Source organism: Vigna radiata, unplaced genomic scaffold (genome assembly GCF_000741045.1).
Source record: "Vigna radiata var. radiata cultivar VC1973A unplaced genomic scaffold, Vradiata_ver6 scaffold_198, whole genome shotgun sequence".
Taxonomy (NCBI): Eukaryota; Viridiplantae; Streptophyta; class Magnoliopsida; order Fabales; family Fabaceae; genus Vigna; species Vigna radiata.
The window spans coordinates 153,642-225,730 of NW_014542192.1; the positions used below are offsets into that span (position 1 = coordinate 153,642).

The following is a 72,089-nucleotide window of genomic DNA, read 5'->3' on the forward strand; positions in this document are numbered from 1 at the left end:
AAGGTTAACCTAAAACGATAAAAGGTCACTCATGCGCCTCCTTTAGTCTGCCTTTCCTCCTTTCTTCTCTTCTTTCTTTCATATTCTTCTTATTTTGTTGTAGAAAGATGCTTTCTAAAGCTGTAAGTTTTCACCCAATATATGTTTTCATATTTCAGGATAAAGATTTTTTTTTCTAATATTATCAATTTGTTTCAATTTTAATTCTTTTTTTTCTTAATAACTAATTGTTTTTGTTCATTTCAAGATAAGTAAAAAGAATGGTATAGTATATATAAACTCATTAAACCTTATTCTGTATTTGTTTGAAAAATCTAGTTAATGGTTCATGGACTTGTATATTCTGAATATATATTTAGATATTACAGTCACTTAAGACTTTCTTTTTTTATATATTTAGCAGTCAGCATTATGTTTATTTTTTTAATACTTAAACTATTAGATTTTATACAACAAGAGAACAGAGATAACTTAATTCACAGATAATATTTTCTATTTTTCCATCTTTTAAATCATGTCTTTTTTTGTTTTTCAATTAGGAAAGAAGAGATCATAGCAATATATGCAAGGATGTTATCTCAATGCCAAAAAAATCAAGGGATGCTGATGCTAATCAAATTAACGATTTCATCTTTCACAGCAAAAACATTACAATGTCATCAGGTTAGTATGTAGAAACTATTCTATGTGTTGAAAATTTTGATGTGAAAGATGACGTTGATTTTAAGAAAATCAACAATTTATTTTTTTATATAACTTAAATTGTTTTTTACGATGTTTTCTGTAAAACAGCACTCTGGAGGAGTTATATAACGTACAAACGTTGAAAATATGTAAATACATCACCTTGACATCAAGTGAATAATAGTTTATTCATTGTTGTGATTATCTATATTTATTTTTGTTTCTTATGTTAATGTTAATTAATTTTCTTTTCAGAAAATATGTTCAGGTTGCTCCTTCCTCAATTGGTCGGATGTCTATGACTTTTATGTATTGTTTTAGTAAAATTTTTCATGTACTTTCGTTTCATTTAATATGTTCAGAAAGAACAGATGATATTATTTGAGATTACATGGTAACTAAATCATGTTAAATGTATTCTGATTTTAAGGCTTTTAATATGAAGATATATTTTTATCACGTTTCATGTTAATGATATTTCTTTTTCATACTCTCTATTTTTATTTTCCTTGGCACAGAAATGTTAAACATTTCTTTTACCATTATTATAATATATTCATTATCATTTAAAAACATGGGTAATAAAAGAACATAATTTGATTATATATATTAATAATTAATTATTATGAAAGTTTCTTTGAGTCATAAAGGTAATGCATGGTTGGAAAAAGAAAAGGAAAACTTTCTTTGACTCATAAAAGTTGATGTATCATTGTATTAAGTAAAGATAAAAAAAAAGATAGAAATAATAACAGTGTCTCACCAGCTCAGATTTCAACTTGTTTTCTTTACAAAGAATACCCTAACACATCACCTTTCTATTATAAAAAGTGATTAGTTATTCTTATTATAAAGTATTCCTTTTACTAATAAGCTGACAAACACCAAGGTTATTACTTTTCTTTCAAAACATTTTCTTTAACAATCTCAATTTAATTTAATGTAGCATTGGTTTTACTAATGCTACATTAATTCTTCAATGTTAAATTATATAAAAATAAATTATTAATTAATGTATCAGATTATTTATTGTTTGCATTGATAATTTAAGTAATTCAAAAGATTCGTGTGGAATAATCACGTAAGAAACACGTCAGTCCCTACAAAATATTGAATTTTATGAAAGGTTTTTTTTAATATTTTTTAAGATTTTAACACCTGAAAAATATAATTTTTATGGTTACAAAAACTATTGGGAAAAACAGTATCGTTATTGGCTGTTTTCCCCTAACTGCAGCAATTTTCGAGAATTTTGGTAAAATTAACGAGGTTTTAATAAAACCGCCCTGGAAAAACTACTGGAATTAACAGTGGTTTTGAAAAAATCGTCGCAACCTACCGGAGTTTATGAAACCACCAAAAATACTTCAACATATAAAGCACATAATTAAATAATTTGAAACTAAAATTAAATATTATAAAATAAACAATAAATATGTTTTGATACAATTGTTTAACATAAAATAATAATATTATTCAATGGTAAACATTAAAGAAAAAACAAACATAATTATACATTGGTTTTCATGTTTAAGCTATTCTCAGTTATCATTTTTTTTATCTATCACTTTATGGTTCTTGAAAACAGTGAACTTATTTTTAAATAAGTTTTCATTTATGCAGCTGCACACCAAATTGATTTAGAAAAACATCAACCAAAAAAATATTTTGGACTAGCTTCCAACAACATTTTTAGTGAACCAAACACACCAGAATTCATGTTCTTGCACCACACTTCATTGTCCAGCATTCAATGAACCTTGCACCAACTTAGACAATGCCTAATCCAACCAATAATGTCCATTCATACCATTCATGAATCAAGCATCATAAACAGATTTAAAACACACATATGAACAACCAAAAGGTCCCAAAATACATCATGCAATTAACTTTCAAATTACCCCTCTTGTTTAGCATTTGGACATTACATGCAGAGACAAAAATGAGCATAGAAATAACATAGAAAGATGATAATTAGCTACATAGTTAAGACATATAGAAAGGTATTATTATAAAATTAGTATCTTTGTACTTGCAACAAAATTAACTGGACGGCAAAACAAAATAGTGACAACAAAAGAGCTTAAAGAAAAAAAAAAAGAAAAAGATCCAATTAATATGAGATTTAAGAACAACAAGGTGCATTTATAATGTCATGGAATCTCTTGTCATGGTAATTATCTTTGTGAAGATTAAAAGACTTCTGTCACGAAATAGCTATTTTATTTTTGTTAACAAAATTAGTAAGAAGGAATAACCTAAAGATTCAACAAGGCAAAGGTTCAACCTAAAAACGTTACTAGACAAATTCGAAACACTTGTGCTTAAACTGAGTTGTCTTTAGCGCCTTCTTTCTTTTTCTTTTTCTTATTTGTCTATATAAGTTTGTAACACAATCATATCTATGTTACAAACAAAATGGTATATATGTTACAAACAAAAGGCATGCATGCAACCAATAAACAGATATATAATCTGTTATCCATTGACAATGAATGAGTTCAAGATTTCTTACCGTTCCATTACAATTGAAGATGACTATGATGTGCCAATTGTCATTGGCTATGAAAAAAAACACGAAATGTGCAGTTGAAATCATGGCGTTTATTCGATAATATAACTACACACCGACCAATATTATTCACAGATAATATTTTCTATTATTATATGTAATTTTGCAACCAAGGTAAAAGGGATAAAAAAATGTATCAAAGTATGTTATCTCAATGCATCAAAAATCAAGGAATGACGCTGTTAATCAAATCAACAATTTCTTTATTTACAGTAAAGACATTACAAATATGGCAAAGGTAAGAAATTTTATCATTTTACACAAAAATGCCAAATCACATATTCACCCGTGCATGGAAAGGTGATGCTCCTCTTAGACTTCTGCACAATGGCAGAACTCATGTATGGAAACAGCAAATTTGCCCTCATACTGTGTGAGATTAAAGACATGCATTGGTTTCCTTTTAACGAAATAAAACTTTAATGGATAGGATTCTATATATTTCTAATAGTAACAATAAGAATTCTACATATTTTGTCTTGATCAAATGTTTGCAATACTACTTAGTGTTGCTATCTTCCATAACCATATAATCCATTATTAGAAATGTGTAGGATTATTTGTAGAAGTTGTTCATAATAAATAGTTTTATTAGGTCAATGTGTATGAATTATTTAAAAATTTCAAAGGTTAGTTGAATATATATATAATAATGTTATTAGTTTATCTTTTCAGTGAATCTTGTTTTCTTTGAAAACCATATTCTTTTGCCTCTTTTATGAGCCAATGAGATGAACGGGGACCATATAGAATATGAAACAAAATACAGCTATATTTGTATTTCTGCAGAATGACTATTGGCAACGCAGCAGATTTAGCTTTTCAATAAATATTGATTTCTTTGAAAACCGTTTTTCTTTGCCTTTTGTCTGAACCAATGAGCTGAACTGGTACCATAGATAAATATAAAAGAAGCAAAAGAAGAGAGGTAGCAGACGGAACCTCTCTGCAATTTCTAGATTTTAAAAAGTAAAAAGCCACTTTTTAATGAAAAATGACAAACAATGGTATAGATTTTAATATAATTTCCTTTAAATTTAAGTTATTTACAGCTGTTGTATCTCAGAAGATTGTAATGTACAGTAATGAATTTGAATGTGAACATTGCATGGCTGCCATTTGTATCCAAAAACCATGAATCAGTTTCTGTCCAAACAGTCCCTAACATAATAATAACATTTTTTGTGTCTGCATGTATCAGCTCTGCAGACCTTAAAAAAAGTGTCATATTTGCTTGGGCTGTTGAATCTAACCATGAATTTGGCATTTATTGATAAAATGATAATGAATCTGTTCTACCAATCAAACTCACTGTAATTAAAACAGCTTTAATCTTTTGAATTGTCACAGTCTTAGACTAATAACCCAGTTGAGCATCTCAATGCTACATTAATGATTTATGTTAATTTGTTTCAGAATAAATTATTAATTAATGTATCAGATCATTGTTTACATTTAATAATTGAAAATATGCGTGTGTAAAGACAAGCAAGGTTACATTTCAGTATTTCTTCAAAGTGTTGAATTTATAGATTTTTTTTTTTCACTTACGTAACATATATATTTTAATATCTCTTTTCAACAATATATTGTGTCAATTATTTTCATTAGACAAGTATGAGACATTGTACGTCTAAGTATTAGTTTCAACAATATACATGCTTCCATTTGTATCCAAGCATCATGAATCATATGCTGGAACACTCCTTCTCTCCTAGCTACAACATAAGATTAGTTAGTTAATGACCTATGGATGAAGAACACCAGATCATATGCTAGAACTTCTTATTACTTCTCACCACATAGTCATCTTCTCTATCTGGGATGAAGTGATTTTTTGAGCGTCAGGATAACTTCTAATGTTGAGTCCCTAATCAATACATTACTCTATTTGAAACAACCATCAAGAATTTCACCATATAAACTTCTTTCAAACCATATTTCAATACATATATAACCTCATACATAAACCATCGTAATATTCAATATATATTACCAAACTATCATAAAAGTATTAAAACTTTTATCATTCATAAATAGTAGAAGAGAAGAATACAAAAGAAACCAAACTTGCATAGAGGGTGCCCACACAATTTCTTTTTAAAGATAATCAATTATCACACTTGATAATCATTTATTTCAAAGAAAATTCATGTAAAGATAAACTTCTGACTGAAATAATTCCATTATTCTAGAAAACTTTGAAGAAATGATGAAATTTTCACTGAAATAATTAATTATCAAATGAAATAATCAATTATAGGCTTTTTGACAACAACTTTATTTTTCTGATTTATGATTTATAAGACTCATCCAAATAATCCAAATGGAATCTTAAACACTAAAATTGATTTAATAACAAGTTGTATCTTAAATTGGATAGAAATTTAGTTATTTGACCAAGAAATAAGATTCAACAAATCAATATATAACTAAAAAAAAAAACTTAATCTTGAATTCCTTCCTATGAAAAAATACAAAAGTATTATTAATAGCGAATCTTTTGTTTATATAAAAAAGTACACCCAATGTTAAAACAAAGATTGTTTACTGTAGAAGTCATACATTTATTAATTAATATTTTCAGTTTGAATTATTATAAATTAGTTATTAATTTTAGAAACAAAAAATATTTGGTTATCATTAATTTAGATATTAATTTATAAACTATTAGATAATAATCTTTAAAATAGTTAATATTATAAATAAAAAATATAATTAATGAAAAATTTAGATACTAATTCTTTTATACTCAAAACCTTAATAATTAATGGAGTGATATTAATTATAATTTTTTTATTGTACAGACAAATTATTTATAATTTATAAATTAATATTTATATCAATTTATATGGTGATTAAATATTTTTTATTTCTAAAAGTGATTTTTATTTAAATTATTTTATAGTGTTTTACAAACATCAAACTTATTTTTATAAAAATTTAGATAACTAATTTATTATTAATAATAAATATATTATGATGCAAGATTATGATTTTATATCTATTTTCATTTTTTTAAGTAATTAACTTATTAATTTTATTTAACAAAAATTAATTAAATAAATTAAATAAATAATAAAACTTTTTACAACTACACACACATAGTGGGTCTCGTTTTCGGCTATATAAAGGTTCACGCCTCATTACTTCCGCTTCCCTTTCTCTTTCTTTTTCTCTTATATTTTGGTTGAAAGCTTAAAAATGAAAGCTCCTATGTCAGATGGTAAGTTCTCATAAAATACCAGCATCTTCTTATTTTCTTTTAAAGATATTTAAAAATAATGTTAATATATTATGTCATACATGTTACTGGTATCTGTTTGAAAAACATGGATCTAGTTTATGTTCTTGTATATTCTGAATATATTTTTACGTATGTTTTTATTTTTTGTTTTTTTAAGATAATTAAAAAATAATGTTAAATTATATGAAACCTGATTTTATATTAATATATTATGTCATAGAAGGTTACTGGTATCTGTTTGAAAACATGGATATACTTTATGTACTTCTATATTATGAATATATTTTTACATACGCAGTCACTTATAAGATTGTTTTAGTAAACATTATGTTTACTTTTAACAATTTTTTTGACATATATATCGAACTACATTAACAAATCACTTCGATTATTCATCTTAGAAAAGAAATTTAGAAGTTAAAATTTTGTAGACATTATGTTAGTTTATACAATGAGTTGTAGCAGAAAGATTTTATTCACAAATTATATTTCCTATTATTTAATCTTCTGTTATTTTGCTATCAGGTATGAAGAGATCCAACAAATGCATGCCGTTTTATCTTTCACAACAAAAACATTACAGGTTAGCGTATAAAAACATTACAGGTTAGCATCAAATTTCATTATGTGTATTCAAAAGTTTGATATGAAAAAGATAAATACTGTTATACCTAAATTATAGGTAAACTATAGTAAAGAACAATTTGAACAGACATATTTTCAATCATATCAATGATTTAAATTTAAAGAAATTTTGAGTATATATTTTTTACTTTTGTAATCATATCATAAAATTTTGACATTTCGAGGATATTTTATTTTTATTTTTACTGTTAGCAGATAACTTGTAATAATATTTCAGCTTTAAATAATTTCATAGAAAATTATTTTTAATTCAAAATTGTGAACTGAATAAATTGTTTTGGGTAATTAGTATATTAAGTTGCAAGGATTAGTTGATTGATTTGACAGTTTACTTTATTTTCATTTTTCCACATACAAAATTTTATTACTTAGATGAAACTAAATCATATCCATAAGAAATAATATTTCCTATATTTGATGTGATTTTACAAACAGGTAAGAAGAGTCCCCAAGAAGTGTATGGATGTATGTTATCTCAATGCATCAAAATCAACCATCCCATCTTTCACAGCAAAAAAACATTACAACTTTATTCAGCAGCTCGAATTGAAATAACTTTGTAGCACTTTTTTTAAGGTGTGATGCCACTTTTAACCTTCTGCATAATTCGCATGGAGACAGCAAAAACATGCATTGGTACAACTTTAATCGAAGCATCAGAATTTGGCCATCTGACAGATGCTTTCTTTGTTGGCTTTCTTAATAAACTTGTTGCCAAATTCAGCATCTCAATGCTACGTTAATGTGTTCATATTAGCTTTTTAACATATCTTGAAATGGAACTTTGGTGAGAAAAGTAAATGCATGTTTGGATATTCATATGCTACACATTTTAATTTGATAAAATAAATTATGGATGAATTTTGAATGCATTCAATTAAGATACACGAATCTATGGTTGAATCTCTGACAATGCAATTTGGCCTCTATACATAAAATCTTAAATCTAATTTTACTATGATCTATTTAACTAAGTATACACCTAATTATAAAAGAGATTAGTGGATAACATATTTTCCTTAACCTCATACTATTCTACATATTTTCAAAAATAAAAATAAAAATTGAGGAACCATTCAAGTAAAAGAAACCAGTGATTTAAGTATAATATATACATTTGTCGTATTAATATTATTAAATTAATAATATTATTTGTTATATATATTCCCAAGAAACATTATTAATAAATTCTATTATTTTCTTAGCTATATTTCTATTATTGTTAAAAAATTATAAGTATTTTGTAATACAAAACAACAAACACCTTATTAAGATGAATACATGATAAACTATTTTTTTAATCAGAGTAAAATGAGATTTTGATAAGAGTAAACATTCACTTTCTTTGACTCGTAAAAGTTACTAAATCCATGCTTTGTGAATGCACGCGTTGAATAGATGATATTTAAGCTTTGGGAACATTGGGAACATCTAAGGTTTTATGCATAAATCAGAAATTGCATATTGTAAGATTCAAGCATCTTAGTTGAATGCATCTAAAATTGACCCATAATCTCTCTTATCAGAATACATTGAATTATATGCCATATGGATACCAAATGAATTTACCTATACAACCTTTTCAAACCTTTCCAAGGAACAAATCATCTGCTAACAACCTCTTCTTAAACCCTCCGAAATTCAACAATCACAGGAACACCGCTGATTTTTCCAACTTACAGAACCTCTAAATGGATCACGAAAATCGACCGTCGCCGCTAAATCTGCCGGCAATTTCTCCAGCAGTCGCCGCTAAATCCTGTAAAATAATAAAACTTCTCGCCTCTCATGTTTGATCTATTGTAATGTTTTTGCTGTGAAAGATATAAGATGGTTGACTTGATTAGCAGCGTCATCCCTTGTTGATGATGTTACCGTTATGGATGAAAAACTCATTGTCTGGAAATGAAACTCGTCAAGTAAATGATTCAATTTACAATACAACCCAAAAACAAAGGAAGGTTTTTTGGAAGAAAAAAGGAGAAAGATGTGACCAAAATCATTCAGTTTATGTATATTGCAGTTGATAACAGATTTTCTAAGTCGAATAACAACTAGTGTTTTTGAAAATGAAGGAAAGAAACATTCACAAAAGGGAAAGAAGCATAAACTAAAGGCATAAAAAATAAACTAAGAGCAAACCTCTCGGATTCAACTTCAACATAATGTTTATCTGTAAGATATGCTTTGTTGAAAGAACATATGAATAAGGATGAAAATTCTATGTGTATTTATAGGCACTAAGTAACCACATAACACTTTTCAAAACCACAGAGAAATAATTGCATTAAACAAAGAAATAACAGTCGTATAGATTTTAAACAGGATTTCCTTCAAATTAAAGTACTGAATTTGAATCTCAACATTGCATGGCTGCCATTTGTATTCGCTCACTATAGAAAAGGACAATATTTTTTAATTATTTCCAGAAGACAGTGTCTGATGAGATAGCAATGCATTGATGCTTTTGTTGCATCCCAATTTTCACAATAAAACATAAAACGTTGCAAACAAATAATAAATCACATATCTATAATATTGTCATTATTAATTTAATCAAATATAAACTATTACACGTCATGTTGCCAACAAATAAGAACCGGATACATTGAAATTGTAAGATACATATAAATACATTGTAGCCATATATTGAGTTCTTTGAATGAACATATAAACGACATAATTGTTGTTGAAGCTGAAGGCAGCATGTTGCATCAGATTTCAATGGAATCTTGAAGGAGAGTGTGGTCTTAGATGATGTTTCAATCAAATTGCTGTCAGAATAATTTACATTCTAACTCACCTTCTTAATTGCATTCTAATATTAGTGTTCATTAAAGGACATTCATACATTTAATCCATTTCAGAGTGTAATATATCATTATTTCAACTTTTGTTATTCTGGAAACCTATTCTATTCATGCCTACCATCTATTATGTTTATTGATCTACTATGTTATGTTCTTTACAATAATTTTAATCCAAACATTTGACTAATGGGTTTTGCTTCTAACTTTGTAAAAGAATGAACTTTTAAGCATTACATTTATAATAGATTTTCATCCTTTCATATAGGATTTTCAAAATTACAAATCCAATTCATTAGTCAAATAAATGGATCCAATTAATTATTAATTAAATTCTTAATAGAACTTCTTTCTAACCAATATATTTAATAATTCATGTAACTACGAATAATAATATATCTAACAAAATCCATAATCTAATATGAAAAAGTATTAAATTGATTATCAAATTTCATTTTCATTAATACTAGTAACCGTAAAGAATAGGTTGCAAGAACAACAAAACATAAAATAAGAATAAATTACGTTCTCAAATTAATTAACACATGCATGTAACTTAATGTACTAACTACACAGAAAAACTTAATCAATTCACAATATTAAACAAAGTGAACTTGTCATGTCTACTAAGCAAGTTTAAAACATAACTTTAGCTAATCATATGATAATAATGCAACTAAGATGCTATCTCCTCTACAATATTGCATCTCTTCTTATCTATTTGCACATGTACTATTTATAAGTACATGAAATTAGCTATTTTATTTTCTTATCAATAAATAAGATAATGCCAAATTTGATATACATCAAATACATTTGGAATCTTCTTATATGATATTATGCTGCTAATAAAATATACATTTGATCTTTCGCAGCAAAAACAATACATATTATACAAAATCTCATTACCTTATTATATTAGCATCCAAGTCACTGCAACAGATAATCAAATGTTTATTTTATAACGGTTACGGTTTAATTCATTGAATAATTTATTAATATTATTATAATAAATACACTTTTATTTTTTAAGTGATATTTGTTTAATGACATTGTTTAATATTTCTTATAGAAGGAATGCTTTTATATATTTTCTTACTTAGAGTATTGTGTTGCATTAAACTTGGATGTTAACATGATGAGTTTTTCTACATTATGTATTGTTTTTACTGTGAAAAATCGAATATGCACTTGATTAGCAGCATAGTTCTTTAATTTTAGATATAATATAAATTTTTATATATAATACTGAAGATTGATAATGTTCTTAATTATTTTAATACTTTTTCTTCATATTTCATTTATTTACCGTATCAATTGAAATATTTTAATTTATAAAATATCATGTATTAATCAATCAGATATATTAAAAATTAATTATATAAAACATAGTGAATAGTGAATAGTACCTAATTTAAGCATCTCCTTTCCTCCACAATGGTGTTCCTAGCTATCTGCAAAATAGCATGGTTAATGGGATGGTATAACAGTAAATAAATATGATTTGTAAATAAATATCATATAATTTAAAGTGAGTTCAAAATGATACCGATAAGTTAATGACAGTAAATAAATATGATTTGTAAATAATATACTTTATACATTTGTTGTTGGATCTCTTTACCCCTTTGCAAAATCACATGGTTTAGAAGATCCAATAATAAGAAATATAATTTGTGAATAAGATCTTTCAACCACAGTTTTCTGGTTGTAGAAACTAACATAATAGTATAAAAAAATTTAAGCATTAAATTTCTGAGATAGATAGACTATTCTTCTTTCTTTTATAAGATGAATAAATGAAAAATATAGAAACATGTTTTTCAAAGAAGTAACCTATTATTATGAATAAATAAAAATAAACATAATGAAAAATAAAAAAATCTTTAGTGGTTGTATATGTAAAAATCTGTACAAAATATAGAAACATGTTTTTCAAAGAAGTAACCTATTATTATGACATAATATGTTAATATAAAGTAAGGTTTCAGAATTTAAAAATATGAAGATCTACTCTGTAGAAAACTTACTGTATCAGAAGCAGAAAACAAGAATATGGATAGGTAGAAAGGAAAATAAAGGAAAGAAAAAAAAGAAGAATATGGGAAAAAAAATTTGAAAAGAAAGCGGCAAGAAAGAAAGGAAAGATGAGAGGAAACCGTGAGAGTCGGGTGGAGTTTTAGGGTTTTAGGTGGAGTTTATATAGAGGAATAAGAGGCCCACTGTCTATTTAATTATATGTCTATTTAATTATACGTGTGGTTGTAAAAACTCTCATTATTTAATTAATTTTATTAAATAAAATCAATAATTTAATTTCTTAAAACATGAAAATAGACATAATATCATAGAATATGCAGCATAATATATGAACTTGATAAATTTGGTATAAATTGAATCAAATTTTATTTGATGAAAAAATTATCAATTAGTCAAATAAATGTTTCATACTAAGTTATATATTAATAAGATATGTAAATTGATGGAGACAAGTATAATCAGCTTAATAAGTAAAGCTAAATTTATATGGTTGGAGATTTATATGGTTGGAGACAATTTGAAATATTTTAGTTTAAATACAATTAAAAATCAAATTGATAATTAATTTTCAAGGACTTATTATCATTTTAATTATTTTGTTCAATTTTGTTCATATCGATAATATATATTTATTTGTATTAAATGAGCCTGTTTAATAATAAATCAAAATAAAAATATTAATTAATAAAAGTATGTCTTTTACAAAAAAAAAAAATCTTTTATAGCTATTAATGATATTTTTGTTTTTTTTATATGAAGTCATTTGAGATTTTTTATTTTTTTAATTTAAGAGAAGTTAGTAATAATGTATAAGTGTAAATTTTGAACAAGATATTAAAAATCAAACATCTTAACAAAATTAATAAAGAAATCACACGCTTTGTTATCAATATACTATTCTATTTGTTAATTGATCATTGGGTTTATATATTGAGTATAAAATTGCATCGCAAAAATACATTTTGTTATATTGATCAACGGCTTGATGTATTGAGTATATAATTGCATCGTGAAAATGCATTTTGAGTATTTATTAGACGGTAGTTAATTAGGACGTCCAAAATATCTAATGATGTATGGCGTTGGTTATACATGATGTCTAAGGGCTAATAATGTTATATCACTTAAAAAATTATTATGTGAGAATTTATATTTCGCCTATTCTTTTTATGCGTTCACTGTTATAAGGTTCTTGTCGATGACAACTTCAGTTACCACTAAATATAATTTCTAACTCAATTAACACAAATGTTTGTTGATTGGAGGTTTTGAATATGATTTTTTTTCTTCATTTGATCAATTACTTGTTTTTGCATGGACACTTTTTAGCCTACTGTTTCTACACCGTTCACTATAACACCCTTAACGAATATAAAAATTTTTTCTAAAACATTCATTTCACATAATCAAACTTTATTTAATTATAATGCTGAAGCAAAATAATATTTATAGACATAGTCTATTCAAAACGAAAATCTCCAAATATCACTTTTATATAAAACACCAAATCTAAAAACTTTTTAAATAATAAAAAAAATAATCAACCCCGAAATAAAACGTCTCAACTCTCGTAAGTTACTTCGATTCGGTTTTATCTACAACATTATCTATTTCTGTACAAATATGATAATCATAGGTAGAAACCACAACCACAACATGCAAGGGTGAACAACCAGAAATATCATAACACACAATATACAATAAGCATTTTAAACACTTAATAATATAATCATATTTCATCACAACATTAACATCACAACCAAATCATTCATAAACTAATGTTGTTTTCTTGTATTGTGTCGTCATAACCTGTTCTCACTAACATGACTATTTGAGTCATCTTTCATCACAACTTCAAACTTATCTCCCCGGCTTTTCAAGGACTAACGAGTAAAAACACTGACACTACGCGCACCGGTGTACTATAGTAAGCACGACCATAAGCCATTGAGAGAGACGTCTAACCCTATCGAGTCCTCGCCACGAGAAAGGGTGACACTCGAACCTCTATCTATACAAGAGACTTCAACATCCTTAACGTAGGGTAGTATGAAAAGCTAACACAATCGTCCACATTGCAAGGAAATAACATCATTCATGTTCACATTACAAATTCTATATACATTCTCAATAATATGCATTTATCCACCAATCACAAGGTTTATAACACAATTTTTATTACACTTCATATTCAAAACCTCCAAGATATAAATTAATTTATCAAACACAAAGTTACACTACACCATGATAATCTTTTAATTAAAGTACTCAAAATACCAAGATGGCAAGAACTCATGTGGGACCATGTAGCTCATTGTTACTCAAAAAGCATACATCCACAACATTGTTCAACCACCTTAAATATAACATCTAGTGAAAAGAAAACATGACCTGATGACCATGACTCACATTACGCAAGTCCAAAATCAAAACTCTTTTCTTCTTTTTTTTCTTATAACAACAAGATTTTCTTTTCTCACTCGACTTTTCTCTCTCTTCAAATGACTCTAATGTGCTATAGTAATCTGACTCATCTCTACTAAAACAAAGTGATACATATTTGTCCACATTATTTGGCCTATTCTCCACATAGGAAGGGAGCCCTACACATATTTGCATGGAAACTCTCAAGCATCATAACTTTGTTATTCCTTGACATCAAACTCTTTGTTGGGATAACCCAACAAAACATACATACTACCTTCATAGGCAAAACTCATCACAAATATTACATAAACCCTATGTCCACTCATACGTAAACTCTTACATAACAATAGCCACAGATAATCATAATCATATACACATGTATAAATTCAAGGATTATCAATCAAGATAGTTAAGAATACATATAACATATAACCATAAACAAACAAAAGTAAATTTCCTCATACATTAGTCAATCCTAAAGCTTTATCTATACTTCCAAATCACCACCAATATTCCTTTGCACTAAGGGTTTTCTTTTGTTTTCTCTCTTCTTCACCCAAAATGTCAATCTCCTCTCTTTCTCTTTTTTCTCTCCTTGATTTAGAGAGGATTTCTAAACATCAAATCACCCCTTTCTCTATACCTTATTATTTATAAATCAATCCAACTCTACCTCTAATATTTTCTTACTTATAATAATACATTTTATTCTTATTTATTATAATTAATCTATCAATAATACATATTATTATTATCTAGACATAATATTTAATTATATATAATAATATCTAAATATATCATTTAAAATATCTACAATATCTAATAATAATAATATCTCTTTTACTTATACATTTACTTATACAAGGTGTATTGGAACATACAGAGTAATTATTCAAACATACATTTACTTTTCTTATCAAAGCTTCATTTCAACATACATGTGGTTTAAAATGTTAAATCGATTAACATGAACACATTAATGTAGTATTGAGAGATGCTGAATAGATAACTAAACACAAGACTTCTGCAAAACAGTATAAGGAATCCACCGATAATGCTGTTCTGACGTAGTATAATGATTCCCAATTAACATTTTTGCTGCCACCAACCATGGCATGCATGAAGGCTAAGAGGAGGACCACCTTAAAAAATGTCTCACTATGAATTCTGCTTTATTTTTTTCTTTTCATATAATTTAATTCAATGAAACTAGAGAAAGAGAAAAAGTATGAATCTCTAACTTTTTAAGATTACTGGCTTAACGAATTACTACTACTGGACAAGTTTTTCGTTTAAAGTTACTAAGTTGTCTTCTTCAGCAAAAGATAATTTCATATATCCTTCTGTGCAATGGTAGAACACATGTATGGAAACAGCAAAATTATTAAAACAGCAGCATCTGTGCATTCTTCATACTCTGTCAGATGAACGACATGCATTGGTTTTCCATTTAACGAGGTAAAACTTCAATGAAAGCATCTGAGGAAGATACAGGATTACAAGGCAGGACGCATTATTGGAAAAACAAACTTGACCCAATTTTCCTTCCTTTTTATTTTCACCAATTTTCTCTGCTTTCTAAAGAAACTTAGTTGAGCCAACGTCTGTTTTGAGGAGACTGTCAGAAAGTTGTAATGCACAGTGGTGAATTTGAATGTGAACATTGCATGGCTGCCATTTGTATCCAAAAACCATGAATCAGTTTCTGTCTAACATAACATATCAGTCTTGGACTAATAACCTAGTTGAGCATCTCAATGCTACATTAATGATTTATGTTAATTTTTTTCAAAATAAATTATTAATTTATTGCTTGCATTTAATAATTTAAAATATGCGTCTAAAGACAACAAAAGGTTACACTTTAGTATTTCTTTAAAGTGTTTGGATTTATAGATTTTTTTTTTCCAGTAACATATATATTTTAATATTTCTTTTCAACAATATATTGTGTCCATTATTTTCGTTAGACAAGATATGGCACATTGTATACGTCTAAGTATTAGTTTCAACAATATACATGTCTGTCATTTGTATCCAAACACCATGAATCACTTTGTCATTATCAGTCTTCAAATCCCAATTAAGTGGTTTAACTCTATTAACACATTTAATCAATTAAAAAAGTTAATTAAAAATATATATATATATATAAAAGAATTTTTATAATTATCCAAACATAAGTCAAATTTTATATATATAATCCTAAACAAAAACTATATACTTATTTATCACAGCCTTCTTACATTACAACCATAAAAAAAAATAATTAAATTATAATACAATATACATCTCCACATTTACTGTCTAAAGCTTGTTCTAATAAATTCATCACCCTTTGTTTACACCCATCAAATAATTATTTCAAATCATACAATAAACACAAACAACAATGCAAAAGGGTAATATAATATTATAAAAGAACCTACTCAGCAATTATAAAACATCAATATAATTCATTTTCAAACCAAATCAAACTTAACCATACATATGAATTCTAGACTTAATTAATCCAGATATATAGATGTCAGATTATGTCAAGTAGTATACTTATAATAGTGGAACAACTATCCCTTCCTCCCAAGTTATCACACAAAATTAGTCCTTTAGAATCTATGAACAAAGAACATCATATCATAGATTAAGATCTCATACTACTTCTCACCACATACCCCTTCTCTGTCTAAGATGAAGTGATTATTGGAGCGTCAAAATAACTTTCAATATTGAATCCCTACATCAATATATTATTCTACTTGAAACAACCATAAGAATTTACCTTAGAAACTATTTTCAAACTATACTTCAATACATATATAACCTCATGCATAAACCATCATAATATTCAATATATATTACCAAACCATCATTAAAGTATTAAAACATTTCCATTCATAAATAGCAGAAGAGAATAAAATAAAAGAAACCAAACCTCCATACAGGTGCCCAACAACTTTTTTTTAGAGATAATCAATTATCACACCTGAAAATCGATTATTCTAGAGAAAATTCATGCAAATATGATCTTCTGATCGAAATAATCAATTATCAAGTAAGATAATCAATTATAACTATGAAGAAAGGATAAAATTCTGAGTGAAATAATCAATTATCAAATAAGATAATCGATTATTCTTGTCAGGTTTTGACAACAATATGATTTTTCTGATTTGATTGCATCTAAGAATCATCCAAATGATCCAAACAGCGTCTTAAACACTAGAATTGATTTAAAAACAAGTTGTAACTTAAATTGGGTGTCAATTTGGTTATTTGACTAGGAAACAAGATTCAACTAATTAACCTATGACTCAAAACACTCGAATTTTGGGTTTTTTTTTTTTTTAATTTTGTTTTGTTTTAGTTAATCTACTCTTGATTAAATGATAAATGATATAATTATGTTTTATTAGGTTTAATTTTGTTGTTATTTTTATTATTTTTTCAGGGTTAAAGATGCTTTTATTCTAGTTCCTCAACTATCAAGTGCTTTTAGATTTAGTCACCCTTCCAAACTTTGTTACACTTTGATCCTTGTTCTTGAAAAAATTATAAATTTTTGTCCTCCAAAACCAACGCCATTAAAATTAGGCTGAGTTGTTAATAGTGTGTCACACTGTAAACTTTAGAAACTCTCTCTCTCCACAATCACCCCATCTTTGACTCTTTTTATTCCCGCATGACGCCAAGAAGATCAGTACGCCAGCATCTGTTAGTGTTCTTGATTTTGTCTCCAAATATGTTAAATTTTAAAATACTCAATATTAAGATTTTTTTTCTCTCTTCAAAAGAATTTAGATATTATTTTCATCTAATTTTAAAATAAACTAAAAAAATTAAAAAGAAAAAATCAAATTTTTCCCAACTAATTTATTGGATTGAAGCTTTCTAAAGTGTATGTAAATTTAACTTAGATTTCTAATCTTCAGCGCCTCCTTATGTCTTTTTTCTTTAAAAGCTTTTGCTGCTTTTTTATACTGTAATTGCAAATTTGTCTGAATAAGTAAAGTTTTTTCACATTCTTATATAACATTCTATACAAGTATCTATATGAAAAACTTAGATTTAAATATATTGATGGTTTACATACATTCTAAATTTATTTTATATATTTTTTTCATTTAACAGTAAGCATTTTTTGTTTATTTTTAATAACTTTTTTTTTTCTGAATATAAATGCTGATGAGGTCTATCTGTGTTTTAGAGCATGCAACATTGTGCATTCATAAAAATAATTAATTAAATTAGTTAAAAGAAATTGCAAAAAAAAAAAATTGTAATAAATTCATTTATTACATAACTTTTAAAGCCAATTATTTATTTTTTAAAAAAATTATTATAAAGACTAAAAAAATATTTTTATAAAAGTTTAGATATTTAGTTAATTTATGAACATTTAATAAATAAGCTCTTCAAGTTATCATATTATTTTAATTTAGTTAATGGTATTTTTTTCTATCATCATTATAATGAATATTCAATTCTGTATGAAACATTTATTTGATTAAATTGACAATTCTTTTATTTTATTTATTTATACTAATTTTATAAATTTGTTTACATTTATGCCTATTTGAAAAAAAACTATCAATTTATATGTATTTTGAAATTTCAAGAAATTGAATTAATGGTATTATATAATAAAAGTAATTAAATAATGACAGAATTTTTAAAACCACACCGTGATTCTCCTATATATGAGGTTAACCTAAACCGATTAATGGTAACTCATGCGCTTCCTTTAGTCTGTCTTTCCTCCTTTCGTTTCTTCTTTCTTTCATATTCTCATTATTTTGTTGTTGTCGGAAGATGCTTTCTGAAATAGTAAGTTTTCACTTTTCATATTTCTAATATTATCAATTTGTTTCAATTTTAATGTTATTGTTTTCTTAATAATTAATTGTTCTTGTTCATTTCAAGATAAGTAAAAGAATGGTATAGTATCTAAACTCATTAAACCTTAATCTGTATTTGTTTGAAAAAAATCTAGTTAATGGTTCATGAACTTGTATATTCTGAATATAATTTTACATATTAAGACTTTTTTATTTTATTTTCATTTAACAGACAGCACTATGCTTATTTTTGACAACTTCTTTCAGGGTATATATCTAACTACATTAACAAAACACTTTATCTATTCATCTCATAAAAGTAAAATAGCTGATTATCTGAGAAATTTAATACTTAATTTATTAGATTTTATACAACAAGAGAACTGCGTCAGAGATATCTTATTCACAGATAATATTTTCTATTATTCCATCTTTTAAATCATGTATTTTTTGCAATTAGGAAAGAATAAGAGATCATATAAATGTATGTAAGGATGTTATCTCAATGCCAAAAAAATCAAGGGATGCTTATGCTAATCAAATGAACGATTTCATCTTTCACAGCAAAAACATTACAATGTCATCAGGTTAGTATGTAGAAACTACTCTATGTGTTGAAAATTTTGATCTTTCATGTGAAAGATGGCTACTGTGATATCTTATAATTGTGGGTAATGGGATGATGTTGAAAAAGATTTTATTAGTTTGAGGTTACATTTTTTATTTTAGGGTTAACAATAGGTTATAATAATATTTAACAACTGTAAATATCACGAATTCAAAGAAAATTAACTTATATTGTGATGTGATAGGTGTATTAAGAGTTGTTCCTTTGTTATTCCAATAGAGAAAATTCTTGAAAACTTAGGTTATTTTCTTGAAAAATGTGACAAAGATTTCATCATTAGGTGGATTTAATTTAAAGAAAATGATCATTTTTTTTTATTTTTTATATAATTTAAATTATTTTTTATTTTTACAAAGCAATATACTGGAAGAGTTGTGCCGCACAGAAAGGTTGGGGATATGTAGATACATCATCAAGATAAATCAGGTGAGTAATAATTTGTTTATTATTGTGATTATTTGCATTAATCTTTGTCTCTTATGCTAATGCTAATTAATTTCTATTTTCAGAATACAGACTGCTCCTTTCTTCAATTGTATTAAGTAAAGATAAAAAAGATAGAAATAATAACAGTGTCTCACCAGCTCAGATTTCAACTTGTTTTCTTTACAAAGAATACCCTAATAAGCTCACAAACACCAAAGTTATTAAATTTTTTTGGAAACCTTTTCTTTAACAATCTTAATTTAATTATTTCTTGAAGAGTACCGCATTTATTGTCTTGTTATGTGCCAGTCTCAATGCTATATTAATGCTTCAATGTTAAATTTTTTAAAAATAAATTATTAATTAATGTATAAGATCATTTATTGTTTGCATTGAAAAGTTAAGTAACTGAAAAGATTTTGTGGAATAAACACAAAAGAAACACGTCAGTTATAAAAACCTTCGAGAAAATCAATGTTGCTAACTGTTATCGGGGTTTTTCCCTGACTAGCAAATTTTGGGAGTTTTGATAAAACTACCACTATAAGATTATCAGTATTTACAATCGAATAATTTAAAACTAAAATATTATATTATTAAATAAACAATAAACATGTTTTTTTATATAAAAATTGTTTAACATAATATAATAATATTATTTATCCAAAGTTCTTTTTTTCTTTTTGTTTTACTTTTTAAGGTTGAATGCTTTTAGGTGGATATGGGAATTCGAAGTGCCAATAAAACCTAATCTGACAGCTTCGAAAATGGACTTTGAATTTTCAAACAACAAAGTCTATACAAAAGAGATTTGATATTTTCACTTTTTTTTCTTTTTTAAATATATTTATTTGATATCATTTTTATTATACAATGTGCATTTAAACTGAAAACTGAATATATTTTGTTTGAGTAAGTAAAATTCCTTATTAAATGAATTTATTGAATAATTAATTGGATTACTAATGAATTGTATTTGTAATTTTGAAAATCCTATATGAAAATCTATTATTACTAATGTAATGCTTAAAAGTTCATTCTTTTATAGTCAGAAGTTTGGATTCAAATTATTGTAAAGAACATAGTACATCAATAACATAATAGATTAATGATATGATATATTACACTCTGAAATGGATTAATGTATGAATGTCCTTTAATGAACACTAATATTAGAATGCAATTAAGAAGGTGAGTTAGAATGTCAATTTGATTGAAACATCATCAAAGACCACACTCTCCTTCGAGATTGGATCTGAAATCTGATGCAACACGCTGCCTTCAGCTTCAACAACAATTATGTCGTTTAAAAAGAAATCAGTGTATCTTACAATTTCAATGTATTCTGTTCTTATTTGTTTGCAACATGACGTGTAATAGTTTATATTTTATTAAATTAATAATAACAATATCATAGATGTGATTTATTATTTCTTTGCAACGTTTTATGTTTTATTGAGAAAATTGGGACGCAACAAAAGCATCAATGCATTGCTATCTCATCAGACACTGTGCGTTACAGTTTTCTAACGTTTAGCACTGTTATTTCTCTGTGGTTTTGAAAAGTGTTGTGTGGCTATAAATACATGGAACATTGCATTAAACCAAGAAATATATCTTACAGATAAAGATTTTGTTGAAGTTCAATGTCAGAGGTTTGCTCTTTCATCTTAGACGAGTGAATTTATTTCTGATGATGCCTTTAGTTTATGCTTCTTTTGCTTTTCTGAATGTTTCTTCCTTTCATTTTCAAAAACCCTTGTTGGGATTCCCTTCCCTTATATTCATACATTTCTATATATTCGTTATATATAGAAAATCTGTTATCAACTGCAATATACATAAACTGAATGATTTTGGTCACATCTTTCTCCTTTTTTCTTCCGAAAAAGCTTCTTTTTTTTTTTGGGTGCAGACTTCTTTGCTTTGTAAATTGAATCATTTACTTCACATGTTTCATTTTCATCCATAACGGTCACATCATCAAATATCAACAGATGTCATCCATAGACGATTTATGTGTTTTCTCTTTATTTTCTATTGTATTTTTTGTTCAGTTTCAAGAAATTAATGCAAGTATGTTATCTCAATGCATCAAAATCAAGGGACGATGCTGCTAATCAAATCAACCATATGATCTTTCACAACAAAAACATTACAATATGACAAACATGAGAGGTAAGAAGTTTTATCATTTTACACATAAATGTCAAATTAGATATTCAGAAGCTCATGCATAGAAGTAACTGTGCAGCACTTTTTTTTTTTTTAAGGTGATGCTCCTTTTAGCCTTCTACATAAAGGCATAATTCATGCATGGCGACGGCAAAAACGTTAATAGGAATTCTTCATACAGAACAGCATCTTCCTACTATGTCAGAAACTCGTGACAGAATTCCAATGCCGAGTGATTTATAACAAAGTTTGGCCAGTTAATTCCCATCATCTTGAAAAAAAAGTGTTACACAGTTATTTCCATGCACTTGCTGCTCAATATCTGATTTGGCATTTATGTATGAAGTCATAAAACTTCTTATCTCTGCAGGTTTGTCATATAGTAAGAAAGATCAAATGGTTGATTTGATTAACAGCGTCATCCCTTCATTTTGATGCATTGAGATAACATACTTGCATACATTTTTCTTGCATTTTTTTTTACCTGTTTGCAAAATCACATCGAATACAGGAAATATTATTTCTGAATAACATCTCTCTGCAACACGTGACTTCGTTTTATGTTTGTATGTGTCAATGTATTTATCAATTTTACATCCAGATATTAATCATAATGAAAATTGTATTTGTGTAACTCTATCACGATAAGCAACAAATTACTAATATTATTAACTTTGGAACATCATAAACATATATTGGAACAGAACAAAAAATACATTAGAAATTTAAAAAAAAAAAACACATGAAATTCATAGTATTACTCTATATCCAAAGAATCGTCTAGTTGGTTTTCCATGAGCCATTAGTGTAAAAAAGGTTTTTTATACACTAGTTTTTTTTTCTTTTTTTTTCTTGATTTTGGAACTATTTATAATTGATGATTCTCACTGCGTTCATAATTACATCTCTTGAATTAAGAGTAATTACTCCTGTTTTTTATGTATTATTTTGTGAATGTTATTAACTATTGTCTTATTTTGGTTGTTCTTAATCGTAATTACTTAAACTATGGTCTTAATGTCTATGGATTTGTTCCTAAATTATTATGAGTATATTTTTTCATTGGTCTAGGGAGGAATATTTCGTCGAATTTGAATGTGATTCAGTCTGAGTTCTTTAAGAATAAAACTTTCTAGATTATTATTCATATAAAACAATTCTCATCATATCCATATAATCTTTTAACCTTTATGCAATAAGACTTCCATTAAGTTGCTCTACAATTTCTCCCTCTCTCTCTTCTTAAGTAATAGTGTTTTGGTAGGAGGCTTTCAATATACTATTCCAATGAAAAATAACATGTTTCAAGATAATTATAGTTTAATTTTGAATAATGAAAAGCTCTACCTATTTGTTTCAAGGTATTTGTTTATGTATATATACCCGAAACCACCTTTTATCCCATATCATTTGCAAGGCAAAACCAGCTATCTTTATATTATTATTCTTATTACATAAAATTTATTAAATATAGAAGCAACAGCAGAGCACAGATACCAAATGGTTAAAACAACATTCTCCATCACAACCCTTATGCATCTTCACTTGTATGAATTTTATTCTTAGAATAGAAGTCCCAAAAGTGTTTGGAGAGAAAATGGTAACTAATTTATCCATGGTAAGAAAATCATGCCATTGACAATTTAGGGTTGAAAAATGTTTAGAAAGAAAAAAACTAGAGCTTTCTGTATCACTTACCAATCCTACTAAACTTGTCACCAGTTCTTGCCAAAAACATCATAAGTTTTCTGACTCTAGATATTATTAGTTGGCATTTCATAATTACATAACATTATATATTACATAATCATGACAACTCAAATTTTAATTGTTAATGTAGACCTACAAAAATATATATATATATATATATATATATATATATATATATATATATATATTTTAATACACGATTTCGGAAGAGTTTGTAACTAGGGGCTAGTGGTCATGGCAATTAAAAAAAACTTATAGATTATTATGTTGGTATTTTAATTTTTTTTATTAGTGTGAAAGTAAAAGTATAACTTAAATAAGATTAGAATTGTGAACCCTAATAATCTTATAGTGTCACTTCTTTCAATTTTAAGAATGTTTTCTATAGAGTTCTCATTTGCTGGAGAAGATATCTAAATCTTCATGTAACTCATAAGAATATAAGTTGATTAGCAACTATTCATATCTTTGCTTATAAGAAAATTTTATCATAACAGAATATGAATAGTTGATGATTGAATTTTCTTATAAGAATATTCTTTCACAAAGTCGATTAACTATTCATATTCTGTTATGATAGAATCAATGTTGTTGATTGACTTCGTGAAAGAATATTTTTATAAGAAAATTCTACCATAATAGAATATGAATAGTTGGGACTTCGTGAAAGATCCAGAATAAAGAAGCTAAATTATATTACTGATGAGTTAGATGAAGATTTAGATATTTTTCCCAACAAACATGGAACCCTAAAGAAAACATTGTCAAAATTGAAAGAAGTTATTATGTAAGATTGATTCTTTTTCTTTTTCAGTTCACAATTCTAATCTTATTTAATAATTTTTCTTGATATTTCATTCATAGTTTCGGTTGAAATATTTTGATATATAAAATATCATATATTAATCAGATATATTAAAATTTAATTATGTAAAACATGTGACTAATGGTTTGTACTCATAGTTTTATAAAATATATTATGAAATGATGAAATTACACTTTAATATTAGTTATAGTAAATTTTCATCCTTTCTCAATAGGATTTCAAATACTATAAAAAACAACCCATTAGTTACATATTTANATTCAATTAATTATCAAACCTTAAATTTGACTAATAATAAAATCTCATCAATACATGTGATAATAAATCAAAAGATATTTCTAACAAAATACCACATACATTAATATAGAAANAAACTATTACATAAATTAAAATAGTTATCAAATCTCAACCATCAATGCATGTGACCATAGGTAAGAGATTTGAATAACAAGGAAAAATGAGAATAAAGTACTGTTAAATCAATCAACTAATCCTTGCAACATAATATACTAATTAAGCAAAACAATTTATTCTGTTCACAATTTTGAATTCCAAGAAATGTTAAAATATAATTTTGATGGCTGACTTTGGATTAGAAAGCAAAACAACAACAAATAATTTTCTATGAAATTCAAATTATTTAAAGCTAAGATATTATTGCAAGTTATATGCTAACAGTAAAAAAATTATTGCAAGTTATATTTTATTGATAATTAAATATTATATAATAAATATTAATTTTTTAAAACTTTTATTTAATAAATATTATAATAGCATTTGAATTATTTATATTATTTAAAATAAATTTCAATGTTAATTAAAAAATAAATTTAAACTTTAAATAAAATTTAATTAAAAAACTAAATTTATACTATTTTAAATATGAGAGATCAAATTAATTTAAAATTAAAATAATAATAATTTCAAGTTAACAATTAAGAAACCAAAATTATATTTAACTTAATTTAATATATTATTTCTGACACTTTGCACAATATTGCATGTTCTAAAAACAGGTAGATCTAAGGAGCAATGTAGTTTTTATATGCTAACCTTTAATGTTTTTGCTGCGAAAGATAAAATCGTGGATTTGGCATTGATGTTTTTGATGCATGCAGGATCTCTTCATACCTGATAGCAAAATAACAGAAGATTAAATAATAGGAAATATAATTTGAAAATAAGATCTTTCTGCCTCATTGTATAAACTAACATAATGTCTAAAAAATCTTAACTTCTAATTTTCTGTTGGGAGATGAATAAATAAAGTGATTTGTTAATGTAGTTAGTTATATATGATAAAAGAAATTGTTAAAAATAAACATAATACTTACTACTAAATGAAATAAAAAAAAAAATCTTAAAAGTTTGTATATGTAAAAATATATTCAGAATATACAGATACCATAAAGCAGATCCATGTTTTGCAAACAAATACCAATAACATAGTATGACATAATATATTAATATAAATTAAACTTTCATATAAATTTAACTATTTTTTAATTATGTTAAAAAAAACATGATCGAGAACTTACTGTCTGATAGAGGAGCTTTCAGTTTGTAGGCTTTCAACCGAAATATGAGAGAAAAAGAAAAGACAGAGAAAAAGGAAAGAGAAAAGGAGGCGGAAGCAGAGGGACTGAGAAGTGAGCCTTTAGGTTTTAGATTATCTTTATATAGCCAAACATGAGTCCACTATCGGTTAGATTATGTGTGTAGTTGTAAAAATTCTATTATTATTTAATAATTTTTGTTAAATAAAATTAATAACTTAATTTCTTAAGAAATGAAAATATATATAAAATCATTGTCTTGTACAAAATGCATCATAATATATGAACAATCTTGTACGAACAACCTTCAAGAAATTATTTATTATTATTAATAAATTAATTACCTAAACTTTTATAAAAATAATTTTGGTATTTGTAAAACACTAAAAAAAAATTTAAATAACAATCAATTTTAGAAATAGAAAATAATTAGTCACCATATAAATTAATATAAATACTAATTTATAAATTAAAAATAACTTATCTCTACAATAAAAAATTGTAATAATAACCAATTATATTTGATTCCTATATTAGTTATCAAAGTTTTGAGAATAAAAAAGTTTTGAGTATAAAATAATTAGTATCTAAATTTTTCATTAATTATAATTTTTTATTTATAATACTGACTATTTTAAAAACTATTAATTAATAGTTTATAAATTAATATTTAAGTCAATCAATATGATAATCAATTATTTTTGTCTCTAAAATTAATAACTATTTATATGTTTTCTTATAATGAAATAAATAATAGGTTTTAAAAGAATAACTATTTAGTTTATTGTCATTCTTTATTGCTATAATATTTTTTTATGCTTATGTATCATCCATTTTTTATTGTCATTCATAAAAGTATCTATTAATAGTCCTGGGAATTAAATAAAGAATAAGAAAGAAAAGAAAAGAAGATAAGAGAGAATGAAGAAGAACAATGATGTTTTTTTTTGTTCTGTTTCACATTTTCATATTTTTAAAATTTTTAAAGGTAACAAAATGATTATTTTTCCCTTGTGGATCCAAAAGACTTTTGAGTAAGAGAAATATGATATTAGATAACTAAGTTAAAAACATAATAGTTGTAGTAAAAACTTTCTTAGTGAATATGTTGATTGTTGTCGCTGTGCAATCAACTATATAACTCACTCATCTAATAAGCTATAATCGTCTTATGTAATAACAATTATTAGATAAAATTAAGTTAAGTAAAGCTAACTTTCAACAAATCTGTCTAAAGAACTCGTCCTTAACACTTATTTAAATTTGCATAAATGGTTAGAAGCATAAAAAAAGGTATAAAAGACTTGGACAAATATACAATACCAATTACTTAAAATGATAATTATACAAATATTAATAAAAGGTAAAATATTTATCTTTTCTAAAATTATTCAATAAACTTTTAATTATTTAAAAAGTATAATAATAAAAATATCAATAAAAAACCAAATGTTTATCTTTTTAATAATTACTATAAACTTCTAATTATTTTAAAAAATAATAACAAAAAAAACATAATAAAAACATGATAATATCAATTAAAACTTAATTAAGAGTAGATTAAATAAAACAAAACAAAATTTAAAAGAATCCAAAATTATAGTGTTTTGATAGGTTGATTAGTTGAATCTTGTTTTCGGGTCAAATAATTTAATTGGTATCCAATTTAAGTTACAACTTGTTTTTAAATCAATTCTAGTATTTAAGATGTCATTTGGATCATTTGGGTGAGTCTTAGGTGCAACCAAATAAGAAAAAATATGGTTGTTGTCAAAATCTACAAGAATAATCGATTATCTCATTTGATAATAGATTATTTCAGTCAGAATTTCATCCTTTCAAAGCTCTCTAGAATAATCGATTATTTCACTCAAAAGGTTATCTTTGTATGAATTTTCTCTGGAATAATGGATTATCAGGTGCGATGATTGATTATCTCTAGAAAAAATGTTGGGTACCCTGTATGAAGATTTGGTTTCTTTTGTTTTCTTCTTTTTTGCTATTTATGGATGGAAATGTTTTAATACTGTAATGATTGTTTGGTAATATATATTGAATTATGATGTTTTATGCATGAGGTTATATATGTATTGAAGTATGGTTTTAATAGAGTTTCTAAGATGAAATTCTCGATGATTGTTTCAAGTAGAGTAATGTATTAATGTAGGGATTTAACATTGGAAGTTATCTTGATGCTCCAATAATTATTCCATCTCACGTAAAGAGGATTATGCGGTGAGAAGTAGTAGCAGGTCCTACTCTATGGTTTGGTATTCTTTGTTTATAGGTCGTTAATTGACTAATCTTATGTGGTAGTTTGGGGGAGAGGATAGTTGTTCTATCATTATAAATGTACAACTTGCCATAGTCTGACATTATATATATATAACATAATTCATTTCAAACCTAATCATACATATGAAATAAATAAATAAATATATATATATATATATATATATATATATATATATATATATATATATATATATATATATATATATATATATATATATATGATCTTTTACCATTGCATGGGTTAATTCTTTTATAATATTAGATTATCCTCCTTACATTGTATTTTGTTCTTATTATTTGATTTGAAATGATAATTTGATAAGTATTAACAAAGAGGAATAGATTTCATTATAATAGACCTTAGGTGGTGGTGGTAGATATGTATAGTTTGTTATAGTTTAATTAATATTTTTTATAGTTATAATGTAAGAAACCTGTTATATATAAGTATATAGTTTCTATTCAAAATTATATATATAAAACTTAGACTTAGAATTATGTTTTGAATAACTTTAAGGGTTAAATATGCTTTCAGTCTCTGAAGTATAAGTGAATTTTGGTTTTAGTCCCTGCATGAAACATTGATGGCATTTCATCCTTTTAGTATTAAAATATATATATTTAGTTCCTAAAAATGAACGTGTCAAATCTCACTAACAAACTTGCCACGTCTTTTGTCAGTTTTAATGTTCACTGACTGTCATGTCAAATCCTCTGTCTATCTGTTCATCTCCCATTCTTCCAGAAACGCTTCAAAGATTCTAGAAAACTCTCTCCTACAACAACAAGCTTGTTCCTGATTCCAGAAAACGCTCCAGAGATTCCATCCACGACAACATTTTCCTTTTCTGCGGGAGGAAGACGTATTCACCCTCTGCAATGCTCTCTCCTACAACAACAAGCTTGAGATTTTTCTTTCTGACATTTTGATCAATGTTGATGGAAAAGTCAGTGTGGCAAGTATCTTAGTTAGTGATTTTTCTTTTATATATTTTTTCTTAATTAACTTTTTCTAATAATTGATTAAATGTATATGATGGGGATAATTATGAAAGTGATTTACGATGTTTGAATACAAATGGAAGGCATGTATATTGTTGAAACTAATACTTAGACGTAAACAATGTCTCATATCTTGTCTAACGAAAACAATTGACACAATATATTGTTGAAAAGAGATATTAAAATATATGTTACTTAAGTGAAAAAAAAAATCTATAAATTCAACACTTTAAAGAAATACTGAAGTGTAACCTTCCTTTTTTGTCTTTACACACACATATTTTCAATTATTAAATGTAAACAATGATCTGATACATTAATTAATAATTTATTTTTAAATAAATTAACACAAAGTATTAATGTAGCATTGAGATGCTGAATTGGGTTATTAGTCCAAGACTGTAAAATACAAAAGATTAAAGCTGTTTTAATTACAGTGAGTTTGGTTGGTAGAACAGATTCATTGTCATTTTATCAGTAAATGCCAAATTGATGGTCTGCAGAATTCATACATGCAGACACAAAAAATGTTATTATTACATTAGGGACTGTTAGGACAGAAACTGATTCATGGTGTTTGGATACAAATGGCAACCATGCAATGTTCACATTCAAATTCATTACTGTGCATTACAATCTTCTGAGATACAACAGCTGTAAATAACTTAAATTTAAAGGAAATTATATTAAAATCTATACCACTGTTTGTCATTTTTCATTAAAAAGTGGCTTTTTACTTTTTAAAATCTAGAAATTGCAGAGAGGTTCCGTCTGCTACCTCTCTTCTTTTGCTTCTTTTATATTTATCTATGGTACCAGTTCAGCTCATTGGTTCAGACAAAAGGCAAAGAAAAACGATTTTCAAAGAAATCAATATTTATTGAAAAGCTAAATCTGCTGCGTTGCCAATAGTCATTCTGCCGAAATACAGATATAGCTGTATTTTGTTTCATAGTCTATGGTCGTCGTTCATCTCATTGGCTCATAAAAGAGGCAAAAGAAAATGGTTTTCAAAGAAAACAAGATTCACTGAAAAGATAAACTAATAACATTATTATAGATATTCAACTAACCTTTGAAATTTTTAAATAATTCATACACATTGACCTAATAAAACTATTTATTATGAACAACTTCAACAAATAATCCTACACATTTCTAATAATGGATTATATGGTTATGGAAGATAGTAACACTAAGTAGTATTGCTAACATTTGATCAAGACAAAATATGTAGAATTCTTATTGTTACTATTAAAAATATATAGAATCCTATCCATTAAAGTTTTATTTCGTTAAAAGGAAACCAATGCATGTCTTTAATCTCACACAGTATGAGGGCAAATTTGCTGTTTCCATACATGAGTTCTGCCATTGTGCAGAAGTCTAAGAGGAGCATCACCTTTCCATGCACGGGTGAATATGTGATTTGGCATTTTTGTGTAAAATGATAAAATTTCTTACCTTTGCCATATTTGTAATGTCTTTACTGTAAAAAAAGAAATTGTTGATTTGATTAACAGCGTCATTCCTTGATTTTTGATGCATTGAGATAACATACTTTGATACATATTTGATTATAATAATACCTTTCTATATGTCTTAACTATGTAGCTAATTATCATCTTTCTATGTTATTTCTATGCTCATTTTTGTCTCTGCATGTCCATGCTGTAAATGTCGAAATGCTAAACAAGAGGGGTAATTTGAAAGTTAATTGCATGATGTATTTTGGGACCTTTTGGTCGTTCATATGTGTATTTTAAATCTGTTTATGATGCTTGATTCATGAATGGTATGAATGGACATTTTTGGTTGGATTAGGCATTGTCTAAGTTGGTGCAAGGTTCATTGGATGCTGGACAATGAAGTGTGGTGCAAGAACATGAATTCTGGTGTGTTTGGTTCACTAAAAATGTTGTTGGAAGCTAGTCCAAAATATTTTTTTCGTTCATGTTTTTCTAAATCAATTTGGTGTGCAGCTAGCTGCATAAATGAAAACTTACTTATTTAAACATAAGTTCACTGTTTTCAAGAACCATAAAGTGATAGATAAAAAACATGATAACTGAGAATAGCTTAAACATGAAAACCAATGTATAATTATGTTTGTTTTTTCTTTAATGTTTACCATTGAATAATATTATTATTTTATGTTAAACAATTGTATCAAAACATATTTATTGTTTATTTTATAATATTTAATTTTAGTTTCAAATTATTTAATTATGTGCTTTATATGTTGAAGTATTTTTGGTGGTTTCATAAACTCCGGTAGGTTGCGACGGTTTTTTCAAAACCATAGTTAATTCCAGTAGTTTTTGCAAGGCAGTTTTATTAAAACCTCGATAATTTTACTAAAATTCTCGAAAATTGCTGTAGTTAGGGGAAAACAGCCAATAACGATACTGTTTTCCCAATAGTTTTTGTAACCGTAAAAATTATATTTTTCAGGTGTTAAAATCTTAAAAAATATTAAAAAAACCTTTTCTAAAATTCAATATTTTGTAGGGACTGACGTGTTTCTTACGTGATTATTCCACACCAATCTTTTGAATTACTTAAATTATCAATGCAAACAATAAATAATCTGATACATTAATTAATAATTTATTTTTATATAATTTAACATTGAAGAATTAATGTATCATTAGTAAAAGGAATACTTTATAATAAGAATAACTAATCACTTTTTATAGAGAAAACCAACTTAATATAAAGGTAATGTGTTAGGGTATTCTTTGAAAACAAACCAAGTTGAAATCAAAGATGGTGAGCCACTGTTATTATTTCTATCTTTTTTATCTTTACTTAATACAATGATACATCAACTTTTATGAGTCAAAGGAAGTTTTCCTTTTCTTTTTCCAACCATGCATTACTTTTATGACTCAAAGAAACTTTCATAATAATTAATTAATAATATATATAATCAAATTATGTTCTTTTATTACCCATGTTTTTGAATGATAATGAATTTATTATAGTAATGGTAAAGAAATGTTTAAAATTTCTGTCCCAAGGAAAATAAAAATAGAGAGTATGAAAAAGAAATATCATTAACATGAAACGTGATAAAAATATATCTTCAGATTAAAAGCCTTAAAATCAGAATACATTTAACATGATTTAGTTACCTTTGCATGTAATCTCAAATAATATCATCTGCTCTTTCTGAACATATTAAATGAAACATTAAATGAAAAAAAAAATACATGAAAAATTTTACTAAAAAAATACATAAAAGTCATAGACATCCGACCAATTGAGGAAGGAGCAACCTGAACATATTTTCTGAAAAGAAAATTAATTAACATTAACATAAGAAACAAAAATAAATGTAGATAATCACAACAATGAATAAACTATTATTCACTTGATGTCAAGGTGATGTATTTACATATTTTCAACGTTTGTACGTTATATAACTCCTCCAGAGTGCTGTTTTACAGAAAACATCGTAAAAAACAATTTAAGTTATATAAAAAAATAAATTGTTGATTTTCTTAAAATCAACGTCATCTTTCACATCAAAATTTTCAACACATAGAATAGTTTCTACATACTAACCTGATGACATTGTAATGTTTTTGCTGTGAAAGATGAAATCGTTAATTTGATTAGCATCAGCATCCCTTGATTTTTTTGGCATTGAGATAACATCCTTGCATATATTGCTATGATCTCTTCTTTCCTAATTGAAAAACAAAAAAAGACATGATTTAAAAGATGGAAAAATAGAAAATATTATCTGTGAATTAAGTTATCTCTGTTCTCTTGTTGTATAAAATCTAATAGTTTAAGTATTAAAAAAATAAACATAATGCTGACTGCTAAATATATAAAAAAAGAAAGTCTTAAGTGACTGTAATATCTAAATATATATTCAGAATATACAAGTCCATGAACCATTAACTAGATTTTTCAAACAAATACAGAATAAGGTTTAATGAGTTTATATATACTATACCATTCTTTTTACTTATCTTGAAATGAACAAAAACAATTAGTTATTAAGAAAAAAAAGAATTAAAATTGAAACAAATTGATAATATTAGAAAAAAAAATCTTTATCCTGAAATATGAAAACATATATTGGGTGAAAACTTACAGCTTTAGAAAGCATCTTTCTACAACAAAATAAGAAGAATATGAAAGAAAGAAGAGAAGAAAGGAGGAAAGGCAGACTAAAGGAGGCGCATGAGTGACCTTTTATCGTTTTAGGTTAACCTTATATATATAGGAGAATCACCGTGTGGTTTTAAAAATTCCGTCATTATTTAATTACTTTTATTATATAATACCATTAATTCAATTTCTTGAAATTTCAAAATTTACATATAAATTGATAGTTTTTTTAAATAAACATAAATGTAAACAAATTTATAAAATTAGTATAAATAAATAAAATAAAAGAATTGTCAATTTAATCAAATAAATGTTTCATACATAATTGAATATTCATTATAATGATGATAGAAAAAAATAGCATTAACTAAATTAAAATGATATGATAACTTGAAGAGCTTATTTATTAAATGTTCATAAATTAACTAAATATCTAAACTTTTATAAAAATATTTTTTAATCTTTGTAATAATTATTTGTAAAATAAATAACTGGCTTTAAAAACTATTTAATAAATGAATTTATTACAATTTATTTTTGCAAATTATTTTAACTAATTTAATTAATTATTATGACTGCACAATGTTGCATGCTCTAAATCACATATAAATCTCATCAGCATTTATATTCAGAAAAAAGTTATTAAAAATAAACATAATAGTCTTAATGTCAAATAAAAAAAATATATAAAAATAGTTAAGCACCTAGACACATTGACAAAAGAAGTCAAAAGCGTATAAAAGAATTGAAGCTAAAAACATAAAGCTTATCATATCTAAAGTGTATTCAGATTAGCTCTCAAAAAACAAAACAATGTTTAAAACAATTTCATTGACAAAACACACTAAAAGTCTAAAACTTAAAATACGAAAAAAGCTAAACATTGTTTGTAAAGGCCAATAACAAAAGCGTTTACTCTATCTAAACGATAACATAAGCTTTACTCTATCTAAACGATATCATAAGGTAAAAAGCTACTTTGTCAGATGACGAAGTCCTTAATCAATGTTTGGTATTTTTGAAAAAAAAAAAGCTTAGTTGTCCTGAGCAAACATTAAATCACATTATATGTTCAACGTTCAAAAACAACAAAAGTGATAAGAAAAGACATATATGTTGCATGCACAATTTACTATATTCTTAGCAGATGAGCTATTTTACATGCATTCACAAANCTTCAAATCAAAATATCAAAAGTGGACGTTAGAGACAAAAGAGATTTTCACTTAATCTTCTTCACTTGAAGCTATGTCTAAAAGGACGTACAACCTAATCCAAACAAAGGACTAAAAAAGCATATCTGTTAGGACAAGTTGACTTTATACGACGACTGTTGTACACAAAGAAAGAGAAAATAATAGAATCAAGGACAAAAGCTTAGTTAAACGGACATTTATCCAAAAGCCTATAAATACAATAGCTTTCAAATGAAGAATCAAGAGAATAGCTAGAGAAAAGCATACAACGAAATATTCATCCTAAGAAGCACTCAAAAAGAAAAGGAAAAAGCTCAAGAAATAGAATACACTCGAGCTTTATTGTTATATTGCTTATTGTTTGTAGGAAAGAGAAAAGAGAGAGAAACACATGCAAGTGTTTATACTGCATTGTATGTAATTAATTACATCCTCTCTACGAGTGTAATAGTTTGAATGACTTGTAAATAATCTTTAATTGCAATTCTGAAGAGAATTAAAATATCTGTTGAACTCAGTTAAATTAAAGAAAATCTAAGCAATGTTGTTTAGTACCAGGAGTGGTTCGAGTAATTCTCCAAATCTAGGATAATAGGTGGTTATTCGATGACTGTGGAGACCAGAAGTGGTAAGAATACTCATCCAAGTCTAGGGTAACAGGTGGTTACTCGCTGACTATGAAAACCATAAGTGGTGAAAATACTCAGTGTACTCTTAAGGAGATTATAGTGGAACCCTCTACGGAGGAGACTGATGTAGCTGAGTTAGAGTGAACTAGTATAAAATATTTGTGGAATTACTTCCTCTCTTGCCTAAACACTTCTCTTACAAAACCTGTAGTTGAGTTTTTATTACTAAACGCATGAGCTTTCCAAGCTAAACGATTACTATTAAACAAAGGAAGTTCTTCTAAACTATGCAGTTAGAGCTGTCAAAACGGGTAACCCGGCTCGACCCAGCCTGGCCCACCACGGGTTGGTCACTTAGTGAGTCAACCCAACCCGACTCATTTATTAGCGAGCCAGAAAAACTTGAACCCGGCCCGACCCACCACGGGTTGGTGGGTAAACGGGTTAGCTCACTAGCTCATTTAATTATATTTTTTTAAAATAAAAAAAAAATACAAACTTTCTATAATTTTAATTTAAACAATTTTCACTCCCAAAAAATTATGTCAAAGACAATTCAAAATAATAATAAAAAGTACGATATAATCCAAATGTCATTAAAAAACAAACACAAAAAACATATAAATAAGTTTTTTATATTCATAATTTTTTGTTATTGTTGGAACCCTTGACCCTTGTTCTTGTTGTCTCCAAATTCACTAATAAAGATTTTCCTAATATCAGAACAATTCCGACAATCAATAAAAAAAAAATATTAGTAAAAAAAAAGAGAACCAGTATTCAACAACATCAACAAAAAAATTAATAGTTTAATCTGTAACATAATTTCCCAAATTCAAAGATATCAAAAAGAAATTGTTCAAATAATGTATACTCAAATTGTTTAAATAAAGTGAACAAAATCTTATACAAGCATGTCAGAATATGAAAAAATCATTTCATCTCCTCAAATCCCCAGAACAAAAAACAAATTTGAAAAAAAAAAAGAAAGAGAAGTGAGAAAACAAAATTGTGGAGAAAAGAGAAAAAAAAAGGAAGGGTGTTTTACCTGCTCCTTGAAGAATTTTAGTGAAGTGAGGGTGAGAGCACCGTCAAATGAGAGCAAGTACCGTGAGAGTGTTTTGTGAGAGCAGGGTTTACTTTTTTGGTATAAACAGTGAGTGAAGAAAGTATTTTATTTTTGAGGGTTTCATAAATAAAATAATAAATTAAAAAAATAAAATTAGGTAGGTGGGTTGGTGGGCCAACCCGGCTCACCACGGGTTCAACCCGCATGAGCCGGGTCTAAATGAGCCGGGTTGAAATCTGACCCGCATATAAGTGGGTTGTATTTTTCAAACCCAACCCGGCCCGAACCCGTGACGGGCCGGGTTGGCTCGCGGGTTGTGACTCATTTTGACGGCTCTATATGCAGTGTAAATTTTGAATGGCACGACAAAAACATTTCTTAAAACAATGTTTTATTAATAAAGCGTCTAAGCATTTAAAAGAAAATCATAAAGCTCTAGAACATGCTATATCAGAAGGGTTGCGAAATGAATTTTTCCAATAACATTATTCAATGCCTACTTCTAGTATTTTTCAAGTACTTCAACCTTGATCCATATTAGATGCTGGAATTAAAGATAGCCTTATTGGAAGCAAAGCTTGATGTGCTCCATAGAGGTGAAGTGACAACCTTAGAAATGATAAGGGATATCTTTTTCGCCATGCCAGAGTTCAGAACTCTATCACCTGAAGAATTTTTTGTTCGAGTGGCATGGTTTGGATAGCAAGCCTATTATGAAATCATAGGAAAATACTAGAGGGGAGGAGGTGGGGGTGAATGGTGTTTTTAAAATCCTTTCGGAAAGTACGTAGTGTGTAATGGTTTGTAAAAGATATATATTTTTTGAATAGGATGGTTAGACGCTGGATTTTATGAAATGCATGTATGGAAATCATTTTAAGGAGTAAGGCAATGAAGCACAAATTTTATGCCGGTTTACTCAACCTGACCTATGTTCAAATCTCCCTTAAGAAATCTTATGGGGTTCCACTAATCTTTAACAAGATCACTCAAGATTTACCTCTCTAGGTTTACAAGGAGTACTCTCACCACTTTTGATTCACCTAATCAACACGACTAGTACGAGTTTAACCACTTTATGGTATAAAAGTATTCTAACCACTTCTGGTCTCAACCCTAGATAACTTGTCTAGATTGTTTAACTCAACTGAGCTAAACACCAAATGTTTTAATTCTCTTTAAAATGTACAACACAATTAGTTTAATGAGCAAATACTGACCGATAACTCTCAAAGAGGATATGGACAATACAAAGAAATCTAAGATATTGCTAAGGTTTTTCTTTTTTTTCTAGAAAATTTAGCTTCAAATGATGTATGAGCACTATAAGCTAGTTTGAGTGTTCACGAGTTCACCATGTTATCCTTTTCTTCTCTTCAAGCTTTTGTCTATATATAGGTTTTCTTGAGAGATGACCATTAGGCAGACAGGTTGACTTCAGGTGGAGTAGGTAGTCTTCAAGTGAGAAGTGAGACTTAAGTGTACTTTATAGAGGTACAATGTCTTGTCATAGACTTTATCAAAACATCAACTATCACCATGCATAAGAGTTAAGAGGAAGACAACAATAAAAATAATATCTGTTTATGAATTTTGTTCTTTTTTCATAATTTAAATCGATGAAACGAGATAAAGAGACAGAGTTTGAATATGTAACGTTTTTATAAGAGCTACTTGAATGAAATTTCTTCATAAATCAGAGAATATTTTTTTGAAGGAAGAGTTACTACTAAATACATTTTTCATTTAAAGTTTTGTCAGTTTATTCTAATCAATTTACTTTTACTTATACATAAATGTAGATCTCTGATCTTAATATATATTTATCTGTAAAATGAAAAAAGTTCTTAAAATGGATTTCAATCTTACGTCTGCGTCATGTTTGATATATATAGATAGAGAAGGATTTAAAGTTGAAGCAACCAAAATCTCATAAATATATAAATATTTTATTTTTAAATGTTTAAACCTACTTATTCTTCTTCTCTTGATTTGGATTTGAGGACTAATAATGACAGAAAGTGAATTCTATTTGGATACAAATGCTAAGCATGCAGTGTTCTGATTCAAATTCACCACTATCTTACAGCCTTCTAATTTAAACAAATTAACATAAATCATTAATGTAGCATTGAGATGCTCAACTGGGTTATTAGTCCAAGACTGTGACCATACAAAAGATTAAAGCTGTTTTAATTACAGTGAGTTTGATTGGTATAACAGATTCATTGTCATTTTATCAATAAATGCCAAATTCATGCATGGTTAGATTCAACAGCCCAAGCAAATATGACACTTTTTTTAAGGTCTGCAGAGCTCATACATGCAGACACAAAAAATGTTATTATTATGTTAGGGACTGTTTAGACAGAAACTGATTCATGGTTTTTGGATACAAATGGCAGCCATGCATTGTTCACATTCAAATTCACCACTATGCATTACAAACTTATGAGATACAACAGCTGTAAATAAGATATGATTGGTATGCTTGTATTCAAAAGAAGAATAAAAGATAATAACTACTCTATTTATGATAATTCAATTCTTATTTTGAGTTCCAACGTCTGCTGAATCTGTATGGTCCAACACTCAGAAAATTCAATCGTTATTTTAAATTCGAACGTCAGCGTTTAGGGTTCTGTCAGATTAGGTTTTCTACTTTCTTGAACAGTTAAAAAGTAAAACAAAAATAAGTTTTTGATGAAAAATGAAGTTAATTTCCTTTAAATTCAAGTTATTTACAGCTGCATCTCTCTTTCCACCTTGGCTTTTATATATATATAGCTGTAACGCACAGTGATGAATTTGAATATAAACATTGCATGGCTGCCATTTGTATCCAAAAACTATGAATCACTTTCTGGGATATTTTCTTCTTAATTATTTCAAAAAACTCTCTCTGGGACATTGCATTCTAATTTTGTCTTCTTATATAAGTACTTTCTTGCCAGATTAGGATTCTGTCACGTTACGTATTATACTATCATCAAACCCTTCAGAGCTAAATTTATAGAGTCCAATTATAATTTGATGGCTAAACTTTTAACTGAAATCAATGCATGATACAAAAATTAAATTTTTTGTGTTATTTAACTGTATTTAGATAATTTCATGGGGAACAATTGTTCCAATTATAATAATGTAATGTTTTTGCTGTGAAAGATAAAATCTTTATTTGATTAGCAGCAGCCATTGATTTTTGAGGCATGCATTTGCTGGATCTCTTCCTACCTGATAGAAAATCATAGAAAATTAAACAATAGAAAATATAAGTTGTGAATAAGATTGTATAAACTAACATAATGTCTAAAAAATTTGAAGTTCTAAATTCTGAGATAGATAGACTATTTTACTTTGTTTTTTCTTTTGTGAGATGAAGAAATGAAGTGATTTGTTAATGTAGTTAGATATATATGTTAAAAGAAATGGTTAAAAATAAACATAATGCTTATTACTAAATGAAAAGAAAAAATCTTAAGTAGCTGTATATGTGAAAATATATTGAGAATATAGAAGAACATAAACTAGATCCATGTTTTTCAAACATATACCAATAACATACTATGATATAATATATTAAATATAAATTTAATTTAAGAAAACTTACAGATATAAGAGCTTCCGGCATGAGAGGGAGAAAGGAAAGACATAATGAACTATATATAAGAACTTACTAATAAATAAAAAAAAAAATCTTAAAAAAAATATATTGAGAATATACAAGTTCATTACAAAAATAATAATAATAAAAACATCCTCATGCTGGTATTTCATGAAAACCTACCATCTGAAAGAGGAATTTTCGGCTTTTTGATTTCCAACCAAAATATAAAAATGAAGACCTAATGAAATGAAGCGGAGGGGAGGCAATGAGGTGTGAGATTTTAGGGTTTCAAGTTATCTTTATATAGCCGAACATGAGGCCCACTATCTCTTCAATTATTTATGTAATTCTAGAAATTTTATCATTATTTAATTATTTTTGTTAAATATCAAGATTTTGAGTATCAAAGCCATCAGAAAAAAATTTACTTAAGTATTAATTTAGTCAAATAAATGTTTCCTACTAAATTTAAACTTAAGTCATTTTAAATTGTTTATATAAGTTAAGATCTTTGAAGTTATAATATTGGATTCTAAATTTTGTTAGATGTTACAATAATAATTATAATCTATAAACTAAATCTAATGTGGGTATGTAAAAGCTATAGGAAGAATTGAAAGAGAAAAAAAAAACAAAAGATATATCTTTATAGAAGAGATATACTTTAATTCAAGAATTTTAATTTATATAGAAATTAGAGGAACAAAATTAACAAAATCAGTAATTAAAATAATAATAATTCCTTGAAAATTAATTATGGATTTGATATTTAATTGCCTTTACACTCAAATTTTTCATATTATCTTTTTGTCAAACCATTTAAATCTAAATTTACTTATTAAGCTGATTATACTCTTTCCATCAATATATATATATATATATATATATATATATATATATATATATATATATATATATATATATATATATATATATATAATTTNGTATGAAACATTTATTTGACTAATTGGTAATTTTTTCTTTAAGTAAAATTTTATTTAATTTATACCAATTTTACAAAGTTGTTTATATATTATGATGCATATTTTACAATAGGTTTAATAGGTTTGGAGGTCCCTGTATTTGGGGGTTTGTTTCAATTGGGTCCTCCAATTTTGAAAGTGATCAATTAGGTCCCTAATTTTGTCAATTTGAATCAATAAAAGTTAAATGCAGTTAACGTGAAGTTTTTGAACATGTGACACGCTGACGCTTCCAAATGACACCGTTTCAAGTGCATAGGTGGATTATAAAAGAGTGAAATCCCTTTTAATTTAGGGAGTTCACCTTCAAATATACCCTTTTAATTTAGGGATTTCATCCTTTTATAATCCACCTATGCACTTGAAACGATGCCATCTGGAAGCGTCAGCGTGCCACATGTTCAAAAACTTCAGGGCGTTAACTGCATTTAACAGAAAGGCTTTAATTGATTCAAATTGACAAAATTAGGGACCTAATTGATTACTTTAAAAATTGGAGGACCCAATTGAAACAAAACTTCAAATATAAAGACCTCCAAACCTATTAAACCTTTACAATATTATGATTGTATGTCTATTTTCATGTTTTAAAAAAAATTAAATTACTGGTTTTATTTAATAAAAATAATTAAATAATGATAGAGTTTTTACAACCACAGGCTTGAATAGACAGGTGAGCCTATAAACTTCACCCGAAACCCTAAAAACTTACACCGCTCCCTTGTTAACTACACAAAACACAAGTGCACATTCTGATTGTGAAAGAATAACTCTTTGCTTTTTATAAGCCTTTACATTCACAAGATAAAAAAATATGTAACTAATGGATTGTCTTTGTAGTATTTGACATCCTATTGTGAAAGGATGAAAATCTATTATAACTAATATAAAAGTTAAAAGTTTCATCATTTCATAATATATATTTTATAAAGCTATGAGTACAAGCCATTAGTCACATGTTTTATATAATTAAATTTTAATATATCTTATTAATATATGAGATTTTATACATTAAAATATTTCAACTGATACCATAAATGATTAAGAACATTATCAATCTTCACTGTACAAAAATTTATTTATATCTAAAATCAAAGAATTATGCTGCTAATTAAGTGAATATTCCATCTTTCACAGTAAAGACAATACATAACGTAGAAAAACTCATGTTAGCATCCAAGTTTAATGTAATGTAACACAATGATCTACGTGAGAAAATATATAAAAGCATTGCTTTCAAATATTAAAGAAATGTCATTAAACAAATATCTCTTAAAAAGAGATAAGTGTATTTGTCATAATAATATTAATAAATTATTCACTGTATTAAAACTTAACATTTATAAAATAAACATTTCATTATCTGCTGTTTGACTTGGATGCTAATATAATAAGGTAATGAGATTTTGTATAATATGTAATGTCTTTGCTGTGAAAGATCAAATGTATATTTCATTAGCTGCTTAATATCATATAAGAAAATTCCATATATATTTGATGTATATCAAATTTTTCATTATCTTATTTATTCATATATAAAAAAAGTAAAATAGCTGATTAATGTACTTATAAACAGTTCATGTTATTGTGGAAATAGATAAGAAGAGATGCAATATTGTGGGGGAGATAACAACTTAGTTGCATTATCATCATATGATTCACCAAAGTTATTTTTTAACATTGCTTAGTATATATGAGAAACTCACTTTGTTTAATATTGTGAATTGAGTAAGTTTTTTCTGTGTAGTTGGTACATTAAGTTACATGCATGTGTTAATTAATTTGAGAGTGTAATTTGTTCTTATTTTATGTTTTGTTGACCTTGCAACCTATTCTTTAAAGCTACTTGCATTAATGAAATTTGATGATATTTTAATCAATTTAATACTTTTTTATATTAATATTATAGATTTTGTTAGATATATTACTATTCATAGTTACATGTATTATTAAATATATTGGTTATTAATTGAATTTAATCAATAATTAGTTGATCCATTTACCTGACTAATGAATTGTGTTTGTAATTTTGAAAATCCTATAAGAGAGGATGAAGATCTATTATTACTAATCCAATGCTTAAAAGTTTATCCTTTTATAGTAGTATATTTTACAAAATTAGAAGCAAAACCCATTTGTAACATGTTTCGATTCAAATTATTGTAAGATCAATAAACATAATAGATGGTAGGCATGAATAGAATAGGTTTCCAGAATAACAAAACTTAAAATAATGATATATTACACTCTCAAATGGATTAATGTATGAATGTCCTTTAAAGAACTAATATTAGAATGCAATTAAGAGGGTGAGTTAGAATGTAAATTCTTCTGACAGCAATTTGATTGAAACATCATCTAAGACCACACTCTCCTTCAAGATTCGATCTGAAATATAATGCAACATGCTGCCTTCGGCAATTTTATATGTTCATTCAAAGAACTCAATATATGGCTACAATGTATTTATATGTATCTTACAATTTCAATGTATTCGGTTCTTATTTGTTGGCAAGATGACGTGTAATAGTTTATATTTGATTAAATTAATAATAACAATATTATAGATGTGATTTATTATTTGTTTGTAAAGTTTTATGTTTTATTGTGAAAATTGGGATGCAACAAAAGCATCAATGCATTGCTATCTCATCAGACACTGTCTTACAAATGGCAGCCATGCAATGTTGAGATTCAAATTCAGTACTGTGCGTTATAGTTTTCTAACGTTTTATACAAAAAAAGCCAAATACAACAGCTGTAAATAAGTGTAATTTGAAGGAAATTATCTTAAAAATCTATGCCACTGTTATTTCTCTGTGGTTTTGAAAAGTGTTGTGTGGCTATAAATACATGGAACATTGCATTAAACCAAGAAATATATCTTACAGATAAAGATTTTGTTGAAGTTCAATGTCAGAGGTTTGCTCTTTCATCTTAGACGAGTGAATTTATTTCTGATGATGCCTTTAGTTTATGTTTCTTTTGCTTTTGTGAATGTTTCTTCCTTTCATTTTCAAAAACCCTTGTTGGGATTCCCTTCCCTTATATTCATACATTTCTATATATCAGATTAAACTTAGAAAATCTGTTATCAACTGCAATATACATAAACTGAATGATTTTGGTCACATCTTTCTCCTTTTTTCTTCCAAAAAATCTTCTTTTGTTTTTGGGTGTAGACTTCTTTGTATTGTAAATTGAATCATTTACTTTCATTTTCAGAAAATGAGTTTTTCATTCTTAAACAAACCATTTTAAATTTATTCATAGTTTCTGATAATAAAACATACACCCTTGATTTGTGTTACCGTAATCCAGTCAAAATGAATGACTTTAACATTTCTTACTGTCATTGATGTTAAACTCATGTACAGTTTGAAATCATGGCGTTCATTCGAGAATATAACGACACACCAATCAATATGGTTTGGGAGGTCATGGAAAGACAAGATGTGTTTTTTCTTTATTTTCTATTGTATTTTTTGTTCAGTTTCAAGATGTGTTTATCATCTTCCTAAGTTAATAATATTAGTAATTTGTTGCTTATCGTGATAGAGTTAAACAAACACAATTTTCATTATGATTAATATGTGGATGTAAAATTGATCAATACATTGTAACATAGAAACATAAAACGAAGGCATCCTTTACGTATTAAAAAACTGTTGCAGAGAGATGTTACTCAGAACTAATATTTTTTATATTTGTGATTTTACAAACAGGTAAGAAAAAAATGCAAGAAATTTGTGCAAGTATGTTATCTCAATGCATCAAAATCAAGGGACGATGCTGCTAATCAAATATCTTTCACAGCAAAAACATTACAATATGAGAATCATGAGAGGTAAGAAATTTTATCCTTTTACACATAAATGTCAAATTAGATATTGAGAAGCTCGTGCATGGAAGTAACTGTGTAGCACTTTCTTTCTTTTTTTTAAGGTGATGCTGCTCTTAGCCTTCTGCATAAAGGCAGAACTCATGCATGGAGTCGGCAAAAACATAAAGTAGGATTTTTTTCACAGATACAGCATCTTCATTCTATGTCAGAAGTTAGTGAAAGAAATCCAAGACAGACTAGTTTATTGAAAACGAAAAAACTTTGGCTGGTCTAATTCCCTTCCTTCTTTCTTGGTTAAGGCATCTATCAGAAACCTAATATTACAATTTAGCTAATTCAGCATCTCAATGTTACATTAATGTGTTCATGTTTGTCTTTGGTAAAGAAAGTAAATGTATTACGTTCTATATGTAAATTCATTGGATATCCATATGCCACACAATTCACTGTATTCTGTCTCATAAGAGAGATTATATAGAGAATTTAGTTCTTGGAATCTATTATTATCGTTTTAAATAATTATTGGTATTGTATATATTTCTAAGTCTTTTTATATAGTCTAATGTGTTTGTAAACTCCCTTTCTTTTTTCTGGTTTTATTCTTCTAACCATTTCTGCAGATTCAAATTCACCACTGTGCGTTACAGTCTTGTAACTTTTTATACATAAAAGATAAAGTGGACACTGAGATACAATGGCTGTAAATAATTTAATTTAAAGGAAATTATATTAAAATCTATACCACTGTTATTTCAAAATTTTCATTTTTCATTAAAACCTTGCTTTTAAAACATTAAAGCTGTAGCATCTGTACTGTGTCAGATCTAACAACATGCATTGGTTTCCATGTAACAACATCATTAGGATATCCATATGGCACACATTTCAAAGTATTTGTAATACAAAAAATTATAGCTTATTTACAATAACATTATACAATATTTTCTCTATTTTATTTTGTTGAAGTTGAATACGTTATAGGATAAACTCTTTTTTTTAATCTACCATCTTAGTGTTGATAAACCCACACAAATTACATTAAGATTAAAAAAAAAATTATTTAACGCCCGCACCAGTACAACAAGGGCCATAAGCTATTCTAGAGTTTACTCAAAGGTTATCAAATCTTAATCTGTCGGGCCATAGTATAATGTAAAATTGTAACTAAAAATTGAAAATTGGTATAATAAATTTTTTAACATAAGATATGGTTGATATGCTTGTATTCAAAAGAAAAATAAAAGATAATAAGCACTCTATTTGTGATAATTCAATTGCTATTTTGAATTCCAACATCTGCGTATACAATTAAATATTACTATCCAACTATAATAGAGAGACATACAGGCAAAACTCTCATTTTTAAAACTTGGATCATTCCTAATTCTACCAATTCCCTATAGTAAATAAAAGCAGTTCTAAATAAATATACTCTTTAACTCTTCCACTTTACACTTATTTATACCAACAAATAAAAAAATAATAATCTCTAGTTCTTCAATTCTACCCTTGTTCATACCTACAAATAAAAAAAATAAAGCTTGCATTTTATTCCGTAGAGCTGAAGGGCCTCAGGTTGAACTACCTTCATTTATTTATGCATGAATATGAAAACATGTGATTAAGTTAGTATAAATCTAAATAAATATTAAGATGCATAATTTTGTTGAAAGAATCAAAATACATACCTCCTTAAAGATACTGAGACCTGCTCTGATACTGTAGAAATTCAAGTAATCAAATTAATATCATATAACAATATCTGACTTTGGATGAACAAGTTATCTTCTAATAGTAAAAATAAAAATAAAATCCTCAAAATGTCAAAATTTTATGATATGATTACAAAAAATCAAAAAATATATACTCAAAATTTCTTTAAATTTAAAATGTAATGTTTTTATATGCTAACCTGATGTACTGTAATGTTTTTGCTGTGAAAGATAAAATGTTTATTTGATTAGCAGCCGCCATTGATTTTTGATGCTGTTTTGTTGGATCTCTTTTTACCTGATAGCAAAATCACAGAACAATAAAATAGATCCATGTTTTTCAAACAGATACCAATAACATAGTATGATGTAATATATTAAATAAGAACATGCTCTTATTTTATGAGAACTTACCATTTGGACAGAGGAGCTTTCTGCTTTTAGGCTTTCGACAAAAATGAGATTAAAAAAGGGAAGACAGAGGAAAGCGGAGGCAACGAGGTGTGAGACTTTAGGTTTTACGTTACCTTTATATAGCCGAACATGAGATCCGATTGTGTGTAATTGTAAAAGTTTTATTATTATTTAATTATTTCTGTTAAATAAAATCAATAAGTTAATTTCTTAAAAAAAGAAAATAGATATAAAATATTCATGATCTTGTAAAATATGCATCATAATATATGAACAACTTATAAAACCAGAATAAATTAAATAAAATTTTTCTCAATAAAAAATTATTAATTTAGTCAACTTAATTCAATATTCATTAATAGAATTATATATATATATATATATATATAATAATAATAATAATAATAATTGAAAAGAAAGTATAATCAACTTAATTAAAATAGTATTATAACTTCAAGAGATTCTTTATTATTATTAATAAATTAATTATTTAATTTCTATAAAAAATAATTTTAGGGTTTGTAAAACACTAAAAAAAATATTTAAATAACAATAAAGATAAAAAAATAATTATGTCGCCACCATATAAACTAATGTGTGACTTCTACAATAAAAAAAAATCTTTAATTTAACAGTTGGTGTATTTTTTTTATATAAACAATATATTGCTTTTAATGATTTTTTTTTTTCATAGGAAGCAATTCAAGATTAAGTTTTTATTTTATATAATTTAAGAGAAGTCGGTAAGAATATAGAAGTGTAACCTGTGAACAATATAATAAAATATCTTTTATTATATTTAATTTATTTTTCGTTCACAATCTCTTTATTTGAATAAGATACATATTTTTCATCCTTTCTTTTCTTATAACATGATATCAGACCTATGATTAGAGTTTATCCTAGCGAATTTTAAGTGGACATTTCTGTTTCTATCCATTGTCGGGCTGCTATTGGACCACCCAATTTCTACTATAACGCACAAGATGTTTATATCTCGGCGTGAAGGGGGGTGTTGGAAGTACGGATGGCAACGGGTCGGGTTCGGGTCGGATAGTGTGATACCCGACCCGCTACCCGCCAGATATTCGCCTAAAAAAAATCCACGGAATTTTTTCAACCTGCACGTTGGATATTTTTTAAATTTTTAAATGAAATCCAAATTAAATTGCAAAAAAAAAAATACAAATAATATTTAAAAAATATATCCAAATAAATTCAATGGATAAGTAAATAAAAGTTAAAACATAAATTCAACTTTTTTAGCGGATAACGGGTATCCGCGGGTCGGATAGTGTAGTACCCGAACCCGACCCGATTATAAACGGGTATTAAAATATTCGCTACCCGCGGGTAACAGGTAGTAATTATTCGCGGATAATAAGTATCCGTTTCAGATTTTATCCGTGGATATCTGCAGGCACGAATTTTTTTGCCATCCCTAGTTGGAAGTCTCTCATCGATTAGAGATAATGCCAAATTATAATATATAAGTGAGGTGCAAACCTTACCTTACAAGCCGATTTTGTAGGGTTGAGTTAGGCTTAAAACTCACTTTCTAATAACCAATTCTGTTAATGCCAAGATCGTCATCTTCTTCCTCTCGTTCTTAGCTTTCCTACAATTTCTTATCCTTTTATGGCTACTCCCTCTATTACTCTCGCATCGTTATGTTTTACGTTTTGACTTTTTTTCTAGAGTTTTCAATGAGAAACAATTGGGTGCTTTAATGACTCGTAGCCCTGGATTGATTTTTGAGGAATCTGGAGGAGTTTTCGGAGATTTGGGTCGTGAAATTTTTGTTCAATTTGAGGTTGTGAAATTCAATGGCTTCTGCAGTTGTTTCTTTTTCTAATAATTCTCATGCGCACTCACATTTCTCAACTATGGGAATTTCTCAAGAGCAAATTCATGGTCTATTGGCACTTCTTCCTCAATCTAATCCCACAGTCACACATTCTACCAGTCTAGTGACTTCTCATAATGTTTCCACTTCTTCTTAGGATCAAGGTATTATCTATTCCTAATGCATTCTAGACACAGGTGCTGCTGATCATATATCCAGTTCTTTGTCTCATTTTTCTGGCACTATTTCTCTTGGCCCACACCTTACTCTACATAATGTCTTGTTTGTTCCTAATTTTTCAGTCAATCTTATTTCGGTCACAAAGTTAACTAAATCTCTATCTTGTAAAATTACCATTTCTGAATTTTCATGTGAAATACACGACAAGTCAACCCTGGAGATAATTGGGAAAGATGAAGAAAAAGATGGCTTGTATGTCATGATAGTTCCTGCATTCACACCCCTTGGTTCACCAACTTTTATTACTGCTAAGAATTTTATTGCTTGTTCTACAATAAGACATAACTGTATAGATATTTGGCACTCTAGACTAGGGAATCCTTCTTCTTCTTGTTATACCAAATTGCGCACCATGTATGCCACTTTTCCTGATACAAAATACACTCATTGTGATACTTGTCACTATTCTAAGCAAAGAAAATTGCCTTTTCAATTAAGTACTACTATTTCAAAAGCTCCTTTTGATTTAATTCATGTTGCTATTTGGGGTCCCTATTGTACTTCTTCTATTGATGGTTTCAAATATTTCTTAACTATAGTGGATATGTCTAGATTCACATGGATTAAATTGATGGACAATAAGTCTGATACAAGATCACAACTTATTGGCTTTGTTTCTTATAACAAAACTCAATTTGGCATTGACGTATAAGTTGTTAGATCAGATAATGGTAAATATTTTGCAATGGCAGATTTTTATAGACAAAAAGGGATACAAATCTTGTGTTGAAACACCTCAACAAAATGGAGTTATTGAGAGAAAACATCAACACATTCTCAAAGTTACTAGATCTTTAATGTTTCGATCCCATTTGCCCATAATTTTCCGGTCATTTGTTGTTCGTTATACTGTGCAACTCATTAATATTTTACCTTCCAAAATTTTGGCATATTTTTCTCCATCTCAACTGTTACACAATCTTAAACCTTACATTACTTACTTACGAGTTTTTGGATCACTTTGCTATGCTTCAACTCTTCAAGCTCATAGAACAAAATCTCTTCCTCGTGCAAGATAATGTGTTTTACTTGGTTTTAAAAAATGAGTGAAAGGCTACCTTTTGTTAGATTTCAACTCAAGCAAAACTTTTCTATCAAGAAATGTAGTATTTTATGAAAACATATTTTCTTTTCTTACTAGTGACAAACACTCACCTACTGATACACAAAATTCAAATTCCTTAGATTTTGTCACCAAAATAATTTCCTCTCCATCACCTCTTTTCTCATAAGCTATTGATCAACCCTCTTTACCACCTATATCTCCTCCTTCTATTGTTTCAAACCCTTTTATTTTTTCTTCTCAACCTATTTCTGTTGAACCTGCCACTACTACTCCACAAAGGAAATCAACCAGACCAAAACATAAACCATCTTATCTGTAGGACTATCATTGCAACATGTTATCTACTTCTTCCGCCACTCAGTCATCCATGGGTACCTTATATCCTATCTCTTCATATCTCTCATATGATGCATTATCATCTATTCATAAATCATATTCCTTAATTTTTTCCAAGTCAATGAACCTAAAACCTATAACCAAGCCATCAAACATGATTGTTGGAGAAATGCCATGGATCAAAAATTACAAATTTAAAAAATACAAAAACTTGGGTTTTGACTAATCTACCTTATGGAAAGCAACCTATCGGATGTAAATGGGTATACAAAATAAAGAGGCATGCTGATGGGAGTACTGAACGATAAATTGCAAGGTTAGTAACCAAAGGCTACACACAAAGAAAATGGTTAAATTACTTTGAGACTTTTTCTCGTGTTGTCAAATTCACAACAGTAATATTGGTTCTGGCTTTAGCAACTTTCAAACATTGGTATTTACATCAACTAGATGTAAATAATGCTCTTTTACATGAGGATCTGATGAAGAGGTATAGGTAAGGCTGGGCATAGTTCAATGAACTGTACTGTAACTACAATTAACCATACTATATTATACTTAAAAATACTAAACTTGTTTTAACTAAAAACTAATTAAACTATTTTATAGTACAGTTAAAAGAAATTGAACTTTACATAGTTTTAGTATGGTTAACTAAAACCGCACATATTTTTCTTTTAATAAAAAATTTCACCCCAAGTTGAAAACCTTCGAAGCTAGGTTTCGAGAGGCTGAGAAAAATGCGAAGAGAATTTCGTTCTTCCTTTCCAAAAATGCAGATTTAATGTATCAAACTACAGGATTGAAGCTGCAAAAGGGGTTGAGTGAGGGGCGCGAACCCTCTAACCCCAACCCTACCCTTTTTCGAGTTTGTGGGTTCTGCCGGAGGACTTCGACGATCTTGAAGAGGATGACAATGACGAAGAAGAAGCACCACATGGACCCTCTAAACCCGTGATTAGATGATGAGCAGTGGCAGATTAGGTCTGGTATTGGCCAAGATTGCACCCTTGATTACGAGGTATATATATACCGCTCATACCTCTTTATTCTTTTCCCCTGATAATATGTTATCATGAGCGCACATTATACAGTTCTAATTTTAACTCAACCAATTTTATGATGAAAATTGCTTCTTCTATTTTCCCTTTTGAAAAAAAAAATCATTTAGACCTACGATGAAGGAAAGCTTTTTCCTTTTAATTTGAGCTTATTATCCCTATTTTTTGTGCGTGAGGAAATTGTGTAGGAAGAAGATTTAAATATATTGAAGAGTATGTTACTGTTACCACTTAGTCCCCCATGGGTTCAGACTAAGATTTTATACTTAAATTTCATATATAATGAAACACATGGATCGAATCGGATGGGGTTGTTTCATTTTAGTCAAATGGTTTTGTGTTTGAACCCATGGTATGTGTTAGAAGTGGGTTTTAGGCCTAACTCAACCCTACAAAATCGGCTTGTAAGGTGAGGTTTGCACCTCACTTATATATTATAATTTGGCCTTATCTCTAGTTGATGTGGGACTTCCAACACACCCCCTTCACGCCGCGGTATAGACATCTCGTGCATGATAGTAGAAATTGGGAGGTCCAATAGCGGCCCGACAACGGGTGGAATAGAAAGAGAAATGCCCACTTAGAACTCGCTAGGATAGGCTTTAACCATGACTCTGATACCATGTTAGAAGTGGGTTTTAGGCCTAACTCAACCCTACAAAACCGGCTTGTAAGGTGAGGTTTGCACCTCACTTATATATTATAATTTGGCCTTATCTCTAGTCGATGTGGGACTTCCAACAGTATGCTTGCCTGTATTGTAGTCCTACCCGGTTCTATCTTATGATCCTTGTGTTGCCCGTTAGTTGCAGAATCCTTCAATTTTTTTTGGCTGTTGAAACTTTCATATGGTTGATCAGCACAATTTTTTTTTTAGTTGTGATCAGTGATTTTTGTGTTTGAAGTATATTTCTCCAACCTATATGGTATGTTCTTTAAGTGTAAATTTTTGTTTACAGTAATTTTTCAGCATTACTGCCTGCTTCTGCATCGCATGGTAGCTATTTCAATTTTTGTGATGCTTGGTTAAAATTTGCAACATGTGCTGGAGCATGGCAAACCTTTTGAACGTTCAACTATAATCAAAGAGTTAACTGTGCAAACAGTGCAAATGAGCCACTAGAAGTTGCAAGGAAGAATAATTGATGTGATTTTTGATTGGAGTTTTTAGTTCAGTTAAGTTAATCTGAACTAAATAGTTCAGTTTAGTTACTTTGAACTATTTTTTTAGTTCGGTGCAATTTTTTTGAACTAGTTTATAGTTAACTATAAACTTCTATAGTACAATGCACTACAGTGTAGTTTGTCCACCTCTAGGTATAGGAAGAAATCTCTTAATCAACATCTAAAACACATAATTGTTGAAACTCAAGCCACCATCTTGAAGGAGTGCTCTTAGATGATGTTTCAATTAGTGTTAGAATTTACATTCTAAGTCACCTTGTTAAATGTGAATTCAATTAATTGCATTGTGATATTAGTACATTAAAAGAAATTTATACATTAATTGATTTGAGAGTGTAATATATCATTATTTCAAGTTTTGTTATTCTCTACACCTACTTTATTCATGGCTACATGTATTGTGTTTATTGATGTACTATGTTATGTTGTTTGATGTATCTTTATCCACAATTACATGCACAAATTACACATATCAAATAAATATTATGATTAATTAAATCTAAAGTGTGTAAAGTTTATAATCATTTGAGTCTAAGCATGTGAGTAATGGGCCTTGCTTGTAAAAAATACCATAAAAAGGATGAACTTTTAAGCATTGCACTAGAAATAATATATTTCATCCTTTCATGGGATTTTCAAAATTACAAATACAATTCATTAGGTTAAATTTAATTAATAAAGAATTCTAACCAATAGTAATAATAAGTAACCATGAATAATAATATATCTAATATAATTCATAATATTAATATAAAAAATTATTAAATTGATTAAAATAATTATCAAATNTCATTAATGCAAATAGTTGTAAAAAATAGGTTGTAATAACAACAAANCATAAAATAAAAACAAATTACATTCTCATATTAACTAACACATGCATTTAATTTAATGCACTAACTACAAAGAAAAACTTAATCCATTCACAAAACAAAGTGAGTTTCTCATATATAAGAAGGAATGTTAGAAAATAACTTTNGTAAGTTATGATGATAATGCAACTATAAGTTGTTATCTCTTCCATAATATTGCATCACTTCTTACATATTTACGAGGACATGAAATTAGCTATTTTACTTTCTTTATTCAGATGAATAAATAAGATAATGCCAAATTTGACATGCATTAAATGCATATGGAATTTTCTTATCTTATCTGATATTTGATATTATGCTGCTAAAGAAATGTGCATTTGATCTTTCACAACAAAGACATCACATATTATACAAAATCTCATTACCTTATTTGATTAGCATCCAAGTTACTACAACAGAAATGTTTAGTTTATAATCCTCAAGTTTTAATTTGCTGAATAATTTATGAATATTATTATGACAAATACACTTATCTATTTTAAGTGATATTTATCCAATGACATTTGTTTAATATTTTTTAGAAAAGGAATGTTTATACATATATATTTTTTACTTTGATTATTATGTTGCATTAAGCTGGGATGTTTATGAGATTTTTTACATTATATATTATCTATATTGTGAAAGATGGAATATTCACTTGATTAGCACTATAATTTTTTGAGTTTAGATATAATATAAACTTTTATATGCATTAGTGAATATTGATGATGATCTTAATTAGTTTAATATTTTTTCTTGAAATTAATGGGACCGATTGAAATATTTTGATTTATAAAATCTATATATTAACCAAATATATTAAAATGTAATTATGTAAAACATGTGATTAATGACTTGTACTCATAGTTTTATAAAATATATTATGATATGATGAAACTTTAACTTTTATATTAGTTATAATAGATTTTCATCCTTTCACAAAAGGATTTCAAATACTAGAAAGACAATCCATTAGTTAGATATTTACATTCAATTAATTGTCAAACCTTACATGCTTAAATTTGATTAATAATAAAATCTAATCAATACATGTGACAATACATGTAACCATAAATCAAGATATTTCTAACAATATACCACATACATTAATATAATAAAAAATATTAAATAAATTAAAATATATAGTTATCAAATCTCAACAACCATTATCATAATTAACCATAATTAATAGATTTGAATAAAGGGAAAATGAAAATAAAGTACACTATCAAATCAATCAACAAATCCTTGCAACTTATATTAATTACACAAATCAATCTATTTATTCAGATCATAATATTGAATTCCAAGAAATGTTAAAAAATAATTTTAATGAAAATGCTAATATACCTAATATAACTATCTTCTTCCTCCACAGTGGTGTTATTTATTATCTGTGTGCAAAATAGTTTTTCCTGTGGACTCAATGACCTAGATTAACATCATAAAAGGAAGCTCACATAAAGTGGATCCAAAAGTCTTTAAATTAGAGAAATGAATCTGTAAAATTATAAAACTTCTTACCTATGCATGTTTGCAATATTAGAATGGTTTTTACTGTAAAAGGTGAAATGGTTGATCTGATTAACCGCGTCATCCCTCGATTTTTATCCCTTAATTTTTGATGCATTGAAATAACATACTTGCATATATGGAAGTTTCTTATATCATATTACTGAAGATTGATAATGGTCTTAATCAATTCTTTACAGCTGTTGTATCTCAGAACGTTGTAATGCACAGTGATGAATTTGAATGTGAACATTGCATGGCTGCCATTTGTATCCAAAAACCATGAATCAGTTTCTGTCCAAACAGTCCCTAACATAATAATATTAACATATTTTGTGTCTGCATGTATGAATTCTGCAGACCTTAAGAAAAGTGTCATATTTGCTTGGGCTGTTGAATCTAACCATGCATGAATTTGGCATTTATTGATAAAATGACAATGAATCTGTTATACCAATCAAACTCACTGTAATTAAAACAGCTTTAATCTTTTGTATTGTCACAGTCTTGGACTAATAACTCAATTCAGCATCTCAATGCTACATTAATGCTTTATGTTAATTTGTTTCAAAATAAATTATTAATTAATATATTTCCAAACCAAAACAGTATGAGGAATCCACCGATAATGCTGCTCTGACATAGTCCAATTAAAATTTTTGCTGCCACCAACCAAGCCATGCATGAAGGCTAATGAAACGAGAGCAGCAGCAGCATCATCATCTGTGCATTCTTCATACTCTGTCAGATAAAATGACATGCATTGGTTTCCATTTATTTAACGAGAGGTAACAGAAAATTTCTCTCCTTTCTCAAGAAACTTAGTAGAGGCAGCTATAAACATGATATTTTGGTGAAGAAAGTAAATCTAAGTTTGAATACGTTCTATCACTAAATTAATTGGATACCCATATGCCACACATTTCATAGTATTATGATAAGAGAGATTATCGATGAATCTTGAATACACCAAACATAGATTCAATAACTTTTGTGGAAATATCAGTACACTACTACTTTTTTTTAGATTTGTTTTTTTTAATTTTGTTTTCTTTTAGTTAATCTGCTCCCAATTATTAAGTGATAAGTGATATTATTATGTTTTTATTAGGTTTATTTTTTATTAATATCTATGGTTGCATTTAATAATTGAAAATATGCCTGTAAAGACAACAAAACAGTTACACTTTAGTATTTCTTTAAAGTGTTGGATTTATAGATTTTTCTTTTCAGTAACATATATGTATTTTAATATCTCTTTTCAACACTATATTGTGTTGATTATTTTCATTAGACAAGACATGGCACATTGTTTACGTCTAAGTATTAGTTTCAACAATATACATCTCTGTCTGCCATTTCTATCCAAACACCATGAATCACTTTATGTCATTATCAGTCTTCAAATCTCAATTAAGTGGTTTAACTCTATTAATACATTTAATCAATTGAAAAAGTTAATTAAAAATATATATAAAAAAGTCCTTACAATTATCTAAAACATAAGTATAAGTCAAGTTTTATATAAATAATTCTAAACAAAAACCATATACTTATCAAAGATTTGTTACGTTACAGCCATAAAGAAAATTAACAAAATTATAACACAATCTCTACATTCACTACTAAAGCTTACTCTAATGAAATCTCGTTTCTCTTTAATGACACTCATCAGATGAATATTTCAAATCATATAATAAACACAAACAACAAAACAAAAAATAATATAAAAGAATCAACTCTTGTAATTATAAAACATCATATAACATAATTCATTTTCCAACCAAACAGCATCTTAAACACTAGAATTGATTTTAAAAAAAGTTGTAACTTAAATTGGATATCAATTTGGTTATTTGACCAGGAAACAAAATTCAACTAATCAACCTATAATTCAAAACACTAGAATTTTGGATTTTTTTTAATTTTGTTTTGTTTTAGTTAATCTACTCTTAATTAAGTGATAATTGATGTTATCATGTTGTTATTAGGTTTATTTTTGTTGTTTTTTTTATTATTTTTTTAAAAAAAATAGAAGTTTATTAAGTAATTGTATAAAAGATAAACATATGGTTTTTTATTGATATTTCTATTATTATACTTTTTAAATAATTAAAAGTTTATTAAATAATTTTAGAATAGATAAATACTTTTCCTTTTATTATTAGTATTATAAGTCTTTTTAAACCCCCTTTATTTCTTCTAACCATTTATGAAAATTTAAATAAGTGTTAAGGGGGAGTTCTTAGAAAAATTTAGATAATTAATTAATTAATAATAATAAATAATCTCTTTTGAAGGTTGTTCATGATGCATATTATACAAGATTATAATTTTATATCTATTTATTTTTTAAGAAATTAAGTTATTAATTTTCTTTAACAAAAATAATTAAATAATAATAAAACTTTTACCATTACACACATAATCGAACCAATAGTGGATCACACATTCGGCTATATAAAGGTAGCCTAAAACCCTAAATTCTTACGCCTCATTTCCTCGCTTTCCTCTGTCTTTCATTTTTCACTCTCATATTTTTGTTCTAAACCTACAAACTGAAAGCTCTTATGAAAGCTCCTATGTCAGATGGTAAGTTCTTATAAAATACAAGCATCTTCTTTTTTTTTTTTAAGATAATTAAAAAATAATTTTAAATTTATATGAAACCTTAATTTATATTAATATATTATGTCATAGTCTGTTAGATCTTATTAAAGAAAGTAAAATAGTTTATTTGTCTCAGAAATTTAGAACTTAATATTTGTTAGATCTTATTCAAAAATTATTTTTCCTATTATTTAATGTTCTGTGATTTTGATGTCAGGTAAGAAGAGATCCAACAAATACATGCATCAAAAATCAATGGCTGCTGCTAATCAAATAAAAGATGTTATCTTTCACAGCAAAAACATTACAGGTTAGCATATAAAAACTACATTGTTCCTCAGATCTACCTGTTTTAAGAACATGCAACACTGTCCAAACTCAGTTATTGTTATATGATGAATTACAGGTCTTATTTAATAAAAATAATTAAATAATATTTGGCTATATAAACTTAATCTAAGAAGTTGAAACCTCATATCCCTGAGCGCTATTTTTTTTCGTCTCTATTTCATTTTCTTTTGCAAGGAAGCTCCTTTCTCAACCGTTTAGTTGTTTATATTTAGTTTAAACCTCTTTTTGGTCCCTAAGTTATAAGCGGAGGTTCAGTTTAGCCTAGTTTTTAAAAATATAAATCTTTAGTCCCTAAGTTATAAAAAATGTATCAAATGAGTCTTTTTTGACTTGAAAATATATAAATCTTTAGTCCCTAAGTTATAACAACGCCTACATATTAAATTGCTCTGATTTGTTTCTTAATAATAACAACACTTTAGATTGCTCTTTGTACTTTGACCATGAACATCAAAAAAGGACTCATTTGATACATTTTTTATAACTTAGAACCAAAGACTTACATTTTTAAAAGCGGAGACTAAACTGAACATCCGCTCATAACTTAGGGATCAAAAAGAGGTTTAAACCTTTATATTTTTATATTTTAAGTCAAATTATTAAGTAAAATATTTAAATAATTATATTTCAAATTTTTCTTTAATCTTATCAGTATTTTTCTTCTCTCTAAACAACTAAGTTTTTTTTTTTTTATTTCTTTCCACATAATTAAAATGAAATTATGTTAAATGTGTAAACACTTTGAAACCTTAGTTTATATTAATATATTAGATCATTATTTTGAAACTCGCTTTAATCTATATGATATTTTTTCCAAATCATATTTATTTATTGTTATCCCATCCTTTAAAACCATGTTATTTTGCAGACATATAATGAATGAAACATCACTGTTGAGGAAGCAGATGAAGAGAACAAGAATAATTAGGTACTATTGTTACCATTTTGTTAATCAAAATTATTTTTTAACATTATTTTTGAATTCAATATTGCGAACTGAATAAATTGTTTTGTGTAATTAGTATATTAAATTGCATGGATTATTTGATTGATTTGACACTGTACTTTATATATTTTCATTTTCCTTGTTATTCCGATCTATTAACTATGGTCACATATGCATTGGTTGTTGAGATTTGATAGCTATTTTAATTTATTTAATAGTTTTTTTTATATTAATTTATGTGGTGGAAATATTTTGACTTATTGTCACATCTATTGATTAGATTTTATTATTAATCAAATTTAAGGATTGATAAATAATTGAATCTAAATATGTATTTAATTGATTGTCTTTGAAGTATTTGACATTCTACTGTGAAGGGATGAAAATCAATCATAACTAATATACTTTATAAAACTATGAGTACACCTCATTAATTAGTCACATGTTTTACATAATTCAAGATTAATATATCTGATTAATATATGAAATTTTATAAATTAAAATATTTCAACCGATACTATAAATGAATTAAATGTCAACAAAAATTATTAAAATGATCAAGATGATTATAAATCATCACTATTGCATATAAAAACAATTATATTATATTTAAAATTAAAGAATTATACTGTTATAATGAAGTGAATATTCGATCTTTTGTAAGAAAAAAATATATATAAACATTGCTTTTTTAAGAAATATTAAACAAACATCATTAGACATATATCACTAAAAAAGACATATATCACTTAGAGATAAGTGTATTTGTCATAATAATATTAATAAATTATTCAAAGAATTCAAACTTAACAGTTATAAAATAAACATTTCATTATCTCTTCCAGTGACTTGATGCTAATATAATAAGGTAATGAGATTTTGTATAGTATGTAATGTTTTTTGCTGTGAAAGATCAAATGTATATTTCATTAGCAGCATAATATCATATAAGAAAATTCCATATGTATTTTATTCATATCAAATTTGGCATTATCTTATTTATTCATATGAAAAAAAGAAAGTAAAATAGCTAATTTCATATACGTATAAACACTCCATCTTATTCTGCAAATAGATAAGAAGAGATGCAATATTGTGGAGGAGATAGCAACTTTTGCATTATCATCATATTATTCACCAAAGTTATTTTTTAATATTGCTTAATATATATGAGAAACTCACTTGTTTAATATTGTGAATTGATTAAATTTTTGTATGTAGTTAGTAGATTAAGTTACATGCATATGTTGATTAATCTGATCAGGTAACTTGTTCTTATTGTTCTTGCAACCTATCTTTATAGCTACTTTATGAAATTTGATAATCATTTTAATAAATCTAATACTTTTTTATATGAATATTATGAATTTTGCTAGATATATTATTATTCATAGTTACATACATGTAATATTACATATATTAGTCCTTATTATTTTTCGAAGAATCAACGTCAACAACAAAGGCAATGATAAGGAGTTATAGTGAGTGAATACAAATGGCAGCCATGCAATGTTGAGATTCAAATTCAGTACTGTGCGTTACAGTTTTCTAACGTTTTATACAAAAAAAGCCAAATACAACAGCTGTAAATAAGTTTAATTTGAAGGAAATTATCTTAAAATCTATATTTCTCTGTGGTTTTCAAAAGTGTTGTTCGTGCCTATAAATACATCCAACATTGACCTAGCACAATCAAAACACTAAGAATTTTCCTAGTTATTCAAATTTTCTGTCAACAAAACATATTTTGCAGATAAACATTTTGTTGAAGTTCAATGTCAGAGGTTTGCTCTTTTCATCTTAGACGAGTGAATTTATTTCTGATGATGCCTTTGGTTTATGCTTCTTTTGCTTTTGTGAATGTTTCTTCCTTTCATTTTCAAAAACCCTTGTTGAAAGTTGTAACATGTGATATATGCTGGTGGAAAAATCTGTTATCAATAGCAATATACATGAACTAGCTAGATTGATGAATGATTTTGGTCACATCTTTCTTCTTTTTTTGGTGCAGACTTCTTTACATTGCAAATTGAATCATTTACTTGACATGTTTGATTTTCAGATAAAGAGTTTTTCATCTATGATGGCGTTGGTGCACTACAACGGTCGCATCATGAAAGACCAACAGATGTCATCAATATATGTGAGTGAAGTTAGAAGCTACGTTGAAGTCAACAATTACATGACATTATCATTTCTTAAACAAACCATTTTAAATTTATTCATAACTTGTCGTGGCAAACCATACACCCTTGATTTGTGTTACCGTTATCCAGTGAGAATGAATGACTTCAACATTTCTTACCATTCCATGACAATTGAATATGACTATGATGTAGCTACTGTCATTGCTTATGCAAAAAGATACGAAGCTGATGTGCAGTTTGAAATCATGGCGTTTATTCGAGAATATAACCACACACCAACCAATATGGTTTGGGAGCTCATGGAAAAACAACTAGACGATTCTTTGAATATAGAGTGATACTGTGAATTTCATGTTTCTAATGTATTTTTTCTTCTGTTTCAAGATATGTATATCATGTTCCTAAGTTAATAATATTACTAATATATATGTTGCTTATCGTGATAAAGTTTAACAAGCACAATTTTCATTATGATTAATATCTTATGCCTATAAAGATATTACATGGATCTAAAATTGATAAATAAATTGAAACATAAAAGGAAACATTCAAGTATTAAAAAACTGTGACAGAGAGATGTTATTCACTGATAATAGTTCTTATAATTCTATGTGATTTTTAAAAAAGGGTAAGAAGAGATACAAAAAAAAAAATGCATGCAAGTATGTTATTCAGAAATAATATTTCTTATATTCAATGTGATTTTACAAACAGGTAAGAAAAAAATCCAAGAAATGTGTGCAAGTATGTTATCTTAATGCATCAAAATCAACCATATGATCTTTGACATTAAAGACATTACAATATGACAAACATGCAAAGGTAAGAAGTTTTATAATTTTACACATATATGCCAAATCAGATATTCAGAAGCTCGTGCATAGAAGTAACGTGTAGCAGTTTTTCTAAGTTAGCCTTTCTGCATAATGGCAGAAGTCATGCATGGAGACTGCAAAAACGTTAATTGGCATTCTTCATGCGCATAGAAGGTAGTGAAAGAATTCCAAAACCTTTAATAGCACAATTTACCTAATTCAGCCTTTCAATGCTACATTAATGTGTTCGTGTTAGCCTTTGGTAAGGAAAGTAATGTATGTTTGAATAAACTTGGTTGAGCCAGCTATCTTAAACCTGTAATATCACAATTTACCTAATTCAGCATCTCAATGCTACGTTAATGTGTTCATGTTAGCCTTTTTAACATCTTGAAATGGAACTTTGGTGAGGAAAGTAAATGTATGTTTGAAAAAGTTGTATAGGTATATTCATTGGATATCCATATGGCACATAATTCAACCTACTCTGAAAAGAGAGATTATGGGTCAATTTTAAATGCATTCAACCTTAGATGTTTCCAAAGCTTGATAGTGATCTATTCAACGTTATACCAATCAAACTCACAAATATTTCATTTTCACAAACTTTTCCTTTTCTTTTTCCAACCATGCATTACTTTTTCCCATCTTAGATAATGATTTTCAAAGTGAATGTTTACCAAAGTCAAAATCTCATTTTGCTAACTGTACTAATTTCTTCTATATATCTGTGTAACGAGATGCGATCTATTTAGTTAAAAGTATAACCCTAATTATAAAAGAGATTAGTGGGAGACATATTTTCCTTAGCCTCATACTATTCTACATATTTTCAAAAACAATTGAGGAACCATCGTTCAATTGAGAGAAACTAAAGATTGAGGTATAATATATAGGGTTATATATGTTTTTAGTCCCTATACTTTGGGGCGATTTTGGTTTTAATCCCTCTTTCAAACTAAGGTACAATTTAGTCCTTCAACTTTAGAAAACTCTGGTTTTAGTCATTTTTACCAAAATTTTTTAACTTTATTTGCTGTTTAAAGTACGTTTCTCAGTTAACATTGAAGAAAATTTGGTAAAAAAGACTAAAACCAGAGTTTTCTAAAGTTGAAGAACTAAATTGTACCTTAGTTTGAAAGAGAGACTAAAACCAAAATCGCCTCAAAGTATAGGGACTAAAAACATATTTAATCCTAATATATATATTTGCCGTGTTAATATTATTACAATTAATAATATTATTTTTTAAGTATATATATATATATATATATATATATATATATATATATTCCCAAGAAACATTATTAATTTATTTCTATTATTTTCTTAGCTATATTTCTATTATTGTAATGCATCTTATTTACGTAACATTATACACTTTTTTTTTTTGTTGAAGATGAATAAATGATAAACTATTTATCTTAATCTACTATACTTAACGTTGATAAACCCATACAAATTTTATTTAACGCCACGATCGACCACCACAACAGGTTCATAAGCCAAAATCTTTTTTTAGGATTTACTGGAACTTAAGGTATAGGGCCACAGTATAAAATAAGCGTTTTGAACCATAATCTATTATTACATAGAGAATGTAGTTCTTGGATAATTGTAATCTATTATTATATTTTTAACTAATTATTGGTATTGTATTTTTCTAACTCTTTTTATATAGTCTAATCCCTTTCTTTTATCGTTTTATACTTCTAACCATTTCTTCAAATTTAAATAAGTGTTAAGTTCTTAGATGGATTTATTGAAAGAAGATTTGGGTTAACTTAACTTTGTCAAAATTTACTTTTTGTTCATTTTTAATGCATCAAATGATTCCATAAGACAGTAGTTTACTAGACGAGTGACTTCTAGTAATATTACTTGAACTAGGTCAACTCGTACACATAAACCTAACTGAATTTGTCTATTAATATGAGTATTTTGTTTATTGATATGAATATTTAGTTGATTTGCCTTCAACTAATTTTCTTTTCGGAAAGTTCTTTCGTTTATTCTCTATTCTGATTAACAATTTTGAAATTTAATTTTTGTTATTACTTTTATTTTATATACATTTGTTATCAAAGTTTTACTTAAAAATTAAAGAAATTATAAATATTATTTATTTTAAAAAATACAAATTTAAAAAATTTATTATTTCTAATAGATTAATTCAACCAATTGACCCACAAATCAAATATTACATAGAATGATTTAGAAAAATTAATTCGCATTTTTTTATACCCAATGTACTAAAAGAAAGTGAAATCCACATGCATTATCATTCTAAATGTTCTCACAGACTTTACAAATTTTAAGTATATCAATTATGATTTTATGATGTTAGTTCATATATTATGCATATTCTACCATTATAATTATTTTTATTTTCATGCTTTAAAAATTAAATTACTGGTCTTATTTAATAAAAATAATTAAATAATGATATATAGAACTTTTACAACTATAGACTTAATTGAATAGTGAACTATTATATTCCACTGTATAAATGTAACTTAAAATTCTAAATGTAACGTTGCAAAATTTGGTATAAAACTATATAAGATGTATCACATAGTCAATAAATCAAGAGCAGTCAACAAAGACTGAAAAATAAAGTTACTTACAATTATATACATAATTATAAATTTAAAACTTTATTTCTAACATTACTAACCAAAACTATATACAAAATTGCTAACTAATGCTACTAGATATTAACACCTCCTCCATCTAATGCATGCTGTAGAAAAGTCTCATCATTCTCTGCTCGCACCTACCAGATGATCATAGTCAAGAAAGAAGTTCAAGAACATACAACAAAGCACAAACAAAAAGGGTAAGCTTGATATATGATAATGTTAATTCTTACCATTATCTAAGCATCAATTTAGTAGCAAAATCAACTCTTTTCTAGCTTGTAACTTGCTTAATTCTCTCCTTTATCTTAGTTTTATGAATAATTGTGTTTTGGACTTCTTTGATGTAATTTCATCTATAATCCCTTTATTTTGTAGCTAATAATGTGATTGGAAGAATCTCCAACAATGTAAATAACTGAACCAGAAACGAAAGCAAGCAAATCTGCAAAAAAGAGAAAAAGATGCAGTGCAACAAAGCCAAGTTGAAGGCCCCTGTGTTAGGGGCCCTGAGCGCCACCTGTACAAACTGCACAGAAGCTCATTTCTGGTGTGCTCGCGTTGAGGGCCCCTTAGCAAAGGGAGTTGAGCGCCATTATGCTGTCAGAATTTCTCGTCTGGGCGCCCCCTCCAGGGGTGCTGAGTGCCACAGCCTCACCTAGGCGCTCCCTTTAGGGGCGCTAAGCGCCACCTTCGTTGATGTGGAAATTTGAGCTTATTTAACCGTAAAACATGAAGGGGTTTAGGTCTTTGGTTCTTTGGAGGCACGATTTCACTCAGAGGAGAGCTCAGAGGACTGCTAGGGTTTGTGGGAACACCATATTCTTCCTCTTTGGGTTCTTCTTCCATGGTCATTTTGTAAGCTTAAAGGCTCTCCATGGAAATGGAGAACCAAACCCATCTTGTTGGGGTTAGTTGTAGTCTATGAATTCTTATGTAATGGATGATGGATTCGTATTTATATATGTCTTTTCTATCAATTGTTAGTATTCTTGTTTCCAATCTTAAAGCTTGCATGTAATAGATGTTCATGGCTTGATCTTTGATTCATGGGTTTGGGAACTTATCTTGTGTAATCTAAAACTGAAACTAGAGTCCTAGTTGTTCATTGATTCTACAAATGGGAGATTATTCACTTGTTGTCTTAGATCCTAGTTCTTAATGCGGATTTTGCTTGTTAATTAATCAAGAGATTGATGTTGATAGGTAAAAGCTAGGTTCTTTCACCTAAGGAATTAGGGCTAGAGTAGTTTTTTGGATTGAATTTAGTAATTTGATGTAGAGAAGATGAAATTGAGTAAACACAAGAGTGAAATAGGTGAAAACTAACCTTAGCAATGTCATTTCATATCATTTTTAGTCTTTTCCATTCTTAAGTGTCTTCAAACACCAAAGTCCAAACTTGTATAGTCGAAATTTTATCTTCTTTGCACTTGTTCTTCAAATGACGAGTTATTCTTGAGTCTAATTTACTTTTTAATAGTGTAATTAACTAGTGTTACACGAGTCTCTTGGAAAACGATACTTGGTCTTACCATTTTATATTATACTTAAACGATTTGGTATACTTACCGAGATCTTAACAATATACAAGGCAACTCATATATTACATTAACAAATTCAAACATTTATTCATAAATGAATCATAACAATCCAATCATCCTATACATGTCGAGACTTAAACAAAACTTATCCGGATTTGGTATGAATGTCGAACTATGATAGCATGTACACTTATAGTGATAATACTATAAAAATTATGTTTGAAAACCTTATAACAGTGAACGCATCGAAAGAGTAAGCAAAATGCACATTCTCACACAAATCTTTTAAGTGATATAACATTATTAAATGTTAAATACAATATCTAACTGTCATACTAAATCATTAGACATTTGACGTCTTATCTAGCTTATTACAGTTTTTCAAAATCAATTATTTATTTTATTACAAGAAAATTCTTAAGTAGTAATCAATTTTAGAGATAAAAACTATTTTTTCACAATATAAATTAAAAATTAGTAGTCTTTATAACAAAATTTATAATTAGTCATCAATTTAGAATCTAGGTCATTAATTATAATTTCTTATTCATAATAATAAATTTTATATTTATAAATTAGTATGTAAATTAGTTAATATGGTGACCAATTATTTAAAACACCCTTATTTTAGAAATTGAGTTACTGTTATTGTTTAAAACACTCTTATTTTAATTTTCATGTGAAAATTTTAATATTGTTTTAATTTAAACTTAAGTAATTTTAAATTGTTGATATAAGTTACAATCTTTTAAGTTGTTATAATTTTCAAAATTAATATAATTGTAATATAGTGCATACATAAGATAATATTGGATTCTAAATTTTGTTAGATGTTATAACAATTATTATAATTTATAAACTAAATCTAATGTGGGTATATAAAAGTTAAAGGAATGATTGAAAAAATAAATAAAAGATATATCTTTTTTAGAAGAGATACTTTTATTTAAGAATGTGAATTTAGATAGCAATGAGACGACGAAAAAATTGTACAAATAAAATTTTATTTAATTTATACCAATTTTACCAAAGTTGTTCATATATTATGATGCATATTCTACAATATTATGATTTTATGTCTATTTTCATGTTTTAAGAAATTAAATTACTGATTTTATTTAATAAAAATATTTAAATGATAATAAAGTTTTTAGAACCACACTTAATTATAATTGAATAGACAGTGGGCTCTTATTCCTCTATATAAACTCCAACTATAACCCTAAAACACACACCCCACTCTCTTTCCTCTCTTTCTCGCCGCTTCCTTCTCATTTTTTTTTTTCTCATATTCTTCCTTTTTTTTTTCTTCCCTTTCTTTTGCTTTCTACTTATCCATATTCTTGTGCTTTCTGATACAGTATGTTTTCCAGAGTACATCTTCGTATTTTTAAATTCTGAAACCTTAATTTATATTAATATATTATGTCTTACTTCTTTGAAAAACATGTTTTTAACTGTTAGGATTTGTATTTCTATATTTTTACATATACAACCACTCAAGATTTTGTTCTTTTTCATTTAGTGGTAAGCATTATGTTTATTTTTAATAATTTCTTTCAATATATATATATTTAGTTTCCTTAACAAATCACTTCATTTATTCATCTCATAAAAGAAATTAAAATATCTATCTCAGAAATTTAATGCTTAAAATTTTTTAAATACTGTTAGTTTATCAAACCAGAGAAAGATCTCATTCACAAATTATATTAATTTCTTATTTAAGAAGAGATCCATGCATACAATTATATTATTTACAAATCATATTTATTTGCAAATCATATTTATTTACTGTTATCCCATCCTTTAAACCATGCTATTTTGCAGACAGATAATGAATGGAACACCATTGTGGAGGAAAGGAGATGCATATATCAGGTATTGTTAGCATTTTGTTTATCAAAATTATTTTTAAAATTTTCCCTTGTAATTCAAATCTATTAACTATGTTTACATGCATAGTTGAGATTTGATAGTTATTTTAATTTATTTAATAGTTTTTTTTATATTAATGTGTTTGGTGTATTATTAGAAATATTTTGATTTATTATCACATTTTTTTATTCAATTTTATTATTAATCAAATTTAAGGATCAACAATTAATTGAATCAAAATATGTAACTAATGGATTGTCTTTGTACGGTTTGAAATGCTACTGTGAAAGGATGAAAATCTATTATAACTAATATAAAAGTTAAAATTTCATCATTTCATAATATGTTTTATAAAACTATGAGTACAAAGCATTAGTCACATGTTTTGTATAATTAAATTTTAATATATCTGATTGATATATGAGATTTTATAAATTAAAATATTTCAACTGATACCATAAATGAATGAAAAGTATCAAGAAAAATAATTAAAATGATTAAGAACATTATCAATCTTCACTATTGTATATAAAAATTTATATTATATCTAAAACCAAAGAGTTATACTGTTAATCAAGTGAATATTCGATCTTTCACAGCAAAGACAATACATAATGTAGAAAAACTCATCATATTAGTATCAAGTTTAATGCAACACAATCATCTAAGTAAGAAAATATATAAAACACTGCTTTTGTAAGAAATATTAAACAAATGTCATTAGACAAATATCACATAAAAAGAAATAAGTGTATTTGTCATAATAATATTAATAAATTATTCAATGAATTAAACCTCAACCGTTATAAAATAAACATTTCATTATCTGTTGCAGTGACTTGGATGCTAATATAATAAGGTAATGAGATTTTGTATAATATGTAATGTTTTTGCTGTGAAATATCAAATGTATATTTTATTAGCAGCATAATATCATATAAGAAAATTCCAAATTAATTTGATGTATATCAAATTTGGCATTATCTTATTTATTCATATGAAAAAAGACAATCAAAAGCTAATTTCATGTACTTATAAATAGTACATGTTATTGTGGAAATACATAAGAAGAGATGCAATATTGTGGAGGAGATAGCAGCTTAATTACATTATCATCATATGATTCACGAAAGTTATTTTTTAACATTTTGAGAAATTTATTATGTTTAATATTGTGAATTGATTGAGTTTATCTGTGAATTAGTACATTAAGTTTCATTACATGCATGTGTTAATTAATTTGAGAATGTAATTTTGTTCTTATTTTATGTTTTGTTGTTCTTGCAACCTATTCTTTACAGCTACTTGTACTATTGACATTTGATAATCATTTTAATCAATTTAATACTTTTTTATATTAATATTATGGATTTTGTTAGATATTTGGTTAAAATTCCTTATTAATTGAATTTATTCAATAATTAATTGGATCCATACCTGACTAATGAATTGTATTTGTAATTTTGAAAATCCTGTACGAAAGGATGAAAATCTATTATTACTAATGTAATAATGGTTAAAAGTTCATCCTTTTACACTATATTTTACAAAATTAGAAGCAAAACTCATTAGTCACATGTATGAATTCAAAATATTGTAAAGAACATAAATATTACATGAATAAACATAATAGATGGTAGGCATGAATAGAATAGGTTTCCAGAATAACAAAAGTTGAAATAATGATATATTACACTCTGAAATGGATTAATGTATGAATGTCCTTTAATGAACACTAATATTAGAATGCAATTAAGAAGGTGAGTTAGAATGGAAATTATTCTGACAGCAATTTGATTGAAACATCATGTAAGACCACACTCTCCTTCAAGATTGGATCTGAAATCTGATGCAACATGCTGCCTTCAGCAATTTTATATGTTCATTCAAAGAACTCAATATATGGCTACAATGTATTTATATGTATCTTACAATTTCAATGTATTCGGTTCTTATTTGTTTGGAAGAGTACGTGTAATAGTTTATATTTGATTAAATTAATAATAACAATATTATAGATGTGATTTATTATTTGTTTGTAACGTTTTATGTTTTATTGTGAAAATTGGGATGCAACAAAAGCATCAATGCATTGCTATCTCATCCGACACTGTCTTCTGGAAATAATTAAAAAATAAGTCAGTACTGTGCGTTACAGCCTTCTAACTTTTTTATACATAAAAGCCAAAAACAACAGCAGTAAATAACTTTAATTTGAATGAAATTATCTTAAAATCTATAGCACTGTTATTTCTCTGTGGTTTTCAAAAGTGTTCTGTGGCTATAAATACATGGAACATTCACCTAGAACAATCAAAACACTTAGAACTTTCATCGTTATTCATATTTTCTTTCAACAAAACATATGTTGCTGATAAACATTTTGTCGAAGTTCAATTCCAGAGGTTTGCTCTTCCATCTTAGACGAGTAAATTTATTCATGATGCCTTTAGTTTATGCTTCTTCTACTTTTGTGAATGTTTCTTTCTTTCATTTTCAAAAACTCTTGTTGGGATTCCTTCAATACATTTGATACATTTATGTATATCAGATTAAACTTCAATTATTCGACTTACAAAATTTTATTACTTGGATGAAACTAAATCATATCCATAACATTATTAGTACGAAATAAATGGTATATATGTTACAAACAAAAGGCATGCATGCATCCAAATATGCTTAAAAGTTGTACATGCGATATATGTTGGTGGAAAAATCTGTTATCAACTGCAATATACATAAAGTAGCTAGATTCATGAATGATTTTGGTCACATCTTTCTCTTTTTTTCTTCCAGAAAAAGCTTTCTTTTTTTTGGGTACAGACTTCTTTACATTGCAAATTGAATCATTTTAAATTCAATTTGTGTTACTGCTTCAACATTCTTACCGTTCCATGACAAATGAATATGATTATGATGTACCAACGGTCATTGGTAATGCAAAAGAATACGAAGCTCATGTGCAGTTTGAAATCATGGCATTTGTACGGGATATTGTGAATATAGAGTGATACTGTGAATTCATGTTATTTTCTATTGTATTTTTTGTTCAGTTTGAAGATATGTTTATCATGTTCCGGAGTTAATAATATTAGTAATTTGTTGCTTATAGTGATAATGTTAAACAAGCACAATTTTCATTATGATTAATATGTCCTATTATTTCATGTGATTTTGCAAACAGGTAAGAAGAGATAAGAAAAAATGCATGCAAGTATGTTATCTCAATGCATCAAAAATCAAGGAACGACGACGCTGTTAATCAAATCAACCATTTTATCTTTCACAGCAAAAATATTACAATATAACAGCAAAAATACTAATTGGAATTCGTAATAATGTGTCAGAGGATGTAACTGATTCCATAGACTATGTCAGATGAACGACATGCATTGGTTTTCATATAACGAGGTAAAACTTTAATGGAAGCATCTGAGGTAGTGATAGAGTTCCAAGGCTGGAGACGTGTTTCGAAACGAAAAACAAAACTTGACCGAAAGTTTGACCAGTGGAATTCTCCTTCCTTTTGACAGATGTTTTATTGGCTTTTCATTTTCAGAAAATTTCTCTGCTTTTTCTCAAGAAACTTAGTT

General features: G+C 27.0%; 7 long non-coding RNA genes across 7 annotated transcripts in view; 4 read left to right on the top strand and 3 right to left on the bottom strand.

Moving 5' to 3' along the window:
* LOC111240789 overlaps positions 1-1,109 on the top strand; it is a 1,169-nt gene extending 60 nt beyond the window's left edge. Inside the window, exons 1-4 of the long non-coding RNA XR_002666356.1 lie at positions 1-122; positions 540-663; positions 793-833; positions 940-1,109. The exon at positions 1-122 is cut by the window's left edge and continues 60 nt beyond it. This is a non-coding gene — a long non-coding RNA (uncharacterized LOC111240789). The remainder of the gene's footprint in view (positions 123-539; positions 664-792; positions 834-939) is intronic.
* A 5,322-nt stretch (positions 1,110-6,431) lies between these two features.
* LOC111240786 lies at positions 6,432-8,004 on the top strand. The gene is made up of 3 exons (XR_002666355.1): positions 6,432-6,485; positions 7,032-7,112; positions 7,587-8,004. It is a non-coding gene; the product is annotated as an uncharacterized LOC111240786 (long non-coding RNA).
* Positions 8,005-8,492: 488 nt separating this feature from the next.
* LOC111240780 lies at positions 8,493-12,291 on the bottom strand. Its single transcript, XR_002666348.1, has 3 exons — positions 11,989-12,291; positions 11,368-11,412; positions 8,493-9,050 (listed from the first exon to the last, which is right to left on the bottom strand). It is a non-coding gene; the product is annotated as an uncharacterized LOC111240780 (long non-coding RNA).
* A 20,694-nt stretch (positions 12,292-32,985) lies between these two features.
* Positions 32,986-34,171, bottom strand: LOC111240791. The gene is made up of 4 exons (XR_002666358.1): positions 33,990-34,171; positions 33,449-33,572; positions 33,279-33,319; positions 32,986-33,172 (listed from the first exon to the last, which is right to left on the bottom strand). It is a non-coding gene; the product is annotated as an uncharacterized LOC111240791 (long non-coding RNA).
* A 10,131-nt stretch (positions 34,172-44,302) lies between these two features.
* On the top strand, positions 44,303-45,851 carry LOC111240784. The gene is made up of 3 exons (XR_002666353.1): positions 44,303-44,412; positions 45,216-45,337; positions 45,436-45,851. It is a non-coding gene; the product is annotated as an uncharacterized LOC111240784 (long non-coding RNA).
* A 740-nt stretch (positions 45,852-46,591) lies between these two features.
* On the bottom strand, positions 46,592-47,518 carry LOC111240792. Its single transcript, XR_002666359.1, has 4 exons — positions 47,461-47,518; positions 47,247-47,344; positions 47,023-47,053; positions 46,592-46,919 (listed from the first exon to the last, which is right to left on the bottom strand). It is a non-coding gene; the product is annotated as an uncharacterized LOC111240792 (long non-coding RNA).
* Positions 47,519-58,082: 10,564 nt separating this feature from the next.
* Positions 58,083-59,452, top strand: LOC111240790. Its single transcript, XR_002666357.1, has 3 exons — positions 58,083-58,155; positions 58,391-58,483; positions 59,393-59,452. It is a non-coding gene; the product is annotated as an uncharacterized LOC111240790 (long non-coding RNA).
* Positions 59,453-72,089: the final 12,637 nt, after the last annotated feature.